Here is a 72,089-nt window from a genome sequence, read left to right as displayed (position 1 = left end):
GGTGAATCAGGTGGTGGAAGATATGTTAAGGGCCTACGTGATGCAGCAACCGACCAAGTGGGAAGACTATCTTCACTTGGTTGAGTTTGCATATAACAATGGCTATCACACATCATTGCAGATGAGCCCTTTTGAGGTGCTTTATGGGCGAAAGTGCCGCACCCCCTCAAGCTGGAATGGACCGGAAGATAGGTTGATGTTGGGTCCTGAAATGCTCCAGGAGATGGAGCAACTGGTGAAAAAGGTGCGCTCTAATCTGAAGGCAGCGCAAGATAGACAGAAGAATTTCGCTGACAAGAAAAGAAGGTTTAAGGAATATCAGGTTGGTGATCATGTATATGTGAGAATTCGAGCACGAAAAGCACTTTACAGTGGAGTGGGTGCGCTAAGTTGGCACCTCGATATTGTGGACCCTTCCAGATTTTAGCAAGGGTCGGGCCGGTGGCTTATCAGCTCGCTCTGCCTAGTCACATACGAGTCCACAATGTCTTTCATGTTTCTGTGTTAAAGAAATATGTTTATGATCCTAAACATGTCATTAACTGGCAGGATATTCAGGTAAGAGTTTCTCCGGTAAATTAATCAAAGATTTCTCTTGAAAGAAAATTGACTCAGGGTGTTGCATATTGCAGGTAGAACCGGAAGGAGAAATCCGAGTCGAACCGCTGAGCATTCTAGACCGGAGAGAAGTCACGCTACGGAAGCGGGATATTACCCAAGTTAAAGTGCAATGGCAGCACTTTGGGCCTGATGAGGCCACTTGGGAGGACGAAGAACTTATGAAGCAGGCTTACCTAGGGCTGTTTATCACCGGAAGACACCGGGACGATGTCTGATTTCCAAGGGGGGGAGATGTCAGATCCCCAGTTTATTGTAAATATTTTTTTGCTAAACCCTAACTGTCCTTTCTTTCCCCAACTGTGGAGTGTTCTCCAGGAAAAGAGGGGTGGGGGTTGTGTTGTAGGGACAGATGGCAAGAGAAAAAAAATTTACCAAGTCTGGTGAGGACGAGATGGTAAGGGCGTAACAAGCCTGTAAACGAAGACGAGGGTCTTCGAGCCAGCTAGGGGGGAGACTGGTCTTGTAAGACGGTCTCACGGACGGGTGGTTGACTAGCTGCGAAAGGCAATGGTAACAGTATTCTTCATCAGGGAGCAAGAAAGGTTCAACAGAAGACGCAACAGGGCTCTACAGAAGCAACCCAGGTATGTAAACTCTGATCTGTATTTGCAAATAAAAAAAGAAATATATAATAAGGTAATGTTCCTGTAAATTTACAGTTTAATATTTAATATTTAACAGGAAGGCGGTAGGCTGGATTTTCTGCTTATCCCAGAAAGACAAAGTAGTTTCTGTAGGCTAGACTACTGAAGAATGTAACGACAAGAAGCTCGGTGTATTTATAAAGTTCGACTGTTTGCTGTCAATACTATTATATAGGGCTATAGTCTAGAAAAAGTTATAGTCTGTGGGTCAACTGGTTAAAAAAAATGATCAGGGGAAAAGAGGGAAATCAAATAACCCTATGGTTAGATTTAAAATTCTATTAAGATACTTGTTTTTTTTTTTTAAAACTGTAAGCGGATAACGGCCTGAGGAAAGGTCTATTGATAGGTTTTTTTTTAACGGTAAAAATCATGCATACTGAAGACTGTTCCAGCCCTCGTATGCGTGGAGAGGGTGGGTAGACACCCGCAGGCCGCACGTAGATAGAACTGACTATATAAAACAAAAACAAAAAAAAGAGAACTTAAACCCCTGAAAGATGAGAACCGAACAGAAAACTTAACAACCCCAAACTACAGAGACTCATTCTGGAGCGTATATATATATGGAGTTCTGAGATGGGAATTAATCATAAAAAGGAGCAAAGACATAAAAATAGAAAAAAAAAAGAAGGGTAAACCCTTGGATGCTGGAGGATTCGATTGACCTTTTTTTTAGTAGAGGCCTAGCGACCATGACTCCCTCACCATGCCAGAAGGGAAACCCTTCTAGCCGAGGGAATCCTGAAGCAGGGTACAGGAGCACAAGTTTTTGGGCAACTGGGAAGAGGGTAAGTCCGGAAAACGAGTGAATCTGTAATAAAACGAATGGAGCGGAGAGGGATAGAGACAAGCTGGAGAATTAAATCAACATACGCAACCCAGAAAACCTGAACAGGGCGGCAAGTTTGCAAAATTCAATTATAGATTCTCTACCTTACATAGCGTAAACTCTTCTCTATAAGTTTGGAAACAAGAAAACTCACAGCATACACATAGGTGAGCAGAAGCCAAATTAAACATATATATATGTATGTCACCATAGAAAAGATTTCCGAATAAAGCTGTGAAACTCATAGACAAAGTATGGGAATTTCAACTGTATGACAGGGATGAAACAATGAACTATAGCGCAAAATTGCAGTTTTTCGATAGCCATATCTCAAAACAGAACTAAAATATACCCATTTAGGGGATTCATCCTTAACAGAGAGTTAGTCTGTATTTTTTTTACATCAATAAACTTTAACCTAGGGAATGCCTGAAAATCGAGAGGCTCCCAGTGTTTTCCAGAAAAACAAAATAAATTAACATAAGTTCCATCGGGGCTTCGAACCCGCTAAATAATGCCATTCCTCGTGCAGTCGAAGGATAGACATAAAACTTGGCATAGTCATAACCCTATCTCGGCTCCTTTCTCAGAACAGAAGCTTACCCGTGACTGAGAGCAAGCTGTTGTGGAGTCGCCGTCTAACCGGGGTTCGAACCAGCTCCAAGAACTCCAGCAACCCTTGATGCAATGTAAAGAAATACAGAAGGAAAAACTGATTAGCAAAAATTCCAGATAGGTTATCATACAATTTCGACAAATGGAAAGAATAGAAAAAAATTCCAAAGGACCGAGAGCCTCAGGAAACTATAATTTTACTTGTAAACGAATTGAAATCCCTCTGCGAGAACAATGCAGCGGGTCCCAAGCTGTGCCATCAACTACCACACTGCACCACCAGTGTAACAGGTCGCTACAGCGCAACTCCGTGGAGGGAAAAATGAAACAACTGAGGTCCTTCCCTATGCATTTGGGGTTTGTAAAAACACTGGCGAAGTCTCCACCGTCGGATAGTCTTGGAGGGTGCATCGTCGTGGATCTAGGTGAGGATCTGTTGAGGCCTCGAAAATCGCTGCCACAACAAAGGGGAAACCACCCGGTCCGGACCTTGAAAGCAGCTCCTTTTCCGTTTGGAATAGTGGCTCCGACTGGGGATAATGGGACCAGTTTCCCAATAATGGATAAAAGTGGGATGGACGAGTAACTTATGAGGTATGATAGTGATAAGTGAACAACTAAAACTATCAGCGAAATATATATTAACTATAATCTAATCCCGGGACTTATCGATCTTTCAAAGCGTAGCGTTTGATAATCTGTGCTTTAAGGCAGGCATATAGATGACTCTAACACTAAAGCATAGACGTTTACACCATTTAAGATTGCTCTGCATAATTAGTTATGCAGAGCGATAATAGCGAATTACTACACATTGTCATTCATATCATTGCTACATGCATGATTAAAAGAAAGGCATATCACAAAACATCCAATAGTGGAATGAAATGAAGATGTGCTGTTACAGCGCATACATGTATTCAACAATAGCAAAAGATAATAACACAGCAATTCATATAAAAGGAAAGAGGACAGATGCAGATAAAAGTACCATGTAAGCTGCTCAACAATCCATTATGTAAATCACTATGTCGCAGTCCTCCCTTCAAACCAGAAAGCATTCCAAACAAGATACAATAGTGCGCAAATGCATAAAACAGCCTTCTCGTCAAATAGAGGACTATTGGTCGAGTTTCACAAAAGAATATAGGCTGAAGCACAGTAGTGCAAACTTTAGCCTTTAAGTCTATTACAAAATTTTACGACCTTTTCCAAAACAATGAAAGGGTCTATAAATACTAATCTAATCTAAATATCTAAGAAACTGAAAAGCTACTAAAGCTGGTATCAATAACTTCTGATCCAATTTCGGCTGGCGATCTGGCAAGCGGGCGGGTGACTCATCAAGTCGGTTCCTTTCCTTTGAATCTGAGCTGATTAATTGCAAGCATCGGTTCAACTTCCGGAGGTTTGTTGAGGCGTGAAGTGAGCTGTGCAGCATATGTGGCATCTTGGAGTTCGGGAATTATATACCCGATTGCGTCTGTAAGGCACTTTAGGGCAGATCTCTGTGTATGCGGCTTAATTAAAAAGAGCCAATATGCCTCTAAGGATAGGCTTTTTACTCCCACGATTAATTTTCCTTTTTCTTCTAACACAGGGTAGCATGTCTGCTGTAATGCATTTGCCATAGTCATCTTTCCCGGTGTACATTTAGAAATCATATTGGCTAGGTAAAGAGTGTTATTGACTAGATCCACTAGATTGCTGGCGGTTGATTTACACCATGAAGCCGCCCTTTCTGCTTTCATCATTTGAGTATGCCATTCAGTGAAAAGTATATTTCTCTCTGTTTCCATAATCCTGGGCAATTTTGCTGCTTTTCCCAAATCGGTATCTTGCCATTCAATATATGCAGCAATGTCCTCATCTGCTTGATCCAGTTCAGCTCTGGCCTTTTCTACCCGCTGATTCACTGCTGTAGTTAGCTCACAAAGGGGCTCAGCTCGATCGATCTATTGGCATAAGAGTCTAAGCTGGGCTATCAATGCATTGTTTATTAATAGTGCCTCCGACTTAAATTCTTTCACATGCGATGTTCCCTTCATTTTTTCCAACTGTGATGACATTTGGGCGATTTTCTCATCCTTGGTCTTTATCATTTGTTCATTCGCCATTCGCAAATCCTCCAATGCCTTTGACAGCTCTTCTTTTTTCTGGATTGCATCCTGATCGATCCTTTGCCTTTCTGCTTGCAATTCCTGAGTCAGCTGATCATTTTCTTGCTGTTTTGCCAGCAATTGTTCTTCTGCCTGTATTGTCCTTTGCCTTGCCTCAACTAATTCTGCCTGCAGCGCAGAGATTTCTTGGTCCTTATTTTTTAATAGGAGGCTCACCTCCGATGCTTTGTCAATTGTTGCCGCTGAGTAAGCGCCTCCATACTGTGATAGCTTTGTTAAGTCATCGGAGGGATCCAATTCCTCCTTCCATACTACCTTACCCGTGACCGTTGGTTCGGGGAAGATAGAAGGTTGATCAATCCTTCGTCTCTTCCTTGACCGACTTACAACTGCCCTATGTTTTGGGCTGTAGAAAACATCCAATGGCGGAATGTCTTCTATCTGTAGAATAACCTGGTCGGAGGGGTCTTTTGGGATAACTTCAACTTCCTTTGAACTTGGTGGGCCGCTGGTTCCACTTAGAACCGGAGGAGAGGTAACATCCTGCGTATCGTTTGTCTTAGAATTATCCCCATCTTTTGAACATTCCAATCCACAGATGATGGAATGAAATTGTTGCCATTCTTGTAATAAACTAGGGTTTGTAGTAGTGTCCACATTGACATCAGTGGTTTGCTTCTGCTGCTCTTTCTCCTGCTCTAACCTCTGCTTCTCTTCTAATTCTTTTCTTTGTTTTTCTTCTTGCTCCCTTTTCTGCCTATCTGCCAGTTCTTTCTTTTGTTTCTCCTCTTCTTCTTTCTTCATCCGTTCCTCTATCTCTTTCTGCTTTCTCTGTTCTTGATCCTTCTTCTGCCTCTCAGCTTGCTCTTTTCCTTGCTTTTCTGCCTGTAGCTCCTTTTGCCTTTCCTCCTGTTGTTTCTTTTGTTCCTTAGTTATAATAGGAGGTTGGCTCGTTTGTTGCCGATCAGGCTCGCTTGAGGAAGATGCTGGGGTTGTTGCCAATAAATCTAGAGGCAGAGTTTGCAACCTCTGCTCTCTAAGTTTATTGAACTCAGTTAAATTCTCATCTTTGTATTTCATCCTGGCAAGCTGTTTGGTTTGGCTTATTGTATCGGTACCTACGAACAGGTCATCAAACTCATCCTCTTGATGGTCAACTTTTGTTAATTTGGCCTGTTCTAGGGCAATGTAAGCCCTTTGGTTTGGATCATAGAGTCTGCTTGGGATAGTGGCTAGGGATAAAGCTTGCATCTTTGTTGCCTCCTTTTCTGCATGCTTCAGATCATGCAGCGTATAAACACCAATCCTCAAGGGAAAAGGGGGCCAGCCCCTCTTCTTCTCTTTCTTCAGAGTTTGGGTTACACTCTCGGCCATAATTTGGTAGGAGATCTCTCGGGCTAACAGTTTGTCTGGAACATATAACGGAAGAACATGCGGCTTGGCCTGGCTCCCGAAAACCCTAATATAGGTAAAATTCTCCTCTCCAAACCAACTTGCTACAACTGTTAAGTCAAAGGAAGCTTCATAGGAAATCCTTGGCATGGGTTTATCAAAAATGGAATAGTAAATGGGCACCATCAAACCATTACAGATTTGGTACAGATGGTCTTTATAAGAAGACTTCCACAATTTTTGATAATATATATGGATGGGTGAAGGGTCCTGTGCAGTCCACCTCCACCCTAGAACAGGAAATTTAGAATTGAAACAAAGAACGTCCATGATATATGCACTATAGTAGAACGGGGGCATTTTCCTCTCTGTAACAACAGTCTTAAATCTAAAATCTCGAACAGCCACTGCTAATTTATCTGAAAGAATAGTAGCCCAATCCATAATCCAACCATTTACTACTGCCTCCATTAGTGGAACCATTTCAATGGTAAAATTGGCAGAATCATGCAAACCCCACAATCTACACATCATAATCCCCGCATTACAATAAGGAGAAGCTAAAGAATCTACCGAGTACTTGCCGGAGGATTCGTGCTTGTGTTTGTTGGGATTTTGCCTCCAATCCTTGATAGGTTCAGATTCGATCTCGTTTTCTCTTGCAAACTTCTCCAAAAAGGCCTTGTTATATACTTTCTCTGGCTCGGGCAAATGATACATTTGCCTTAGGTCTTCTGGCCTGAATGACCCGAAGATCCTCCCATCTCTGGTTTTAAAAATTCTGTCTGTGATGAGAATTTCTTCAATTGCCCATCGCACAATGTCAGTATAAGGAAGAATTTTTTCTCTGGCCGCTATCCTATGCAGGAAAGAGTCGGCTAGATCCTTGAGAGTTAAATCAGACCTCTTGGTCAAGTCCATAGTAGCTTCTTCCACCGTCTTTTCTGGTTTCTCAGCTTCAATTAAGTTATAAGTGCCTGACCAAGTAGCTTTGGTGAGCCCCGTGCAAGTGGTATCAGAAATTAATCCCTTCTTCTTATTCGCGGCTGCTTGTGCTGCTGTTGGTGTTGAGGAAGCACCTGCAACTTTCTTGGACTTCTTTCCCATCATCTCAGGCTTGGTTTCTGCGAATGAATTCTGCGCAAAGAAGAAATTGGGCGTAATATACAGAGATGGCAATAAAAACTCTTAAGTGAAACAGCACATACGAATAGAAGCGTAACTGAGGGATTTAGCTTTTAACATGGGCGCGGATCCAATCTGTAAAAAGATTTTAGGACATAATTCCTATTAATTGGCCGTTTTTAATCCGCCATTCCTTAAATGCTCCTAATATCGTTATTTGGGTGAGTGAACCTTTTAAGCATGCAGATGGACGTTTTGGTGGTTGAGAATACATGGAGGCCTGCGTGAAAGATAAAGCTTTTATTACAATTGAATTGCGCCATCCCATCACTTAACGGCTCTTTGTTGAAAACCGCGCTTTATCGGGTCGCAATCGGGGTGTGATAAGCGTGTTTTAATGGCGTGCTTTGAATATCAGCGATCGCCGAATGCGATATCGCATCGGCGAAAAGCTTTGGGCACAATAAGATTTGGGTGCGATTACCGCCGATGTCCGATTCCTGATTTCGCATCACATCGGGACAAGCCTTTGGGAACATTACCACTGCTGAAGCACTTCACCGATCGCCGAATGCGCATCGCGTCGGATCTTTTGGCATGGTCGATATAAAACATATATGGGGAATTTCCGATCGCCGAATGCGCCGAATTCGCATCGGCGGAAAACGTTTGGGTGCTTAATTACAATCCATATGTCATTGCGATATGCGATCTTGCGATCGCTTTATCGCAATGACCATTTATTCATAATTTCTTTTTAAGGGTTTGCCCCGAAGGTTTTCTAAAGCGCATTTATTTATTTATTGGATTTTTTGGATGACAAGAGCATTGATACCAATTCAAAATTAAAAGGGACCCATTTCATACATTAATGTTTGGAATATAAATGATATGAAATGGGGGGGGTGTTGTATGGCACAACAATTGGCGATTCGCTGGAAGAACCAGTTATCTCTGGAACTAATGAAAACACTTAAACTTTTTAACATAGAATCTCAATCAGGAAGGGAAAATTTCTAATATAACTAGATATCTATTCATTTTGAATAAAGTAGAATTCTTTTGTTGACTTCCTCTTTTTTGTAAAGAAAATAAATGCATTCTAAGTTTTAAAATAGGTCTTTGATGGTTTATAATGATAAAATAGAAAACTTTTCTCAACTCAACTTTTAAAATAAACCCTTCTGTCATAGGTAGAGCCTCTGCTGCCAGCAAACGTTTATAGTCTCGGCAGGGTTACCTTTTTAACCATGCTATTGTCCATTGTTCCATTCACTTAAGAGTGTGACTAAACAGAATGAATTCAAAACATATTTTCATATTTTGTACTTCATTTCCTTTTTTGTTTAAGATAAAAGCCATTGTCCTGGTTTGGTGGCCAGCTGTTGACAATGCCATTCACTGGTAGTAATCTAACTGATCAAGCTGGCTCGTGATGAGACCCCTTGTCTTGTAATTTCAAGTCATTACCCTGTTTGGTATGCAGTTTTGGTAATGTCAGTTAAATTATTTTCCTATGACCATGGTAAGCAGGCTTGTAATAAGACCTCTTATCTTTAATCTTTTATATTTTAGAATTACACTCTGAGTAACCATAAACTTTAGTGAACGGGATGAACAATTTTCTCCTCAAGAGTAAATGGATGACAGGTTAAGAGTTAAAGATGCTGAAGATGGATTAGCTTCTATCTTAATATAGATAACCTTTGGAGACCAATTTTGAAAACCCAACATGACTCATAGAACTTTTATGTTTTGGGAGGAGTTTACAAAAGATAGACTGCGATTTCAGAATACAGAGATATGTAATTTCCCAGAAATTATCCCTCTTGGTTAAGAGTTCTATTATTCAAAAGCAAATATTGATAGTACTCCAGTGAGATAACTTTTCAAATATAGCAAAAGGTCAACGGAAGTTATCTTACAACCTTATTTTCTACAGATCCTACAAACTATAAAAATCTATGAATCTAAAAGGAGAAGGGGTTACCTCCTCAATTAAAGAATTTCTTCAAGATCGGACCATTAACCGGGAGAGAATCTCTCAACCCTGATAAATCTTGCAGTATAAAGGTTGAATGGCCTATCTTTTCACAGATCTGAAATGGTCCAAGCCACAGTTTCTGGAACTTGGAGTGTTTACCTTTGTCTTCATGGGCTTTGTCCCATTTCAGAACTAAATCGCCAACTTGGAATTGTTTTGAACCGGATGAGACTAGATCAAATTCTGCTTTGATGACTTGCTGGTGCTTGGCATGAATAACCTTAGCTTTTTCTCTTTCTTCTTCTAATTTGAGAATTTGATCATATCTAAGCTGGATAGAAGAAGAAGGAGTCTCCTCAATAAACTGCACTAGGGCTAAAGAAGGAAGAACAAGATTGGTTGGTAGTATTGCTTCTTTTCCATATACAAGATTGAACGGACAGGTTCCTATGGAAGCTTTCTGTGTTATCCTATCAGCCCATAATGCAAATACTAAGGATTTGTGCCAGTTCCTATGATTCTCTTCGATTGTTCGCTTAATAATTTTGATCAAATTCTTATTAGTTGACTCTGCTAGACCATTACCCTGAGGATAGTAATTAGCAGAATATTTTAATTTAAACCCTCTTTTAATAGCGAAATCAAACATGGCATTGCCTGAGAAATAAGAAGCATTGTCAAAAACAAGAGCGTTTGGGACACCAAACCTGGTAATGATGAATTGATCTATGAATTCAATGATGGCTTCGGAATTTGTTGTCTTTAAAGGGATTTCCTCAACCCACTTTGTAAAGTAATCGGTAGCAGTAAGAATGTACTTGTGCTGTTTGGAAGAAGGTGGATTAATCTCCCCAATGATGTCCAATCCCCATTGCTCAAAAGGCTGTTCAATGTTGACTGGTTGCAAAGGGAAAGCCGGTTTACGTTGTCTTCCGCTAGCAGTTTGACAATTCAGACATTTCCTTACGTATTCGTGAGCATCTTTAAACAAAGTAGGCCAATAGTAACCAGCATGAATAATTTTATGAGCTGTTGTGTCAGCTCCAAAATGTCCGCCTGCTAGTCCATCATGTAATTCCTGCAAAACCTTTTGGGCTTCATGTTTCTCAAGGCATCTTAATAGAACAGAATCATAATTTTTCTTAAAAAGCACATCATCAATAATTGTGAAATTCTTTGATTTTAACCTAATGGCCCTTTTATTCTTGTAAGATAAATTTGGAGGAGCATAACCGTTCTTCAAATAAAATACTAAATCTGCATATTGAGATTCAGAATTAGTGACACTTATCTGATTGATTGATTCAGTCTGATCCATATCGCTTGATTCAGGAATGTTTGATGCTCCTGCCAATATCCTGCAAAAACCTTGACCTCTAACAATCTTCGCTGGCTTTATTTCTAAGTCATACTCTTGAAGCGCTGTGACCCAATTTGCCCTTTTCTCACCCAACTCTTTTTGAATTAATAGTTGCCTAACTGCCGGGAAAGGAACTATTACTTTTGTATGGGTTTTCAGAAGGAAGGGTCTATAATGCTTGACCGCTTTGAATACAACAAATGCTTGTTTTTCAACGTCGGAGTAATTCAATTCGGCACCCTGCAAATTTGAGCTGAAGAATGATATGGGTGCCTCTAAATTGTGCGCATTTGGCTGCGTAAGAACTGCAGCATAAGACACATCGGACGCAATGGTATATAATGTAAAATGATTAGAAAAATTTGGTGTATTCAAGGCTGGGGCGTTGATTATTGATTGCTTGATAACATCAAAAGCTTGCTTTTCCTCTAATCCCCACCTGAAAATTGAATTCTTCTTAATCATTGTCTGTAGTGGTAATACAATTTGAGAAAAATCCGGAACAAATCGTTTAACAAAATTAATCTGGCCTAGAAATGACTGCATCGTTTTTTTGTTGTGCGGGAAAGGGATTTCGGAAATCTCCTTGATTCGATCAGGATCAATATAAATTCCATCCTTAGATACAATAAAGCCTAAGAGTTTTCCTTGGTCAAGAGCAAAGAAAGACTTTTTTGGGTTCAGAGAGATACCATACCTTTTGCATCGCTGAAAGATTTGATTCAAGTCATGCAAATGATCATATCTCTTTTTAGAATATACAGTAATATCGTCAAGATAGACGACTACTGTCCGATTAATCAACCCTCTAAAGGCTATATCCATAGCTCTCTGGAATGTCGCTCCTGCATTTATGAGCCCAAAAGGCATTTTTTGATATGCATATGTTCCCCATTTTGTTCTGAATGTGGTTTTAAGTTGGTCATCGGGATGAACCAGAACTTGATTATATCCTGAGAATCCATCAAGAAAGGACATCAATTCAGAACCTGCTACTGATTGGAGGATTTGCTCCATAGTAGGTAATGGGAAGTTGTCTTTTAAGCTCGCTTTGTTCAGATTCCTGAAATCAATACAAATTTGAATGTCGCCATTTTTCTTTCTGAGTGGCACCATATTAGAGACCCAGTTTGAGTGTCGGACTGGAAAAATAATCTTGGCTTTCAAAAGCTTGTTTAGTTCCGACTTTATCTGGTTCTCCAAGTTTGGATGAATTTTCCTTAACTTCTGCTGAATCGGCTTCTGATCGGGAAGCATAGGAATAGTATGCTGGATAATGGATGTATCATAAGTCTTTAAGTCATCATACTTCCAAGCAAAGACCTGTTTGTTTTTTCTCAACAGTTTAATAAATGCTTCCTTTTCTACCGAAGAAAGTCCTAATCCTAAATTGATATTTTGAGGAGCTTGCTCAGTACCTAGATTTATCAATTCGAACCTAAGGGTAGAACTTTGAAGCTTTGTATTAATTACAGGTTTAAACCTGTCTTTGATATCATATAGGTCTTCGAGTTTTACCACTGGCTTAGGAATCGCATTCTCTCGAGGTGTTTCTTTCATTTGAGAGTCATGCTCGTCTTCTTCAATGATTTGACTATCATAGGACTTTTCAGAGGTTAAGAATTGCAAAATATCTTCGTCATGATTAAATACTCTCCAATTAGTGACATTGTCAGGAATAGAAGGCCTAAAAATCAATTCTACAGAAAATCTATCAAGGCTGTAGTCTTCAGAAGGCAGAAGTTTGGAAGCTACGTTGGCTAGTAGGTCGGCTGCCGAATTCTGTGACCTGGGAATTGAGGAAATGTTAAATGCTGAAAAATGTGAGGTAAGATCTTGCACTAGCGACTGATAATGCTTAAGGTGGTTTGAAAGGCAATGAATTGCATTCCTTACCTGCTTAACAATGATTTCAGAATCGCCGAACACTTTAAGATATTGGACTTTAAGGCCGATCGCCTTATATAATCCTTGGACCAAAGCTTCGTATTCGGCTGAATTATTAGTGCATTCGAACTCTAGCCTACAGGACAGCATTGTCTTTTCCCCTTGTGGACTAACCAAAATGCAACCTGCTCCTGAGCCCTCGCTGGACTTAGAGCCATCAAAATATAAAGACCAAAATAAAGGAGTATTAACAGACGTATTTACAGCTTTTTCATCATCATTAAAACATCTAAACATATCCGTTTGTGAAAAATTCTCAATTTGAGATGTACAATGATTAACTGAAAAAGGGAAGGTTGGGCAACAAAGTTGCCAAAGAATGATTCTGACGAATAATTCCCCAAAATATTGTTGTTAAATGCCACAGGTTGATTCTCTTATTCGAATTCAGTAACTGTGTGGGTCATATGTTTCTCACGATCAATTCTTATTTGATTTGGCTTTCCCTTGTAGGGAAGCCACATATGTGACCAATCTGTGGAAATATACCCATGTAGTTTTTCGGACCAATCTCTGCTCAAAATTAAACCGTAAAATTCAGGTATGTCGGCAATTAAGATATCTATCCTCTGTACAATCCTGGGATCGGCAGACAACCTGATAGTTACAGAATTAATTTCTCCCACAACCTGCACTTTAGTTCGGTCCAACTGTACGATGTGAATAGCAGACTTCTGGGGTTCGATGTTCAGTTTAGAGCAAACTGAAGCTGGCATAATGTTAGATGATGCCCCTGAATCAATTAAACAGTTGTGTAGATTTTGGTTGTAAATCTCATAGGTCAGTAGGAAGGGTGGGGTATGAGAATTGGACCTATCTCCAATCAGAACCGAGTCAGTAGCTTCAACCATACCTGGATGAGGTTGGCCTGAATCATTGGCAGCTTTTGAGCTGGGAAGAGGTGTCACAGGGACAGCATTTAATTATTTTAGAAGTAATTTCTGCTGATGCTTTAACTTACTAAGTTCAAACAAAGTGATGTTTGCTTTAGTCTTCTTCATATCATCAACAATATTATACTCCATTGAATCGGCTACCACTAGTGTTTTAGATGTTGAAGGAGAATTGGAAGTTGAAGGCTGGTTTTGGGGAACGACTACAGGCGATTTCTTTGGAGGAACTTTTTCCTTTGTTGTGGTGGCACCTGCACTCCTCTTCTTTGAAGTTGCTTGGACAGGTTCAGAAGCATTTCTACTTCTAGTGGTTACTGGGAAAGCTTCTTCTTCATTATCAGTATCGGAATTAGGGAGTATGAAATCCCACATTCCGTGGCATTCAGCTACTTCTTCTTCATCGCCATTTTGTGAGGGTGTCTCCTCTTCCTCTTCATCCTGCTCTGAATCTGCGTTAGATATAACATTGGGTGGCTTTGTTTCAGTTTTCTTAAAAGTCCTAAATGGTCTTTTGTTTGAGGTTTCGGCTACCTGTTTCTTTATGTCAACAATTTCATTAGACAAAGTCTTCAGGACTTTTTGTAATCCCTCCATGTCATATGGATCTTTTGGGGTTTTCTTCTTAGAATCCTCTTTGAAAGAGACTTTTTTGGCTTTTCTGTCTTCCAAGGCAGCTTTCTTCTCTAGAGCATTTATGCGCTTTTCCACAGCAAGTGGATCCTTCATGTTTTCGGCTAAGGTAGGTTTCCCAGCTCTATCTACAAAAATGGCTATATTGGCAGGTAGAGCAGTGATATACCATTCGCTTCGAATCTGTTCACTTGGTTTAGAATCTGTAGGGATTTTGTTCAGGAGTTTATTGAATCTGGCATTAAATTCCTTGATGGGTTCTCGATGCTCTATTCTAAGATTGGAGAGATCATTTATTAAGGTAGCTAAAGACCTATCATCTCCATATTTGGTGAGAAACTGCTCTTGGCAAGTGTTCCAACTGGTAATAGAACCAGAAGGCAAAGAGAAGTACTAGGATCCTGCTGATCCTTGCAATGTATAAGGGAAGAGTCTAACCACAACATCTTGCTCTGTTACTCCTTTCAAGTTGACTGCCAACATGAAATTATTGATATGTTCCTCAGCTTGGGTCCCATTATCTGGATTAAACTTGGGCAGCCATTTTTCAGGAGCGTCGGGTAAAGCGTGCAATGGTGCAGGCATATTGACTGCACCAGGCCTGGTCCATGGATCTGCCATTATGATAACAACAGGAGTTGATACTACTGTTGGAATTCCAGATGAATGAGCAGGAAATAAAGTTGAGGAGTGAGCAGGCTGGGATGTTGAGGCTTGTGATCCCTGGTGAACAACAATATGTAATGGAGGAGTGAATGGTTGACTTTGCAGATGGGGAGATGAAATGGAGGATGTGGAAGAAAAATCTCCACTATCAGATCCTTCAGTATTTTTCTTTGGCTTTTTCCTTTTGGGTAAAGGAAACTCAGTGGGTTCAATACCAAGTTTTTCGCTCTGAAGTCTGGTGAGAGGATGAGTGAGGTTGAACTGCGAAGTCGCACTGCTTTCTGATATCTCAGATTTCTGTGGTGAGATCGAGAAGCTCTGAATTTTATGGATTAGAGACTGGACTTCAGGAGATTCAATACTTAGCTATTCTAGGATATGATGGGATTGAGCAGTGGTAGTTGATTCCTCTTCTTCTTGATTATGGGCTGGCGAACCAGCATGCAATTGAGAAGAACGAGGAGATTTGGAGGGAGAATTACTCTTAGAATGACTTGCCGATTTGGGTCTGCTTGCCATTCACAGTCTTGGCCCTCCTTCTAGCGCCAAAAATGTTGAGGCCTCGAAAATCGCTGCCACAACAAAGGGGAAACCACCCGGTCCGGACCTTGAAAGCAGCTCCTTTTCCGTTTGGAATAGTGGCTCCGACTGGGGATAATGGGACCAGTTTCCCAATAATGGATAAAAGTGGGATGGACGAGTAACTTATGAGGTATGATAGTGATAAGTGAACAACTAAAACTATCAGCGAAATATATATTAACTATAATCTAATCCCGGGACTTATCGATCTTTCAAAGTGTAGCGTTTGATAATCTGTGCTTTAAGGCAGGCATATAGATGACTCTAACACTAAAGCATAGACGTTTAAACCATTTAAGATTGCTCTGCATAATTAGTTATGCAGAGCGATAATAGCGAATTACTACACATTGTCATTCATATCATTGCTACATGCATGATTAAAAGAAAGGCATATCACAAAACATCCAATAGTGGAATGAAATGAAGATGTACTGTTACAGCGCATACATGTATTCAACAATAGCAAAAGATAATAACACAGCAATTCATATAAAAGGAAAGAGGACAGATGCAGATAAAAGTACCATGTAAGCTACTCAACAATCCATTATGTAAATCACTATGTCGCAGTCCTCCCTTCAAACCAGAAAGCATTCCAAACAAGAGACAATAGTGCGCAAATGCATAAAACAGCCTTCTCGTCAAATAGAGGACTATTGGTCGAGTTTCACAAAAGAATATAGGCTGAAGCACAGTAGTGCAAACTTCAGCCTTTAAGTCTATTACAAAATTTTACGACCTTTTCCAAAACAATGAAAGGGTCTATAAATACTAATCTAATCTAAATATCTAAGAAACTGAAAAGCTACTAAAGCTGGTATCAATAACTTCTGATCCAATTTCGGCTGGCGATCTGGCAAGCGGGCGGGTGAATCATCAAGTCGGTTCCTTTCCTTTGAATCTGAGCTGATTAATTGCAAGCATCGGCTCAACTTCCGGAGGTTTGTTGAGGCGTGAAGTGAGCTGTGCAGCATATGTGGCATCTTGGAGTTTAGGAATTATATACCCGATTGCGTCTGTAAGGCACTTTAGGGCAGATCTCTGTGTATGCGGCTTAATTAAAAAGAGCCAATATGCCTCTAAGGATAGGCTTTTTACTCCCGCGATTAATTTTCCTTTTTCTTCTAACACAGGGTAGCATGTCTGCTGTAATGCATTTGCCATAGTCATCTTTCCCGGTGTACATTTAGAAATCATATTGGCCAGGTAAAGAGTGTTATTGACTAGATCCACTAGATTGCTGGCGGTTGATTTACACCGTGAAGCAGCCCTTTCTGCTTTCATCATTTGAGTATGCCATTCAGTGAAAATTATATTTCTCTCTGTTTCCATAATCCTGGGCTATTTTGCTGCTTTTCCCAAATCGGTATCTTGCCATTCAATATATGCAGCAATGTCCTCATCTTCTTGATCCAGTTCAGCTCTGGCCTTTTCTACCCGCTGATTCACTACTGTAGTTAGCTCACAAAGGGGCTCAGCTCGATCGATCTGTTGGCATAAGAGTCTAAGTTGGGCTATCAATGCATTGTTTATTAATAGTGCCTCCGACTTAAATTCTTTCACATGCGATGTTCCCTTCATTTTTTCCAACTGTGATGACATTTGGGCGATTTGCTCATCCTTGGTCTTTATCATTTGTTCATTCGCCATTCGCAAATCCTCCAATGCCTTTGACAGCTCTTCTTTTTTCTGGATTGCATCCTAATCGATCCTTTGCCTTTCTGCTTGCAATTCCTGAGTCAGCTGATCATTTTCTTGCTGTTTTGCCAGCAATTGTTCTTCTGCCTGTATTGTCCTTTGCCTTGCCTCAACTAATTCTGCCTGCAGCGCAGAGATTTCTTGGTCCTTATTTTTTAATAGGAGGCTCACCTCTGATGCTTTGTCAATTGTTGCCGCTGAGTAAGCGCCTGCATACTGTGATAGCTTTGTTAAGTCATCGGAGGGATCCAATTCCTCCTTCCATACTACCTTACCCGTGACCGTTGGTTCGGGGAAGATAGAAGGTTGATCAATCCTTCGTCTCTTCCTTGACCGACTTACAACTGCCCTATGTTTTGGGCTGTAGAAAACATCCAATGGCGAAATGTCTTCTATCTGTAGAATAACCTGGTCGGAGGGGTCTTTTGGGATAACTTCAACTTCCTTTGAACTTGGTGGGCCGCTGGTTCCACTTAGAACCGGAGGAGAGGTAACATCCTGCGTATCGTTTGTCTTAGAATTATCCCCATCTTTTGAACATTCCAATCCACAGATGATGGAATGAAATTGTTGCCATTCTTGTAATAAACTGGGGTCTGTAGTAGTGTCCACATTGACATCAGTGGTTTGCTTCTGCTGCTCTTTCTCCTGCTCTAACCTCTGCTTCTCTTCTAATTCTTTTCTTTGTTTTTCTTCTTGCTCCCTTTTCTGCCTATCTGCCAGTTCTTTCTTTTGTTTCTCCTCTTCTTCTTTCTTCATCCGTTCCTCTATCTCTTTCTGCTTTCTCTGTTCTTGATCCTTCTTCTGCCTCTCAGCTTGCTCTTTTCCTTGCTTTTCTGCCTGCAGCTCCTTTTGCCTTTCCTCCTGTTGTTTCTTTTGTTCCTTAGTTATAACAGGAGGTTGGCTCGTTTGTTGCCGATCAGGCTCGCTTGAGGAAGATGCTGGGGTTGTTGCCAATAAATCTAGAGGCAGAGTTTGCAACCTCTGCTCTCTAAGTTTATTGAACTCAGTTAAATTCTCATCTTTGTATTTCATCCTGGCAAGCTGTTTGGTTTGGCTTATTGTATCGGTACCTACGAACAGGTCATCAAACTCATCCTCTTGATGGTCAACTTTTGTTAATTTGGCCTGTTCTAGGGCAGTGTAGGCCCTTTGGTTTGGATCATAGAGTCTGCTTGGGATAGTGGCTAGGGATAAAGCTTGCATCTTTGTTGCCTCCTTTTCTGCATGCTTCAGATCATGCAGCGTATAAACACCAATCCTCAAGGGAAAAGGGGGCCAGCCCCTCTTCTTCTCTTTCTTCAGAGTTTGGGTTACACTCTCGGCCATAATTTGGTAGGAGATCTCTCGGGCTAACAGTTTGTCTGGAACATATAACGGAAGAACATGCGGCTTGGCCTGGCTCCCGAAAACCCTAATATAGGTAAAATTCTCCTCTCCAAACCAACTTGCTACAGCTGGTAAGTCGAAGGAAGCTTCATAGGAAATCCTTGGAATGGGTTTATCAAAAATGGAATAGTAAATGGGCACCATCAAACCATTACAGATTTGGTACAGATGGTCTTTATAAGAAGACTTCCACAATTTTTGATAATATATATGGATGGGTGAAGGGTCCTGTGCAGTCCACCTCCACCCTAGAACAGGAAATTCAGAATTGAAACAAAGAACGTCCATGATATATGCACTATAGTAGAACGGGGGCATTTTCCTCTCTGTAACAACAGTCTTAAATCTAAAATCTCGAACAGCCACTGCTAATTTATCTGAAAGAATAGTAGCCCAATCCATAATCCAACCATTTACTGCTGCCTCCATTAGAGGAACCATTTCAATGGTAAAATTGGCAGAATCATGCAAACCCCACAGTCTACACATCATAATCCCCGCATAACAATAAGGAGAAGCTAAAGAATCTACCGAGTACTTACCGGAGGATTCGTGCTTGTGTTTGTTGGGATTTTGCCTCCAATCCTTGATAGGTTCAGATTCGATCTCGTTCTCGCTTGCAAACTTCTCCAAAAAGGCCTTGTTATATACTTTCTCTGGCTCGGGCAAATGATACATTTGCCTTAGGTCTTCTGGCCTGAATGACCCGAAGATCCTCCCATCTCTGGTTTTAAAAATTCTGTCTGTGATGAGAATTTCTTCAATTGCCCATCGCACAATGTCAGTATAAGGAAGAATTTGTTCTCTGGCCGCTATCCTATGCAGGAAAGAGTCGGCTAGATCCTTGAGAGTTAAATCAGACCTCTTGGTCAAGTCCACAGTAGCTTCTTCCACCGTCTTTTCTGGTTTCTCAGCTTCAATTAAGTTATAAGTGCCTGACCAAGTAGCTTTGGTGAGCCCCGTGCAAGTGGTATCAAAAATTAATCCCTTCTTCTTATTCGCGGCTGCTTGTGCTGCTGTTGGTGTTGAGGAAGCACCTGCAGCTTTCTTGGACTTCTTTCCCATCATCTCAGGCCTGGTTTCTGCGAATGAATTCTGCACAAAGAAGAAATTGGGCGTAATATACAGAGATGGCAATAAAAACTCTTAAGTGAAACAGCACATACGAATAGAAGCGTAACTGAGGGATTTAGCTTTTAACATGGGCGCGGATCCAATCTGTAAAAAGATTTTAGGACATAATTCCTATTAATTGGCCGTTTTTAATCTGCCATTCCTTAAATGCTCCTAATATCGTTATTTGGGTGAGTGAACCTTTTAAGCATGCAGATGGACGTTTTGGCGGTTGAGCATAGATGGAGGCCTGCGTGAAAGATAAAGCTTTTATTACAATTGAATTGCGCCATCCCATCACTTAACGGCTCTTTGTTGAAAACCGCGCTTTATCGGGTCGCAATCGGGGTGTGATAAGCGTGTTTTAATGGCGTGCTTTGAATATCAGCGATCGCCGAATGTGATATCGCATCGGCGAAAAGCTTTGGGCGCAATGATGTCCGATTCCTGATTTCGCATCGCATCGGGACAAGCCTTTGGGAACATTACCACTGCTGAAGCACTTCACCGATCGCCGAATGCGCATCGCGTCGGATCTTTTGGCATGGTCGATATAAAACATATATGGGGAATTGCCGATCGCCGAATGCGCCGAATTCGCATCGGCGGAAAACGTTTGGGTGCTTAATTACAATCCATATGTCATTGCGATATGCGATCTTGCGATCGCTTTATCGCAATGACCATTTATTCATAATTTCTTTTTAAGGGTTTGCCCCGAAGGTTTTCTAAAGCGCATTTATTTATTTATTGGATTTTTTGGATGACAAGAGCATTGATACCAATTCAAAATTAAAAGGGACCCATTTCATACATTAATGTTTGGAATATAAATGATATGAAATGGGGGGTGTGTTGTATGGCACAACAATTGGCGATTCGCTGGAAGAACCAGTTATCTCTGGAACTAATGAAAACACTTAAACTTTTTAACATAGAATCTCAATCAGGAAGGGAAAATTTCTAATATAACTAGATATCTATTCATTCTGAATAAAGTAGAATTCTTTTGTTGACTTCCTCTTTTTTGTAAAGAAAATAAATGCATTCTAAGTTTTAAAATAGGTCTTTGATGGTTTATAATGATAAAATAGAAAACTTTTCTCAACTCAGCTTTTAAAATAAACCCTTCTGTCATAGGTAGAGCCTCTGCTGCCAGCAAACGTTTATAGTCTCGGCAGGGTTACCTTTTTAACCATGCTATTGTCCATTGTTCCATTCACTTAAGAGTGTGACTAAACAGAATGAATTCAAAACATATTTTCATATTTTGTACTTCATTTCCTTTTTTGTTTAAGATAAAAGCCATTGTCCTGGTTTGGTGGCCAGCTGTTGACAATGCCATTCACTGGTAGTAATCTAACTGATCAAGTTGGCTCGTGATGAGACCCCTTGTCTTGTAATTTCAAGTCATTACCCTGTTTGGTATGCAGTTTTGGTAATGTCAGTTAAATTATTTTCCTATGACCATGGTAAGCAGGCTTGTAATAAGACCTCTTATCTTTAATCTTTTATATTTTAGAATTACACTCTGAGTAACCATTAACTTTAGTGAACGGGATGAACAATTTTCTCCTCAAGAGTAAATGGATGACAGGTTAAGAGTTAAAGATGCTGAAGATGGATTAGCTTCTATCTTAATATAGATAACCTTTGGAGACCAATTTTGAAAACCCAACATGACTCATAGAACTTTTATGTTTTGGGAGGAGTTTACAAAAGATAGACTGCGATTTCAGAATACAGAGATATGTAATTTCCCAGAAATTATCCCTCTTGGTTAAGAGTTCTATTATTCAAAAGCAAATATTGATAGTACTCCAGTGAGATAACTTTTCAAATATAGCAAAAGGTCAATGGAAGTTATCTTACAACCTTATTTTCTACAGATCCTACAAACTATAAAAATCTATGAATCTAAAAGGAGAAGGGGTTACCTCCTCAATTAAAGAATTTCTTCAAGATCAGACCATTAACAGGGAGAGAATCTCTCAACCCTGATAAATCTTGCAGTATAAAGGTTGAATGGCCTATCTTTTCACAGATCTGAAATGGTCCAAGCCACAGTTTCTGGAACTTGGAGTGTTTACCTTTGTCTTCATGGGCTTTGTCCCATTTCAGAACTAAATCGCCAACTTGGAATTGTTTTGAACCGGATGAGACTAGATCAAATGCTGCTTTGATGACTTGCTGGTGCTTGGCATGAATAACCTTAGCTTTTTCTCTTTCTTCTTCTAATTTGAGAATTTGATCATATCTAAGCTGGATAGAAGAAGAAGGAGTCTCCTCAATAAACTGCACTAGGGCTAAAGAAGGAAGAACAAGATTGGTTGGTAGTATTGCTTCTTTTCCATATACAAGATTGAACGGAGAGGTTCCTATGGAAGCTTTCTGTGTTATCCTATCAGCCCATAATGCAAATACTAAGGATTTGTGCCAGTTCCTATGATTCTCTTCGATTGTTCGCTTAATAATTTTGATCAAATTCTTATTAGTTGACTCTGCTAGACCATTACCCTGAGGATAGTAATTAGCAGAATATTTTAATTTAAACCCTCTTTTAATAGCGAAATCAAACATGGCATTGCCTGAGAAATAAGAATCATTGTCAAAAACAAGAGCGTTTGGGACACCAAACCTGGTAATGATGAATTGATCTATGAATTCAATGATGGCTTCGGAATTTGCTGTCTTTAAAGGGATTGCCTCAACCCACTTTGTAAAGTAATCGGTAGCAGTAAGAATGTACTTGTGCTGTTTGGAAGAAGGTGGATTAATCTCCCCAATGATGTCCAATCCCCATTGCTCAAAAGGCTGTTCAATGTTGACTGGTTGCAAAGGGAAAGCTAGTTTACGTTGTCTTCCGCTAGCAGTTTGACAATTCAGACATTTCCTTACGTATTCGTGAGCATCTTTAAACAAAGTAGGCCAATAGTAACCAGCATGAATAATTTTATGAGCTGTTGTGTCAGCTCCAAAATGTCCGCCTGCTGGTCCATCATGTAATTCCTGCAAAACCTTTTGGGCTTCAGGTTTCTCAAGGCATCTTAATAGAACAGAATCATAATTTTTCTTAAAAAGCACATCATCAATAATTGTGAAATTCTTTGATTTTAACCTAATGGCCCTTTTATTCTTGTAAGATAAATTTGGAGGAGCATAACCGTTCTTCAAATAAAATATTAAATCTGCATATTGAGATTCAGAATCAGTGACACTTATCTGATTGATTGATTCAGTCTGATCCATATCGCTTGATTCAGGAATGTTTGATGCTCCTGCCAATATCCTGCAAAAACCTTGACCTCTAACAATCTTCGCTGGCTTTATTTCTAAGTCATACTCTTGAAGCGCTGTGACCCAATTTGCCCTTTTCTCACCCAACTCTTTTTGAATTAATAGTTGCCTAATTGCCGGGAAAGGAACTATTACTTTTGTATGGGTTTTCAGAAGGAAGGGTCTATAATGCTTGACCGCTTTGAATACAGCAAAGGCTTGTTTTTCAACGTCAGAGTAATTCAATTCGGCACCCTGCAGATTTGAGCCGAAGAATGATATGGGTGCCTCTAAATTGTGCGCATTTGGCTGCGTAAGAACTGCAGCATAAGACACATTGGACGCAATGGTATATAATGTAAAATGATTAGAAAAATTTGGTGTATTCAAGGCTGGGGCATTGATTATTGATTGCTTGATAACATCAAAAGCTTGCTTTTCCTCTAATCCCCACCTGAAAATTGAATTCTTCTTAATCCTTGTCTATAGTGGTAATACAATTTGAGAAAAAACCGGAACAAATCATTTAACAAAATTAATCTGGCCTAGAAATGACTGCATCGTTTTTTTGTTGTGCGGGAAAGGGATTTCAGAAATCTCCTTGATTCGATCAGGATCAATATAAATGCCATCCTTAGATACAATAAAGCCTAAGAGTTTTCCTTGGTCAAGAGCAAAGAAAGACTTTTTTGGGTTCAGAGAGATACCATACCTTTTGCATCGCTGAAAGATTTGATTCAAGTCATGCAAATGATCATATCTCTTTTTAGAATATACAGTAATATCGTCAAGATAGACGACTACTGTCCGATTAATCAACCCTCTAAAGGCTATATCCATAGCTCTCTAGAATGTCGCTCCTGCATTTATGAGCCCAAAAGGCATTTTTTGATATGCATATGTTCCCCATTTTGTTCTGAATGTGGTTTTAAGTTGGTCATCGGGATGAACCAGAACTTGATTATATCCTGAGAATCCATCAAGAAAGGACATCAATTCAGAACCTGCTACCGATTGGAGGATTTGCTCCATAGTAGGTAATAGGAAGTTGTCTTTTAAGCTCGCTTTGTTCAGATTCCTGAAATCAATACAAATTCGAATGTCGCCATTTTTCTTTCTGAGTGGCACCATATTAGAGACCCAGTTTGAGTGTCGGACCGGAAAAATAATCTTGGCTTTCAAAAGCTTGTTTAGTTCCGACTTTATCTGGTTCTCCAAGTTTGGATGAATTTTCCTTAACTTCTGCTGAATCGGCTTCTGATCGGGAAGCATAGGAATAGTATGCTGGATAATGGATGTATCATAAGTCTTTAAGTCATCATACTTCCAAGCAAAGACCTGTTTGTTTTTTCTCAACTGTTTAATAAATGCTTCATTTTCTACCGAAGAAAGTCCTAATCCTAAATTGATATTTTGAGGAGCTTGCTCAGTACCTAGATTTATCAATTCGAACCTAAGGGTAGAACTTTGAAGCTTTGTATTAGTTACAGGTTTAAACCTGTCTTTGATATCATATAGGTCTTCGAGTTTTACCACTGGCTTAGGAATCGCATTCTCTCGAGGTGTTTCTTTCATTTGAGAGTCATGCTCGTCTTCTTCAACGATTTGACTATCATAGGACTTTTCAGAGGTTAAGAATTGCAAAATATCTTCGTCATGATTAAATACTCTCCAATTAGTGACATTGTCAGGAATAGAAGGCCTAAAAATCAATTCTATAGAAAATCTATCAAGGCTGTAGTCTTCAGAAGGCAGAAGTTTGGAAGCTACGTTGGCTAGTAGGTCGGCTGCCGAATTCTGTGACCTGGGAATTGAGGAAATGTTAAATGCTGAAAAATGTGAGGTAAGATCTTGCACTAGCGACTGATAATGCTTAAGGTGGTTTGAAAGGCAATGAATTGCATTCCTTACCTGCTTAACAATGATTTCAGAATCGCTGAACACTTTAAGATATTGGACTTTAAGGCCGATCGCCTTATATAATCCTTGGACCAAAGCTTCGTATTCGGCTGAATTATTAGTGCATTCGAACTCTAGCCTACAGGACAACATTGTATTTTCCCCTTGTGGACTAACCAAAATGCAACCTGCTCCTGAGCCCTTGCTGGACTTAGAGCCATCAAAATATAAAGACCAATATAAAGGAGTATTAACAGACGTATTTACAGCTTTTTCATCATCATTAAAACATCTAAACATATTCGTTTGTGAAAAATTCTCAATTTGAGATGTACAATGATTAACTGAAAAAGGGGAAGGTTGGGCAACAAAGTTGCCGAAGAATGATTCTGACGAATAATTCCCCAAAATATTGTTGTTAAATGCCACAGGTTGATTCTCTTGTTCGAATTCAGTAACTGTGTGGGTCATATGTTTCTCACGATCAATTCTTATTTGATTTGGCTTTCCCTTGTAGGGAAGCCACATATGTGACCAATCTGTGGAAATATACCCATGCAGTTTTTCGGACCAATCTCTGCTCAAAATTAAACCGTAAAATTCAGGTATGTCGGCAATTAAGATATCTATCCTCTGTACAATCCTGGGATCGGCAGACAACCTGATAGTTACAGAATTAATTTCTCCCACAACCTGCACTTTAGTTCGGTCCAACTGTACGATGTGAATAGCAGACTTCTGGGGTTCGATGTTCAGTTTAGAGCAAACTGAAGCTGGCATAATGTTAGATGATGCCCCTGAATCAATTAAACATTTGTGTAGATTTCGGTTGTAAATCTCATAGGTCAGTAGGAAGGGTGGGGTATGAGAATTGGACCTATCTCCAATCAGAACCGAGTCAGTAGCTTCAACCATACCTGGAGGAGGTTGGCCTGAATCATTGGCAGCTTTTGAGCTGGGAAGAGGTGTCACAGGGACAGCATTTAATTCTTTTAGAAGTAATTTCTGCTGATGCTTTAACTTACTAAGTTCAAACAAAGTGATGTTTGCTTTAGTCTTCTTCATATCATCAACAATATTATACTCCATTGAATCGGCTACCACTAGTGTTTTAGATGTTGAAGGAGAATTGGAAGTTGAAGGCTGGTTTTGGGGAACGACTACAGGCGATTTCTTTGGAGGAACTTTTTCCTTTGTTGTGGTGACACCTGCACTCCTCTTCTTTGAAGTTGCTTGGACAGGTTCAGAAGCATTTCTACTTCTAGTGGTTACTGGGAAAGCTTCTTCTTCATTATCAGTATCGGAATTAGGGAGTATGAAATCCCACATTCCGTGGCATTCAGCTACTTCTTCTTCATCGCCAGTTTGTGAGGGTGTCTCCTCTTCCTCTTCATCATGCTCTGAATCTGCGTTAGAGATAACATTGGGTGGCTTTGTTTCAGTTTTCTTAAAAGTCCTAAATGGTCTTTTGTTTGAGGTTTCGGCTACCTGTTTCTTTATGTCAACCATTTCATTAGACAAAGTCTTCAGGACTTTTTGTAATCCCTCCATGTCATATGGATCTTTTAAGGTTTTCTTCTTAGAATCCTCTTTGAAAGAGACTTTTTTGGCTTTTCTGTCTTCCAAGGCAGCTTTCTTCTCTAGAGCATTTATGCGCTTTTCCACAGCAAGTGCTTCCTTCATGTTTTCGGCTAAGGTAGGTTTCCCAGCTCTATCTACAAAAATGGCTATATTGGCAGGTAGAGCAGTGATATACCATTCGCTTCGAATCTGTTCACTTGGTTTAGAATCTGTAGGGATTTTGTTCAGGAGTTTATTGAATCTGGCATTAAATTCCTTGATGGGTTCCCGATGCTCTATTCTAAGATTGGAGAGATCATTTATTAAGGTAGCTAAAGACCTATCATCTCGATATTTGGTGAGAAACTGCTCTTGGCAAGTGTTCCAACTGGTAATAGAACCAGAAGGCAAAGAGAAGTACCAGGATCCTGTTGATCCTTGCAATGTATAAGGGAAGAGTCTAACCACAACATCTTGCTCTGTTACTCCTTTCAAGTTGACTGCCAACATGAAATTATTGATATGTTCCTCAGCTTGGGTCCCATTATCTGGATTAAACTTGGGCAGCCATTTTTCAGGAGCGTCGGGTAAAGCGTGCAATGGTGCAGGCATATTGACTGCACCAGGCCGGGTCCATGGATCTGCCATTATGATAACAACAGGAGTTGATACTACTGTTGGAATTCCAGATGAATGAGCAGGAAATAAAGTTGAGGAGTGAGCAGGCTGGGATGTTGAGGCTTGTGATCCCTGGTGAACAACAATATGTAATGGAGGAGTGGGTGGTTGACTTTGCAGATGGGGAGATGAAATGGAGGATGTGGAAGAAAAATCTCCACTATCAGATCCTTCAGTATTTTTCTTTGGCTTTTTCCTTTTGGGTAAAGGAAACTCAGTGGGTTCAATACCAAGTTTTTCGCTCTGAAGTCTGGTGAGAGGATGAGTGAGGTTGAACTGCGAAGTCGCACTGCTTTCTGATATCTCAGATTTCTGTGGTGAGATCGAGAAGCTCTGAAGTTTATGGATTAGAGACTGGACTTCAGGAGATTCAATACTTAGCTGTTCTGGGATATGATGGGATTGAGCAGTGGTAGTTGATTCCTCTTCTTCTTGATTATGGGCTGGTGAACCAGCATGCAATTGAGAAGAACGAGGAGATTTGGAGGGAGAATTACTCTTAGAATGACTTGCCGATTTGGGTCTGCTTGCCATTCACAGTCTTGGCCCTCCTTCTAGCGCCAAAAATGTTGAGGCCTCGAAAATCGCTGCCACAACAAAGGGGAAACCACCCGTCCGGACCTTGAAAGAAGCTCCTTTTCCGTTTGGAATAGTGGCTCCGACTGGGGATAATGGGACCAGTTTCCCAATAATGGATAAAAGTGGGATGGATGAGTAACTTATGAGGTATGATAGTGATAAGTGAACAACTAAAACTATCAGCGAAATATATATTAACTATAATCTATCCCGGGACTTATCGATCTTTCAAAGCGTAGCGTTTGATAATCTGTGCTTTAAGGCAGGCATATAGATGACTCTAACACTAAAGCATAGACGTTTAAACCATTTAAGATTGCTCTGCATAATTAGTTATGCAGAGCGATAATAGCGAATTACTACACATTGTCATTCATATCATTGCTACATGCATGATTAAAAGAAAGCATATCACAAAACATCCAATAGTGGAATGAAATGAAGATGTACTGTTACAGCGCATACATGTATTCAACAATAGCAAAAGATAATAACACAGCAATTCATATAAAAGGAAAGAGGACAGATGCAGATAAAAGTACCATGTAAGCTGCTCAACAATCCATTATGTAAATCACTATGTCGCAGTCCTCCCTTCAAACCAGAAAGCATTCCAAACAAGAGACAATAGTGCACAAATGCATAAAACAACCTTCTCGTCAAATAGAGGACTATTGGTCGAGTTTCACAAAAGAATATAGGCTGAAGCACAGTAGTGCAAACTTCAGCCTTTAAGTCTATTACAAAATTTTACGACCTTTTCCAAAACAATGAAAGGGTCTATAAATACTAATCTAATCTAAATATCTAAGAAACTGAAAAGCTACTAAAGCTGGTATCAATAACTTCTGATCCAATTTCGGCTGGCGATCTGGCAAGCGGGCGGGTGAATCATCAAGTCGGTTCCTTTCCTTTGAATCTGAGCTGATTAATTGCAAGCATCGGCTCAACTTCCGGAGGTTTGTTGAGGCGTGAAGTGAGCTGTGCAGCATATGTGGCATCTTGGAGTTCGGGAATTATATACCCGATTGCGTCTGTAAGGCAATTTAGGGCAGATCTCTGTGTATGCGGCTTAATTAAAAAGAGCCAATATGCCTCTAAGGATAGGCTTTTTACTCCCGCGATTAATTTTCCTTTTTCTTCTAACACAGGGTAGCATGTCTGCTGTAATGCATTTGCCATAGTCATCTTTCCCGGTGTACATTTAGAAATCATATTGGCCAGGTAAAGAGTGTTATTGACTAGATCCACTAGATTGCTGGCGGTTGATTTACACCGTGAAGCCGCCCTTTCTGCTTTCATCATTTGAGTATGCCATTCAGTGAAAAGTATATTTCTCTCTGTTTCCATAATCCTGGGCAATTTTGCTGCTTTTCCCAAATCGGTATCTTGCCATTCAATATATGCAGCAATGTCCTCATCTGCTTGATCCAGTTCAGCTCTGGCCTTTTCTACCCGCTGATTCACTGTTGTAGTTAGCTCACAAAGGGGCTCAGCTCGATCGATCTGTTGGCATAAGAGTCTAAGCTGGGCTATCAATGCATTGTTTATTAATAGTGCCTCCGACTTAAATTCTTTCACATGCGATGTTCCCTTCATTTTTTCCAACTGTGATGACATTTGGGCGATTTGCTCATCCTTGGTCTTTATCATTTGTTCATTCGCCATTCGCAAATCCTCCAATGCCTTTGACAGCTCTTCTTTTTTCTGGATTGCATCCTAATCGATCCTTTGTCTTTCTGCTTGCAATTCCTGAGTCAGCTGATCATTTTCTTGCTGTTTTGCCAGCAATTGTTCTTCTGCCTGTATTGTCCTTTGCCTTGCCTCAACTAATTCTGCCTGCAGCGCAGAGATTTCTTGGTCCTTATTTTTTAATAGGAGGCTCACCTCTGATGCTTTGTCAATTGTTGCCGCTGAGTAAGCGCCTGCATACTGTGATAGCTTTTTTAAGTCATCGGAGGGATCCAATTCCTCCTTCCATACTACCTTACCCATGACCGTTGGTTCGGGGAAGATAGAAGGTTGATCAATCCTTCGTCTCTTCCTTGACCAACTTACAACTGCCCTATGTTTTGGGCTGTAGAAAACATCCAATGGCGGAATGTCTTCTATTTGTAGAATAACCTGGTCGGAGGGGTCTTTTGGGATAACTTCAACTTCCTTTGAACTTGGTGGGCCGCTGGTTCCACTTAGAACCGGAGGAGAGGTAACATCCTGCGTATCGTTTGTCTTAGAATTATCCCCATCTTTTGAACATTCCAATCCACAGATGATGGAATGAAATTGTTGCCATTCTTGTAATAAACTGGGGTCTGTAGTAGTGTCCACATTGACATCAGTGGTTTGCTTCTGCTGCTCTTTCTCCTGCTCTAACCTCTGCTTCTCTTCTAATTCTTTTCTTTGTTTTTCTTCTTGCTCCCTTTTCTGCCTATCTGCCAGTTCTTTCTTTTGTTTCTCCTCTTCTTCTTTCTTCATCCGTTCCTCTATCTCTTTCTGCTTTCTCTGTTCTTGATCCTTCTTCTGCCTCTCAGCTTGCTCTTTTCCTTGCTTTTCTGCCTACAGCTCCTTTTGCCTTTCCTCCTGTTGTTTCTTTTGTTCCTTAGTTATAACAGGAGGTTGGCTCGTTTGTTGCCGATCAGGCTCGCTTGAGGAAGATGCTGGGGTTGTTGCCAATAAATCTAGAGGCAGAGTTTGCAACCTCTGCTCTCTAAGTTTATTGAACTCAGTTAAATTCTCATCTTTGTATTTCATCCTGGCAAGCTGTTTGGTTTGGCTTATTGTATCGGTACCTACGAACAGGTCATCAAACTCATCCTCTTGATGGTCAACTTTTGTTAATTTGGCCTGTTCTAGGGCAGTGTAGGCCCTTTGGTTTGGATCATAGAGTCTGCTTGGGATAGTGGCTAGGGATAAAGCTTGCATCTTTGTTGCCTCCTTTTCTGCATGCTTCAGATCATGCAGCGTATAAACACCAATCCTCAAGGGAAAAGGGGGCCAGCCCCTCTTCTTCTCTTTCTTCAGAGTTTGGGTTACACTCTCGGCCATAATTTGGTAGGAGATCTCTCGGGCTAACAGTTTGTCTGGAACATATAACGGAAGAACATGCGGCTTGGCCTGGCTCCCGAAAACCCTAATATAGGTAAAATTCTCCTCTCCAAACCAACTTGCTACAGCTGGTAAGTCGAAGGAAGCTTCATAGGAAATCCTTGGCATGGGTTTATCAAAAATGGAATAGTAAATGGGCACCATCAAACCATTACAGATTTGGTACAGATGGTCTTTATAAGAAGACTTCCACAATGTTTGATAATATATATGGATGGGTGAAGGGTCCTGTGCAGTCCACCTCCACCCTAGAACAGGAAATTCAGAATTGAAACAAAGAACGTCCATGATATATGCACTATAGTAGAACGGGGGCATTTTCCTCTCTGTAACAACAGTCTTAAATCTAAAATCTCGAACAGCCACTGCTAATTTATCTGAAAGAATAGTAGCCCAATCCATAATCCAACCATTTACTGCTGCCTCCATTAGAGGAACCATTTCAATGGTGAAATTGGCAGAATCATGCAAACCCCACAGTCTACACATCATAATCCCCGCATAACAATAAGGAGAAGCTAAAGAATCTACCGAGTACTTACCGGAGGATTCGTGCTTGTGTTTGTTGGGATTTTGCCTCCAATCCTTGATAGGTTCAGATTCGATCTCGTTCTCGCTTGCAAACTTCTCCAAAAAGGCCTTGTTATATACTTTCTCTGGCTCGGGCAAATGATACATTTGCCTTAGGTCTTCTGGCCTGAATGACCCCAAGATCCTCCCATCTCTGGTTTTAAAAATTCTGTCTGTGATGAGAATTTCTTCAATTGCCCATCGCACAATGTCAGTATAAGGAAGAATTTGTTCTCTGGCCGCTATCCTATGCAGGAAAGAGTCGGCTAGATCCTTGAGAGTTAAATCAGACCTCTTGGTCAAGTCCACAGTAGCTTCTTCCACCGTCTTTTCTGGTTTCTCAGCTTCAATTAAGTTATAAGTGCCTGACCAAGTAGCTTTGGTGAGCCCCATGCAAGTGGTATCAGAAATTAATCCCTTCTTCTTATTCGCGGCTGCTTGTGCTGCTGTTGGTGTTGAGGAAGCACCTGCAGCTTTCTTGGACTTCTTTCCCATCATCTCAGGCCTGGTTTCTGCGAATGAATTCTGCACAAAGAAGAAATTGGGCGTAATATACAGAGATGGCAATAAAAACTCTCAAGTGAAACAGCACATACGAATAGAAGCGTAACTGAGGGATTTAGCTTTTAACATGGGCGCGGATCCAATCTGTAAAAAGATTTTAGGACATAATTCCTATTAATTGGCCGTTTTTAATCTGCCATTCATTAATTGCTCCTAATATCGTTATTTGGGTGAGTGAACCTTTTAAGCATGCAGATGGACGTTTTGGCGGTTGAGCATAGATGGAGGCCTGCGTGAAACATAAAGCTTTTATTACAATTGAATTGCGCCATCCCATCACTTAACGGCTCTTTGTTGAAAACCGCGCTTTATCGGGTCGCAATCGGGGTGTGATAAGCGTGTTTTAATGGCGTGCTTTGAATATCAGCGATCGCCGAATGCGATATCGCATCGGCGAAAAGCTTTGGGCGCAATAAGATTTGGGTGCGATTACCGCCGATGTCCGATTCCTGATTTCGCATCGCATCGGGACAAGCCTTTGGGAACATTACCACTGCTGAAGCACTTCACCGATCGCCGAATGCGCATCGCGTCGGTTCTTTTGGCATGGTCGATATAAAACATATATGGGGAATTGCCGATCGCCAAATGCGCCGAATTCGCATCGGCGGAAAACGTTTGGGTGCTTAATTACAATCCATATGTCATTGCGATATGCGATCTTGCGATCGCTTTATCGCAAGGACCATTTATTCATAATTTCTTTTTAAGGGTTTGCCCCGAAGGTTTTCTAAAGCGCATTTATTTATTTATTGAATTTTTTGGATGACAAGAGCATTGATACCAATTCAAAATTAAAAGGGACCCATTTCATACATTAATGTTTGGAATATAAATGATATGAAATGGGGGGGGTGTTGTATGGCACAACAGGATCCCGAGCGAAGCTGGTGAGACCGGACAGTCCACCAGGTCACACACATGACAGCACAGAGATAGTAATTAATTCACCTTATCCGATTGGCTCGCCTCGTGGTGGAGGCAGCCTCATATCCAAAGCCTTAGTATAAAGACAAACTGTGCAGATGTTATAAATCAATTCATTTCCCGGAAAACTTAACTGCGCTTTTAATTATCACCATAATCCGTAGACATAGTAGAATCTGGGTGGTACTGTAGCCGGCAAGGTATTGTACAGGTGAATTATAGCAATAAAAAAAAAAATTACGACGGAGACATTACAAAGTCTATATAAGGACATGCAACCTTAAAGATGAGGATGAGTTGTAATTATGAGTTGTACTAAATTATATATCTATAATATATCAATAATATATCAATTTGTATTTTAAATTATCTTAATATATTTATAATTATGAAATTCTAATATATACAATAGTCCTCATTTTCATGCACTTGAGATTATTGAAAAAATAAAATCCAATTATATTGAATCGGTACTAAAAAGCTCTCTGAATTTCTTACATCTCTGTAATCCATAGAAACAAACAAAACAAAATTACGTGCAGCCTACCTACTAAGTTACTTGTTACTTAACATCAACTAACCATGAAACTAGAGTCTGAAACCAGAGTGCCCTATGTTGTCAAAAGCGAGGAAGCCAAATGAAATATCGATTTCCGATGACTTACAAATATAAAAATATTTAGTTGTGATGGACTTATGCGAAGAAGCCAAATGATAAAAACATTGAATTGTGCTCACCTACAAATATAAAAATATTGAATTGTCGGTGAGGGACCAGGGTCCATGACTTTGTTATGGCATGAATCTGCATTTTCTCAAATCGACAAAAATTTACATCGCACTCACACCGGATCCCTATAAAACCATTAAAGTTTACCAGAAATCAACGCATGCATTTTTCAAAAGCACAATAAGAGGAGAGAAGAAAAAGAAATCGAAAACGAAAACAAACCAACGACCAGCGACTTGAATAAATAATTTATTAAATTCGACATGCTGGAGATATGACAAAAGGTCCAATAAAATTAAATATTAAATAATACTAAATAATTATTATTTAATATTATGATTAATATAAATTAATATTTATTATTAATAGAAATTAATATTTAATAATAATAATATTTATTATTCGTTATTCTCAACGAATAACGACAAATCATCCCAATTAAGATTTGGCTGTATACTGAGTTCCCTCAGTATCAATCACTGAACATCAATGGCTATAGGCTATGCCTTGATCGATCGATCGATCGAGATTGCAATTGTTCTTATCCTATCCTTGGCATCCCAACGTAGCGTAAATCAAAGATATGGCTGCATAATGGGTTCGCTCTGATAGATCGAGATGGATTGCAATTGGTTTAGATAGAAATTTTATCTTAATCATATAATATGATTAATCAGTTAGTTGAAAAAGTATTTTAATTAAATACTAAAGTAAAAATTATTTTACTTAAATTAAATTTCTTTAATTGAATTAATTAACAAGATAAAAAAACATCATTCAATATACAAAATAAGTAAAAATTATTTTTTTTTATAAATCAGTTAGATTTTTTTACCAAATACAATTAATTTCTTTTCCAAATGTGTTATTATATGGATTTTAAACAAATTATGTATGTGTTTACACGTTTATCCGAAATCAGCGCATTCATTTTTCAAAATCATAATAACAGATGAAAAGAAAAAGTAAGGGAAAGAGAAAAACAAACCAAAAAAAACCAACTGCATGAAGAAATACTTTTATTAATTTCGGGATAATTACATGTTTTATCTAGAAATAGCATATATTATTATTGTAAAGCGTTATTACGGAAATTTTTTGTCTGATCTATCAGTCAACGTGGGACTCTAAACGAGAGGAGATGAAATGGGAGATCCGTTCCCTGAGGCGTTGAGAAGAGGGACAGTCCGGTTTGAGAACGTAGAAACCGTGCTCTTCTTCCTCCGCCACCATAACCTCCACGCTCTTACCGCACTGTTTCAACGACTCACAATAATCAAGGCCGCGGTCTCTCAGCATATCTCTTCCACCGATGATCACCAGCAAGGGAGGCAACGACATCTCTTCCAGCTTTGGTGCTCCGGGGCTCCAAGGGTTGCTGAATGGATGATCTCTGTCATTGCCCACCGGGAGAGACAACCGCCAACAGGCGTCACTCGACTCCAGATTGAGAACCGCGTCACGCGGGCACTCGCTCTCCGACCGTGTGCGTTGCTCGGCGCCGAAGTAGGGCTGCACCAGTATCGATCCTCTCAATGTAATGGGGTTCCACGCTTCCACACCGCCACGCAGCGTCACAACATGATGTGCGATGTTGGCACCAGCACTGTCTCCCATCAGATACACCGCGGAAAAGTCCGCGTGGGAGTCGAGCCACGGGTCGTGTTCCAAGTCTGCTCCGTCTCCCGCATGTGAGCTCACCCACTGGAGTGCCGTGATGCAGTCGTCGTAGCCGGCGGGGAGGCGGTGCTCCGGAGCCAACCGGTAAGCCACGGAGACAACGATCGCACCTACAGTCGCCGACAATTTGAGAGAGAAGGTGTGAAAACTCGGATGGGCAGGAGAGCCGACACAGAAGCCGCTGCCGTGGAAATAGACGATTAGAGGGAGGCGGCGGTTTTCTGTTTGTTGTTGGAGGTGGGAAGAGGGCAAGTAGAGTCGAACCCACAATCCCAGCTTCTCGTTCAACACAACGTCTTTACTGGCAACCCCACCCTCTCCTTGCAGAGAAGCCTCGACGAACATCCGGGGATCCTCCGCACGAAAAATTGTGCCATCTGCGTACACCTTCACTATACCACTCAGGTTCTCCACCTCTGCTGAAGCCATGGAATTCTCAACGCTAAAGACTTCTCAACTTCCGTGGCGAACAATTATTCCCCTTTCCGTCCCTTTTATAATATTTTTCTGCCATTTCATTGCGTTCTTCGATGGCCATTTACAATTTAAAAATCGGATTAAGACTTCTGGCCAATTTTATATAATTTCTCTGCATCATCACCAATCTTATAACGGGTGTTGCTCGTTTCTCCTCCCAATTTTCACAATCTGAAAAATCGAAGATTTCTTTCTGACCAGAAGGGCAGGGGAGATAATCCCTATTAAAGTCATTATTTTTCATTTATTACTTAAGTGCTATTAAAAAATCTCATACTATAAAGACAATCTCATCAAGGAAAAATGGTCAGAGAAGGTTATGGGATCACAGGGAAAAAACTAAGAGGAAAAGAAGAAAACAACTACGAAGACCTCTCTCAATAACCTTTTTTCCATGATGGCATTGCCTTTATAATATGAGATTTTTTAATAGCACTTAATTAATAAATGAAAAATAATGACTTTAATATTGAAATCTTTCTATGATAATTTGTTTTTATAATTAAATAAATAAGTTAATACAATTAAATAAATTTATAACTTATAATATTAATGATTTATTTTTATTATATAATAATTTAATATATATAAAATATGAATAAAATCTAAATTAATATAAATTGATTTTATGATAATTTGTTTTTATTATTTTATAACTAAATAAACAAGTTAAAATAATTAATTTATAATTAAATATATTTATAACTTATAATATTAATGATTTATTTTTATTATAATATATATATATATATATATATATATATATATATAAATTGGTTAATTCCTTTGATGAAAATTCATGTCCCACGATCTTTTAATTTAATAATTAACTATTAATTTAATAATTAGTGAATTCCATATCTTTAACTTTTTTTAATTTTTTAATTTTTAACTATATATAGTTATGCCACGTTTTCATTGGGTTTTGTTTAATTAGCCGTTTCTTGGTCAAATTTAGCCGTTAGTTAGTCAACATAGCTGTTGGATGTTCTACTCTAACTATTTAACATGCAAGCTGGATTTGTTTCTTCAACTTGTCATGACGGATGAACCACACTGGTTGGTTTGGAAAGCGTTGACAAATGAAATATCATGTGATTTACGACAAAAATCTCTTATAAACTTAATATGAATCACAGAATAAAAACCGCGACAAGTAAAGACGATTTAAATGACACATTATTTTAAAATAAAACGATTTAAGACTAAGAAATGGGTAAACCAGTGAAACCTCTTAATCCGAACAGATAACTGACAGCTGCCACTTACAGCACCCTTTCCAAGATTCCTGTCCACTTGCAAGACCGTGGTTTGAATTGCGTGTCCAACTTGTGGAATGGAACCTACAATGTTGTTATTCAACGCACGAGATCGTGACAATGACACTTTGTCACTTGTTGATTGTTTGCAGGCAAATCGTCAAAATCAGCGTATCTCATTACTCTGATCTCCAAGAAAAAGCTCAATCTTAATGTTTTTGCACTCTTATTATTTAGATATTCAATCATTGTTTGTATATCATATATGTGGATTGTATTTAATTTGTTTAGTTTTAGGAGCCGGAGGATAAATACAAATTAAATTAATAATTATGTAAATATTAAATATTTTTTTAAAGTTTATGAAAGCCTATTTTTATTTGATTTGCATTTGTAATTTTAATCCAGAAATTTTATGTTTTATTTATACCTTTAAATTTATATAATAATAATTGAAAATTAATTTATAAATTTATATAATAATTATATTAATAAATATGTTTATTTGTTTTTATAATTTTAATTTAATTATGAATAATGTGGATGGTAGAAATTTACCTTCCATAAATATTTTAGAATATTTTTAGATATATACACAAATCAAAGATTAAGATTTATTTCAAAGTAGTCATGTCTTTTTTGCTATTTTAATTAAATTGATTAATTAAAAAATGTTATATAGAGTTATTTATTATTTTTCTGCATGTGATATTGATAAGTGATGGTATTGAGCCATAATAGTCTAACAAAACTTATTTACAAATTAAAAATCTTCATAGTAAATTGAGAGTAGATCAAGATAGATAAAAATATCTGTATTAAAATGAGAGTAAATCTAGATGTATAAAAATATTATTACATTTTTTTTTTTTACTTTGTATATATGTTTAATATTTATATTAATTCTTTTTATAATCAATATTAATGTAATTTAAAATAAAGTTATAATTTATTGAATTTTTATTTTATTTTTAAATTTTTGTAATTTAAGATGTTTATAATATAATTGTTTTAATATTTATGGATATTTACCAAATTATTTAATTTACATGATTAATTAGTAATAAGTAAAAAAATATATATTTTTTTCAAAAATTAAAACTTCCAAAATTATGAATTATCTTCTAATAATAAAATTTTAAAAATTGTGCAATTTGAAATATGTATATTTAGATAATATTTTATAAATTTGAAATAAATATTTTAAGTTTTTCATAATTTATATGAAATAGTATAATATTTATATATGAGGTAAATAATAAATTTATGTTTACATAATAATAAATAAAAGTAAAAATTTATTTTACATCTAATAAGTAAAAGAAGTTATTAAAAAATATGCACAATCTTGTCACATGAATATAAGTTTTCAAAATTATGAATTATCTTCTACTGCATGGGCATCCATTTACAATAAGATGATTGGACAAAAAATGTTGCAATATTTGGTAAATTTTATCAATAAAAATATAAACAAGTATAATGTGCAACATTGTTGTTTAGTACATGCCTCCTATATAAAAAAATAATTTATAGCATTAAAAAAAATAATAATAATAATAAATTGAATGAACTAAACTAAATAATTGCTATATACATTTTCTTAACATGAATATTATTATTTAAAAAAAAATAAACAATAACTTGTTATTATATAATATATTTTTATATTGATATAAATTAATTAATATTATATTTTAGTATTTTTCTTTGTAAGCTTAGCAGTACCTTTCATTCATTCATCTATAAATAGGTAGGTTACAAATATATGAGTCGTTCAGTGGCCTCAACCTACCTAGTGGGAAACCAGATTTGTTGGCCATCGAATTGCATTATAAGCCATCCAAAACATAAATAGTTTGAGCCTTTTTAGCCAAACCATATAAGGTCGATAGTCTAGAAATCAACTAATAAACATCAGACTGAAAACATAAATGTTACTCGACATAAAAATCCAAAAAAATCTAAAATCAACACTCATAACTTCGATCCACTAATCATCCAACCATTCCACCTGACCAAGATCTTTAGCACTTGATCCTAGTAATTTGGTTAGTGGAAGACATGGGATATGTCGCTTGATGCGGCCCAGAGCGTCATTCTGGTTATGCAACTGACGTTGGATAAGGTGGAACTCATTTTGAATGTCTTGTAGACCCGACTCGACGTCATTGTGCACCACTCCATTGGTGGTCGCAGCCATTTCTTTGGCAACTATACACTTCATTAACCAGTAAAGATGAATGGAGTGTATGAACAAGGTGAGATGGTCGGTTGTGTACCTAGGGTCCATGATTAGTTCCCCCCAGCCTTCCACTGGAAGTTCTAGCTTAGCTTGCAAATTCAACTCTGCCTCCTAGTTCGCAATCAATTGTTTCACTTGTGTCGGGGTCCTTTCACAGTAATCTTTGACTGTGGCCTGAAGATTCTCATAATTTTTTTCGACCCATCTTCCACGCAGTCCCATGCCACACTATCCCCCATCGCGCAGTCCCCTCTCATGCAGTCCCCTACCATGCAATCATCTACCATGCAGTCACCTGCCCCGCAGTCACCTATCGCGTAGTCTCTTATTGTTCAGTTCTTTGACGTGCAGTCGTCTACCACTCAGTCTGATCGGAAGTCTTTTCCTTTATCTTCCTAGTGTATTCTACCTCTTCCACCTTGACCCGAGGCTCCACTGCGAGGTTGAGACTTCACCATATCTACCAAGGTCGGGCCCCCTTTCTTCACCCTTCTCCCACATTCCCACATTCGTGACCCAAGCCACTGTACAAAGGCCAAGAGTAAAGACACCATAGGCAAACCAAACTTTATACACCAACCTCAAGTAGAGACATGTAGCAGCTGGGTACTCCTCTCGTGTTCCCATTGTCGCGAACCTGTAACCAACAAATTTAGGCTCCTTAAGAAACTGAGGACCTGGGTTTATACGCAGGATATATGGTCTTAATGTCACCTTTGCTCCCACTACCCATAGGTGCCAAGGATTACCAACCTTCACGTCGTGGATCTGCCAAGATCTACAATGCTTCATATTTTCATAGTGAATACGCGTGTGAGGGCGTGAGGGATACTACCCATCGTCCCAAAACAATAAAAGCTTTGTAATATCAATTAAGACCATGCGGGCCTTCAGCTGTCTCACACCCCGATCAGGGGTTCTGATTAAGAGCCAGGTCCTGGTTCAAAATCAGAGTCAATTTTTCCATTCCTTCTTCCCCAATCTCCCTTATCCAAGGCTTATCTATATTCACTCTCGGTTGAAGATAGCCCTAGTTTTCTAAGAAATATGTAGCTTTGTTTCCATTGCGAGAGACATGCGAGGGGATGATATATTCGAAATATTGAATAAGTTCACTAATATCTTGGATCAAGCGAGCAGTCCTCCAACTTTTACTAATATTTTCCCACTGGGACCCCTGGTTAATATTTTTAATAGTATTAATGACCAGGGAAGAGTCGCCTTCCACCACCATTTTTCTCAACCCTTCCCTTTTGGCTATTATCAAACCATGTTTAACAACATTGAATTCATCTTCTTTGTTACTTGCCATGCCACAATCCGAAGCATATATTTGGACATCCTCGCCCTATGAATCCTTGATGACCCCTCCAAAACCCGCATCCCTAGGGTTACCTTTGGATGCCCCATCGAAGTTTAGCTTGAGAAAACCCTCAGGGTCATGAGAAGCGAGAAGGAGATTGGCTGAGAGGCAAACTTAAGTTCCAATATGAAGGTGCAAGCATTTGCTGGGATAAGTTGAGAGTAGACAATATTCGCGCTTCTTGGGGGTTGGCCTTCTAATCATTAGAATTCCATTTCTCTACTAGTATAGATTCTATTATATTTTGGAGTATTCCTTTCCAGATTTCTAAGTGTGATAGTTTTTGGTCCTTGAAAATCCTTAAGTTCCTTTCCTTCCATACTGCCCATAAAACAAAGTCGATAGATGGACACTAGGCTCGATTTACCATCAGATTGGAAGAGATTTTTTTCCTCCAACTCCCAATGGTGGATTTGATACTGGTATTATCCCGGTCTAGATGACCAAAAAGAGTATTTATATTCTGCCAAAGTCGGGCTAGAAAGGGGCATATATTCAGGAGATGCTCTATGGTTTCAGTCTGAGAGGCACACATATTTCAAAAACAGGGCCCACGAATTTCTCTCTTCTATAATTCGTCCTAGGTGAGAATCCTTCCACTGCACACTAGCCACAAGAAATACATTACTTTCGGCCAAAATTGTCCCATCCATATTTTCCTCTAGAGTAGATTGTACTGATTCAGATGCTCCTCTGATGCCAGTTGGTAAGCTTCTTTTATGGTGAACATACCTTTAGTTTTATAGCCGCACTTGAGAATGTCTTGTCCTTATAACGATGCAATTCTTCTAGTGTGAAACTCAGAATCAAACACATCCCATTGATTTGAGTCAGGAGGGTTGTTCCAGTCTTGTTTCATTTTCCACTGTCTCCATTGATTCCTAGGGGTCGGGTCCCAAAACTGATTAACCATCGAGTTGTGGGGTTTATTAGTGAAAATGAAGATCTTTGCAAAATCTTGGCGACTCAAGAGTTTTTCCCATTTTCGCCATGAATATGGCCAGAATAGAGCACTTGTCCCATCTCCGATTTCCCAGAATGTATGGTTGCAAATTAACTCTTTATTATCAAAAGCTAAGTTCCAAATTGATGTTCCTCTTGGAGTTCCCTACATTCTCAGTCTTTCCTCTGTAGTTGAAGGCATGTTATATTTCTAGCCCCAGATGACCTTCCAGAGATCAACTACAACTTGAATCCATCGCCACCAGAGTCCCCCCCCCCCCATCACTTGGTTTAGTAGAAAGGGGTCCTGAAGACCTAACCCCCTTGCCACTTTAGGTTTAGTCAACTGTTTGCATGAAAGGAGTGCCCATTTTTTAGCTTCTTGAGTCCCCTGCCATAGGAAGCTTTTGAAGATAGTTGTCATATCAGAGTAAGAAATTTTAGGAGTAGCTAGACCCGAGAGTTGATATATTGGGATCGATTGTAGCACAACCTTCACTAAAACCACCCTCTAAACAATTTTTAGGGATCAGAAAGACCAGTTTTGAAACCGAGATTGGATTCGCTCAAGGATGTTTTTCCAACAGGAAGTCCTAAGAAAGTGTTATATACCTAGGGGGGATAATATGGGGTGCCCAAGGAGGTACCCAAGGTAATAATGTAATAATGAGATGGGCCATAGTAATAAATAAGGTGGTTAACCCATATCATGTAAGGGACCACAAGTAGTTAGTAATAATGTAATGGGCCCATGGTATTAGTTTGATGGTATGAGGGAACCATGGTAATGATCCATGGTATTGTATGTATGAGGCCTATATAGAGGCTAGAGACTCCACGTCAAGGAGAGGTGTCAATGATTATTGTATGTACAGACATATGGCTTGTGGAGTGTTCTCCTTCCTTAAGGAGTGAATGTATGGTGTTGCCCTACCTTAAGGGTTTGATCAATAAGGAATCATTTCATATTATTTATGGGTTATTTGCATTGTCTTATATTTTTATATCAGATCTATAATATTTCTGGGTTAGATCTATAACAAGTGGTATCAGAGCACTTTTTTGGGCAAAAGTGGAGATTTTTTTTTTAATTTTTTGCAGGATTTCAGGGGTGGCGTGTTTGCAGATCAAATCTGTATGTTTTGGTACAATATCTACAAAATTTAATTACAAATATAGACTCTATGTAAAAAATACCCGATTTCAAAAAAAAAATCGGTCGAATCGGAGTCCGGATGAAGGAGATATCGCTGATCTAAAAATCAGTGGTGTTGCAGACCATTTTTGGGGGCCGCGCGTTTGTGGCGCAGATCTGGACATCTTGGTGCAATATATATAGAATTTAATTGCAGATTTGGATTCTTTGTGAAAAAAAACCCAATTTCAAAAAAAAAATCAGTTGAATCGGAGTCCGGATGAGGGAGATATCGCTGATTTAAAATCAGCTCTTTTTTGCAGAAATTTTGGTGACGGCGGGAGAGTTGCAGCGCAGATTTGAAATTCCAGTGCCTGGATCAAGATTTCTATCACATGGGCAGATGCAGAATGATTGTTCCATTTCAAAAAACAGGTCATAATAGGGATTCTGAGCAATATTGACGGAATTGTGACCATTTCAAATTTTCGCCCATTTTTTTTTCTTTTGGTGATGGCGGGCCTAGGTCCGAATTTGAGGGACTTGTATAATTTTGATGGCTCTCATCCAGCCAAATGGCTAGCACAAATGGAGAAATTTTTTAGATTGCATTACATCAGGGATGATGAGACTCAGCTGCGTATGGGAAACATATACTTGGACAATGAAAGACGGCAATGGTGGCAATGGCATCAACGTTGCTATCAAAGGCCCTTGACTTGGGACATATTCACAAAAGCTATTATGGACCACTTTGACCGTAAAACTAATCTTGTGGATAAGCTCACACAGATAGACACATAGCCTAACAAAGATTTTATTTTTACAGAAAAGAAGGAAACCAAGGAACCTAAAGGGTTATTTTCTGCTGGTATCTCCTTATTGCAGGTTCATGGATGGATTCAAAAAGAGAAGATCATTGTTTCTATAAATCCTAGTTGCAAGCATAATTTCATCAATGTTAATTTGGCAAAAACATTGCAAGTTCCCGCAAAACACATTGAAAACACACAGGTGGATGATGAGGATGTTCAAGTGTATAAGGATTTGAAGATTTCTATGGATAAGTATGTGTTGCATGGTGATTTTTATACTTCAGAAACGGATAATATGGATGTTGTTTTGGGATATCCTTGGATGGAATCTGTGAGTACTATCAATATTAATGTATAGAAGAAATTCCTGAAGCTCTGGTATAAAAAGAAGAAAATTACATTACAGGATATTTCCATTAATAAATAGGTAGAGTCCAAGGAGGCTGAAAGAGAAGATGTTCCAGGGTCTGACATATTAGATGATGAGCTAGTGATGATAGAAAATCAAACACAAACAGAGGCTGAAGCAGAAAAGGTTATAGGTGCTAATATATCAGAGGAGGGCTCAGTGGTTGAAGTCATATTGGAAAAGAAGACACCACAACAGGCACCACAGCAGGGTGAATTAAAGAAAAAGCCATCGTGGGTTAAAACTTCAACATATCATCACCCACATCACCCCGCAAGACAACCATCAAGATGGCAACCAATTAGCCACATGGACAACAACCCCCGCAGGATAGATAGAGAGGAGCGAAGATCCACCTACTACACATCAACACAGAAGAGATACCACAGTCAACTTCCATCTCAAGCAAGCGAGGCACCAGCGAGACCGAGGGTTCACCTTTCTCTTGGATGGCTAGATGCACGTGCATGGTACTAGTGGACTACTCTTTTGAGTAGATCTTATTATTTGTGTTCTTCCCATGTTTCGGGGATGAAACATGCTAAGGGGGGTGGAATGTTATATACCTAGGGGGATAATATGGGGTACCAAGGGAGGTACCCAAGGTAATAATGTAATAATGGGATGGGCCATAGTAATAAATAAGGTGGTTAACCCATATCATGTAAGGGACCACAAGTAGTTAGTAATAATGTAATGGGCCCATGGTATTAGTTTGATGGTATGAGGGAACCATGGTAATGACCCATGGTATTGTATGTATGAGGCCTATATAGAGGCTAGAGACTCCACATCAAGGAGAGGTGTCAAGGATTATTGTATGTACAGGAATATGGCTTATGGAGTGTTCTCCTTCCTTAAGGAGTGAATGTATGGTGTTGCCCCACCTTAAGGGTTTGATCAATAAGGAATCATTTCATATTATTTCTGGGTTATTTGCATTGTCTTATATTTTTATATCAGATCTATAATATTTCCGGGTTAGATCTATAACAGAAAGTTATTCACTAGGTGAATTCCCAGGTATTTGGACAGAAGGGAGCCAATGCGAAATCCTAGAATCCTGGCCATGAAAGATTGGGAAGGAATCAGGGTGTTGAAGAAAAAGATTTTGGATTTTTCATTACTGATCCGAGTACCAGAGTCTTTCATAAAGTCTTGCAGTATGGCTTTTAGAGCCCTGGATTCCTGAAGGGAGACTTGACATAATAACATTATATCATCCACAAATTGTTGGTGGGATAAGGGAAGATCATTTCCCCATAGATGAATTCCTTTTAAATGGCTAGCTTAAATAACTGATTTTATATATCTCCCCAGCCCTTCCGCAACCAGAATGAAGAGGAAGGGTGAAATAGGGTCACCTTAACGGAGGCCTCTGGATGCATTGAAGGTGTGGGAGGGAAAGCCATTAATGAGGATCGATAATACTGGGGAGGAAATGAAAGAAGAAATCCATTGGATCCATCGCTGATCAAATTTAAAGGCTTTCACTATGTTCATGAAAAAAGACCAACTCAGGCAATCATAGGCTTTGGATAAGTCTAATTTTATCATCATACCGTTTGATTTAAGGCTCTTGAGAGAGTGAATTGCCTCCTCAGTAGTGACAATGCCATCCATAATTTGGCAGCCCTGGACAAAAACTGGTTTGCTTAGCAGAAATCAGGGCAGGAAGAAAGGGTTTAAGACGATTAACCATAATGGTGGAGATAATTTTATATATGATGTTACATAGAGAAATAGGTATGAATCCCTGAGGATCTTCAGAATGAGTTGTTTTTGGAATCAGGGCCATAAAAGTAGAGTTCAGAGAGGGTTGTACCTTCCGAGATAGCCGAGATTATTCAACCACTTCCAAGATATCCTTACCCAAAATAGGCCAGGCCACTCGAAATAATTCTGTATTGAAGCCATGAGGTCCCGGGGCTCAAATCTACATCACTTATCAATAAAGTTTTCATCTTTAAATGTTAGTATTGAAGTGGTAAAGGCTCAAATATTTATCTATTTTTGCAGATTTTCTTATAAGGCATTTATAGTGTACTTTTCTTTTTCATAAATTAAAAATTAAAATAAATCTAAATCCATATATATGCATGTACATGATCCATCTATTATTATAACTAAGCAAATTTCCTTGGTAATGATATGTTTGTTCATGCATGCAACATTGAGTAAGATATAAATATAAATGTAACTTAACTTGCAAACATGATAACTTGTAAATGAAACAAATAAATCCATTCTAACTACATTCATCAAAGCTAATGTATCATTGATAGAATATAACATCAAATCTACATCATGAATTTAAAAGTCAATGAAGACATTGTCATACACACAAGTTCAAATTCATGTATTTGTATTCCAAATTTGTCTAGCTATACATTTTTCTTTTCTAGAAAATGGAACTTCATTCCCAACATAGGTAATGGAAGTTCATGCCCATGAATGACATTATGGAAAAGCGGCCTCACGACTGATCTAGAAATTGGGTGTATAGGTCACCTTCGCCACTCCTGGCACTCCCAAGTGCATTTCCAAATTGGTATTGCTGCAAAAATTCAATAACCAATTAGTTGTAAAATCCAAAATGCATATAACCAATTTTGTTAATTAATGATAACTTTTTGATCAACTACTCATTCTCCCCATGAAGATCTAAGGCAATGGAGAAGACTGCCCTTCCTAGGTAGATGGTGGAGCACTTGGTGATGGATATAGGCATGGTTCAGGGGTGATTGATAAAGTCACGGTGGAAGAAAAATAGGAAAAAGTTAGTGCGTTTGGGCGATGATACATCCCCATCAGTTGTACGATAGTAGGAATAACCCTAGGGGGAGGGATCACCTTAGATGTGGAAATTGGAATGTTAAGGGTGGATGATTGGAACAATGAGAAGGGTGGATGGTTAAAGGGTAGGGATGGGAATTGGGAAGGTTTTGGGGAGGCGGTTATAGGCATGGGAGAATTTATGAAGGAAAAAGGTGGTGGGTGTGGCCAACAATACATCCCCATTGGTTGTACAATAGGGGGAAGCACCCTTGGGGAGGAGATTTGGATGGTATTGATTGGAGAAGTGTTCCCAATGATATAGTTTCTTTCATCGACATTCTCATTAAATAATTGGAGTCGACAAGTTGTCCCGCCAACTGTAACAACAAAAAAAGTTCATATAGTTATGTCTATGCATTGCAAATGATAGTATATCATATTTCACATGAAAAAATGCATAACATCATATTTCCATACCATTTTTGTGTATAATAGAATGTTGCACTAACTCAGGCATGTGGTCCACATTTCTTTGTTGTTGAGACGATAACTCTAGTTGTTCATTCATGCACTTTTTTTTGGCACGAACTCATCCAACCCTTTCAAATTGTAGTTTAGCCTTTCCTGCTTTTGACTTGTGACCACGACACCTTTTCTTATTGACTGGGCTCAAGAAACTATGTTTTCTCTTGGTAGTGATGTTGGATGGAGTTATAGTATTGAAAAACATTCTGTTGTATTCTTGACATGCTTTGCTACCAAGTTGTTTAATGCATATGCCTATTCCAAATTTGTAGGTATTATGGATCTCAATTTCTCATGAGTTGATGAGTTAACACGTTTCATCTCATCATCTTCAAATAATGCACTATCTAGTCGTACATTGGTTGATTCAACATTATATGAGAAATTATCTAAATCATCAATGCTTGTTTCATTATGATAATTTAGATTTGGAGGAGAATCAAAGCATGGTAGAAGCTCTGTTTGGATTTTTGGGTCCAATCTAGGTGATTCATTCAAATCAAATAAAATTATAGGAATTTCTGTAGTAGGATTAGTGACATTAGGCAATACATTTTCACCCAAACTAATGTTACTTGCTAGAATCTCAACTTTCAATACATGTTTACAGAGATTTCCATTTAGGGCCCACTTGAAATTACAGAAGTGTAGATTGGAATCTTTATATATGACATTGTACCAAATACATGAGCATTCTTATTTTGGATATGAACCCAATAATGTTTGTTACTATTTTCATCAGGCACACAATCTTCATTTCGAATTTGGTTAGCTCTACACTAGGATGAATTTAACTATTCCTCAAATTTTCTAGGTCGTATAAAACTAGCTTCTTTTAAACATTGCATATGATTGTAATATAATAGAGTCAATATTAACCGTCATAGCCATCTTAGAGAAATAGTAATGAAGAGTCTTAAGCTTCTTGTTTAGTTCCTAATGGCTTCTAGCAAGAAGAATGATATCATCGACGTACAGGAGAAGAGTGATGGTAATACTAGCAAGCTAAGTTCCTTTGCACCCGTCGATTTCCAAACACTCCTCTAACCTATTGATGTAAATAAAAAAAATGGTAGGGAAAGGGGGCACCCTTGCTTAACCCCGATATTTCATTTAATATATTTATACCACCCTTTGGTGATTTTAATATTGGAAACAACCGTCTCGTAGAGGCATATCATAGCAGTCTTCAACTTAGGAGGAATAATTATGATCTCATCAAGTATTTTCCAAATCTTATATTGAGGAACAATGTCGAAGGATTTTCTAAAGTCCACAAAGTAACAAAATATATCAGCTTTACTATTGCAACATTACTCGGCAATGATCCTGAGTGATGAGGTGGTCTATAGTCGAGTGGTATCTCCTAAACCCAGCTTTCCCATTGGCTCTTTTATTGTTCCTTTCAAGCCAATGGCTAATTTTCTTTTCTAAAATGAGACCATAAATCTAAGATAATATGTGGCTAATCATAATGGTCATGTAATTAGCGGGAAAGGTTTTGTCCCCATTTTTAAAGATAGGCACAATAAGGCTTTATGTTCATGGTTTAGGGAAGTCATGCTTTACAACCAAATTGAGAAGCTTGTGGAGATGAGGAATGGGGATAGATCTTACAAACTTTAAGATCTCATCTTGGTATCCTTAAATGTCTTTAGCTTCCCCCTAGCGAGATTTTTAATCCCAGACTCAATGTCCTCAAGAGAAAAGATATCTTCCTTAATAGGAGTGATAATGATGTTTTCCATGGTGTCCGGGGAGTCATACAACGTCTTAAGATAGATGTACCACTTTTCTTGAGTCCTCAAGAGAAAAGATATCTTCCTTAATAGGAGGGCTAACGATGTTGCCCATGGTGTCCAGGGAGTCATACAATGTCTTAGGAAATATGTCCCACTTTTCTAAGGGGATTGAATGACTATCTTTAGATTTACGAACAAGCAACATCCGCCAAATTTTTTTGGGTGCAACTTTAGAAAGGTGAATAAGATGCTCTTGTCTCTTATTAATATATGACTGCTTCTTCTCTTTAATGAGGGCTTTCTACATACTAATATTTCAAAGCTTTATAGTTTTGTTAGGAGCATTGTGAACATGTGGCTCCCAATGAACTATTAAGAGGGCTAATGTAGCCCTAGCCGACCTGCTCTCCTTGACAAATTAACCCACAACTACATATAAAAATTCGCAACTCCATTTTGATACGTCCTTTTTAAGTGCTTGAAGTGGCCCCTAGCTCCTCTATAGCTGCCCCTTCACCTCTCTATGTCAAACCATGGTTTCTCTTGGTGGTTTCACACCCACAAGCTCGGGTACAAAGACCGCAGAATTGGGTTCTTTATTCACAAGTCACTTCTCTATGCCAGTTCTTCTAAAACCCACTATCCTAGGGTTTGGAGTACCTCTCAAGCTATAAATATCAACACTTCCTCTTAGCGAGGGAGGTACCTCCAACGCTAGGAAGTCTCCATCAACTTCATCACCGACGACACTAGCTCATATGACATCCATCACTGCAGTATACTTTGTAGAAATAACCTTGTAATATTGATAGTTCCTTTGCATCATCTCATCTTAACTTGAAGACCTAAACACTTCCATAGGGCTACTCCCTCTAAAGCGAGACTCCCTCTGAGTTTACACGGTCTACAATGACTTAATCTACTACTGACCTCTTGTCCTACAAGGCCAGTCTAAGTTGTGGTGGAACATGTTCCATCATCAACCCAACTCAATCCTACTAGCACTCATCCTCCTGGATCAAACACCACTTGTGCACACCCTCCACTCTCAAATATGCAACATCACGATCTAATGAAGAAACTAGTCTGCCAATCTCCATTCCATCACATGAAGCAATCTCAATCAATCCAATATCATCCATGTCAAATAAATCCTCGAGCTTTCCCAAAAAACCTTGGAAAGTCAGAGGAAGTTCATGATTAACCACCTACCCTACAAAAAAATGTTTTTCTCTAGGTTCTCCACTAATCCACCAAAACTCCCAGTCAATCTCACTTCCATGCTATTCAAGACCACATCTCCATGACTTCATTTGAACCCTATGCTCCATGCTTTAGATAATCTAGCTCCCTTTGAGCTGCTTCACAATGCACACTCTAATTCACTGGCCCTTCAAAGTCGCTCTGATACTATGTTGTTTTTACGTGATACTAGAGTCTAGGATAGAATCTTAAATCATTGATGTTACCAATCCAAGTATCACAAAAAGGCTACTTTGCATAGTATAATAATATACAATAGTAAATCAACACATGGACAAATATAGACAACTTTTTACAAATTTTTACAATCCAACTTTGTTATATTAACAAACTAATAATACAATAGTCTATGGTTCATGTGCCAGTGATAATTGCCCTCATACATGCACTGATATAAGAAAACAACAAATATGGCTTGGTGTCAGTCCTTTGACAGCCAATCTACCCTTACAAAGTACTCTGACTGTCTAGCTGATGTACAACTCCTGACAACTCCCTTAGTCATACCTTGTACACATCTGCTTAGTCCTTTAAATCCCGATCTGCAACAACTCTAATCTACCTCTATCAATGAACCAACTCCATTAGGTCAATGAACTCAGCTCCAAATGCTCTCTACTTGATTTTTAATCCTTTCATGCATCAACACATTGATACCCCTCTCTAGTTGTTCACAACTCCATTTGTGAACAACTCTCAACTTCTCACTGTTGCTCCTAAGTTATTTTGGGAATTTCTTCCCACTAGTGCCTTTTTGTGTTGCCCGATGAAGACACACTTAGGGCTGGGGGACTTCCCTCTATCATTATCGAATGTCCTTATCTAGAAATGAACTTAGGGCATGGAGAACTGACCAACTTTTGTTGTAGATGTCCTTCTCCACAAGACAAATCTATGGCTACAAACTGCGCCTAGCTAATCAAATTTGTGATCTCTTCTTCTGCCACTTCTAATAATATCTTAGTCCTTCAAGAGACTTGTTCATTAGGGATTGAAGCAACCCTCTACAACCCTCCATAAGTTGATTTTTATGCTACTCCAATTCTGCTTCTTCTAGTAGCCACCTTAGTCGATCAAGGTGCTACTCTAGGCCACACTTGGTCCACTCTCACACTGCCCTCCAATAATCTATGAGCATCCAATACAAATGTCCAATCCAGACTCTATCCTATAGTAACAAATCGTACTTAAACACATCATCAATACATACCTTAGGGTTGGTGTCTCTCTGCTATAGCCTCTGCTCCTTTTTAGGGCTTCCAATGACCTATTATCCCTCTCCAAAATGCTCTAACAACCTCTTAAATATTGTGAACTTTCTCCCTTGTGCTATTGCTACCATATTTTTCTATCTAAGATCTTTCCATCCATTGTTTAGGCCTTTCGACCACCTACTAACTGAGGTACAAGGCTATGACCCTCCTATCTAACTATTGTACATGACTACATGTTATGAAACCAACTCACAAAAAGATAGAAAAGAGATATCAATGCCTTAGAATTTAGCCTCTTCAAGGGGGAAACCTCCTTTACATTACACAAATGAACAATTCTTGGATGATTCAAGTGAAAAAACCTCCTATCTATATATAGGAGTCTAAGGAGTCACAATATAACTCAGCCGACCTAACAATAATAATATAAAGCCACAAAAATCATAATAGAGGGATTCTATGGGGCACAATAATAACAATATGGGGACAATAAGGGCACAACAATATTAATAAAGGATACAACTACAATAGTAATGGGGTAATACCAAATGCAATTAATTTCTTTTCCAAATATGTTATTTTATGGATTTTAAACAAATTATGTATGTGTTTACACGTTTATCCGAAATCAGCGCATTCATTTTTCAAAAGCATAATAACATATAAAAAGAAAAAGTAAGGGAAAGAGAAAAACACAACAAAAAAAACCAACTGCATGAAGAAATACTTTTATTAATTTTGGGATTATTACATGTTTTATCTAGAAATAGCATATATTATTATTGTAAAGTCTTATTACGGAAATTTTTTGTCTCGATTTATCAGTCAACGTGGTTAATATGAATCACGGACTCTAAACAAGAGGAGATGAAATGGGAGATCCATTCCATGAGGCATTGCGGAGAGGGCCAGTCTGGTTTGAAAACATAGAAACCGTGCTCTTCTTCCTCCGCCACCATAACCTCCATGCTCTTACCGCACTGCTTCAACAACTCACAATAATCAAGGCCGCGGTCTCTCAGCATATCTCTTCCACCGATGACCACCAGCAAGGGAGCCAACGACATCTCTTCTAGCTTTGGTGCTCCAGGGCTCCAAGGGTTGCTGAATGGATGATCTCTGTCATTTCCCACTGGGAAAGACAACCGCCAACAGGCATCATTCGACTCCAGATTGAAAACTGCGTCAGGCAGGCACTCGCTCTCAGACGGTGTGCGTTGCTCGGCGCCGAAGTAGGGCTACACCAGTATTGATCCTCTCAATGTAATGGGGTTCCACGCTTCCACACTGCCATGCAGCGTCACAACATGATGTGCGATGTTGGCACCAACACTGTCTCCCATCAGATACACCGCGGAAAAGTCCGCGTGGGAGTCGAGCCACGGGTCGTGTTCCAAGTCTGCTCCGTCTCCCGCATGTGAGCTCACCCTCTGGAGTGCCGTAATGCAATCATCGTAGGCCGCGGGGAGGCGGTGCTCCGGAGCCAATCGGTAAGCCACGGAGACAATGATCGCACCTACAGTCACCAACAATTTGAGAGAGAAGTTGTGAAAAGTCGGATGGGCAGGAGAGCTGACACAAAATCCGCTACCGTGGAAATAGACGATTAGCGGGAGGAGGCAGTTTTCTGTTTGTTGTTGGAGGTGGGAAGAGGGCAGGTAGAGTCGAACCCACAATCCTAGCTTCTCGTTCAAAACAACATGTTTACTGGCAACCCCACCTTCTTTGTAAGGACCTACAATCCTTGAGCACTCCGGCTTGAAGTGCGACGGTTAGAGGTTTAACAAAAAGATGAAGTGTGAGCTCAAATTCATATGTGCGTGGAGTTATGTGCATAAGAGAAGGAGGGCGAGCTGTTTATAAGGCGTGGGGAGCATGAACGCTCAACCCACGGCCGACCTACAACAAGGAGCAAGCCGACATCTGTTTGGGCGAGTTTGCACTGGGTTGTGGGCATTGGGCAACTCGGCTGGGTAGCCAAGACTTCGCCCTAGCCTTGGTATATATGGAGGAGCATTGTAGCTCATTTAAACGTCATTTGCTCATCGCTTAACAAGAGAAGTGCGCAGAACAAGGTGAAGGCGTAGCAAAGGAAGAGAGGCACAGTTTGGAGATGCGCCCATCGTTGGGCGAGGCCACACGGAGTTAGTCGCTTGTCTTGGTTTTGGGTGAAGGGTGCAGGCAAGGTCGCCTGCCGGTTGGAGTGAGGCGTGCATGGGTGTGGCACCCGGTTTGCGCGTCAACTTGGCATGGATTCTTGGGCGACTCGGGTGAGCACCCGCCCATCGTGCAAGTGTGCACGGTGACTTGGTGATGTGTTTAGAATGTGAACGGAGGTGTGTCGCAGTTAGAGGCGCCCATGTGTGGCGACTTGGAGGTGCACCCAAGTTGGGCAAACAACACGATCGTGCACGAAGGTGAGTTGGTCAACACGGTGAGGACGTGTAGACGGGTGACCGGGTGAGGGCACGCCGTGCACGATGGAATGGTGGAGACAAAGGTTGGAACTAGAGGTCGTAGAGTTGGGCAGGCGGTACTACGTGCTGTTTCACACGATTTGGGCGCTTCCCAAGGGTTGGCTAGTGGGACTGCGTGTGGGCAGGTATACACGGTTTGGGCGTTTTCAGACCAAACGGAGAGCGAGCCGATGAAGAAGTGCAACAAGGTGAACGAAGGGTTGGTGAGTCGTGCGGCGACTGTGCAGAGGTGCCGACGAGCTGGGCAACTGAGTTTGCCGAAGTTGGAAATTTGGCTAAGTATAAATTTGGGGTTTCCCAAGGACTTAGTCTGTACTTTGTAAAAGTGGAAAAATTATATATATTGATATTCGGGCAGACTCATATTGCAGGGAGTTGCCCCTCCCTTTATACTATTGTGCATTTCTCTTGTATAATGTTGTTTATGTGAATGTTATGGGCTTTCACTGGTATAAAGGAACACATTAATAATACTTGGTAATGAAAATAAACTAAGTATGGAATGTTAAGGCGTAGTCTACAATCGTAAGTATTGGTGAAAAGAAAACGGTTGGTAGTGCAGCACCTCGCTATAAGCGGTTGAAAGATTATCGCAGGTGTAGGGGCATGACAGTTGGTATCAGAGCTGGTGAACTTAATCAAGGAGATGATTCTACGAAGACCGAAGACTTAGCAAGGAGCTCAAGTTTTGCAGGTAACAGGTGGAGTATCAGGGTGATTCAGGTGAATGGTGAAACAGGTTTAACAGAGGTGAAGCATCGTGCTTGGACCAAGCTGAACGACAAAGCATGGCATGTTTGGAAGAATGCGAAGGGAAGTTCTTGCTTACCTTATACAGGTTGAAGCGGATGAAAGAAGAGAATCTCTGGATTCGAGATAAGCTTGAAGTCTTGGAAAGGAATGTTGAAGGCCAACTTCTTCAACTTGGTTGGACAATGGAGCAGGATGAAGTTGCAGATTGGGCTAACCAAGAAGAGGAAGCCGTGATCTTTGAAGATGTTGCAGATATGACAACGATGGAGTATGAACTTGAGATTGATCAAGTTGGACCAGGATCGTGTAGTTTGCAGACATGGATGGATGAGGATACTCACATGGAGGAGCCTCATGATAATGATGTAAGTACTATTGATACTTTTTTTCACTTGAGCATTTGGTAAATGGACCGTATGCAGGGAAGGGAAAAATCAATTTGCCGATGCAGAAGAACATCTTACCATGGATGTCTATGATGAGACCTTGTATGGAGAAGCAAGGATTGTTGATTGTTGCAGGACTTGTTGGGGTTGTTTGTGACCTTATGGTAGAAGGTGCAAAGGCCCGTGACAAGGGAGGAAGATGATGATCGTTGCGGAGGATTCGGTCATGCTTTAGCCACATGGAGAATTGGCTAAGTGCTCGGCATGACTCATGGACAGGTTGGAGGGCACACACTTGAGGCATGATGATGCTTGGGTGGACTTCTCATGGCCGAGACCAAGAGATAGTCTTGGTGGGACCTTTAGTGGGGGAGCTATGATGGAAGGGACTCGTGATGATGATGATATGGTTGGGTGACCGAGTTCACTAGACCGAAGATTGCAGACTTGGATGAGGATGACTGATTGTTGTGATGGGTCTACTTGGTTGGACTACATGGGAAACTTAGTCATGGACATCAGGTTGGAGACATGGAGCATGGCAGTCTCATGCAGGGACATTATGCGGGAGCACTTGTAGAGGTGTCACTTATGGGCATCCAATGAGGAGTGCCAAGGCAGGGTTGTTGCAGGTGGATTTGCTAGTGTGACATGGAGACTTATTATGAGGCAATGGAGAGGTTGTGAATTTATGTACAACAAGGCCTTGGACTTGGATGGAGTTGTGAGTAGACTATGGAGCATTCCTACTACATGGAGAGCTGAGGCATCTTGCAGAGACCGTTAGGCCGAGACTTGTATGCTTGCTGGGATGTTGGTTGGAGATGACACATGGGGCTCATGATGACATGAGATGGTTGTGACTTTTGGAGTTACAACAATGATGATGCCTTGGTGGCAACACTTGGGCATGGGTTTAGCCAAGACTCAACTACTTTTGACATGGGAGCTAATTGATCTATTATCACAGGCAGCACATGGATAAATGAGACAGGTGCATACTTGTTTCTATGGCAGACTTGAGGGATGGCACATTGCAGATATGATAGAGGTTGCTTCATGGACCTGGATGTGGCACATCGAGAGTTGAAGATGATCTCTTCACTTTGAGGAGATGGATGTTTTGCAGATAGATGATTTTGGGGTAGATGTGGCTGATTTCATGCAAGCACATTAGTACCAGACATCATGGACAACATGTTGCAGATGAGATGGGGGCTACTTCATGGACCTAAGCATGGCTTACACTTGTATGGAGATGGATTCTTGATCGAGTTGAGGATGTGACAGTATGTTCTGAGAAACAACTGATGATGACATGAGGATGTTCACTCTCATGGTTTGAGCGTGACAGTTGGATTGGCCACCCGACTAGTTCGAGTCATGAGGGCATGCAGTGTGCAGAGATGTGTTAGCATTTGTTGGAGTATCATGGCAGCAGTTCACATGAGGACGACACATGACGAGGTCGACACGAGAGGTTGCAGGAAGCATGTAGCTTGGATGGAAGGGCCAGCCTTCCACGATGGGGAGCAGCATGTGGAGATTGTGACAGGGTGATCGATGATCATGGATTGAGATGATTTCCGATGTATGACATACCGATGAGGTGTATACCTTGGTATGGTGATCTTGGTGGATGGCTACCAGGATGGTATGTTGTCGAGGACGACAATGACTTCAGGTGGAGGAGGATGTAAGGACCTATGATCCTTGAGCACCCCAGCTTGAAGTGCGATGGTTAGAGGTTGAACAAAAAGATGAAGTGCGAGCTCAGATTCATATGTGCATAAGAGAAGGAGGGCGAGCTGTTTATAAGGCATGGGGAGCATGAACGCTCAACCCACGACCGACCTACAACAAGGAGCAAGCCGACATGTGTTTGGGCGAGTTTGCGATGGGTTGTGGGCATTGGGCAAGTCGGCTGGGCAGCCAAGACTTCGCCCTAGCCTTGGTATATATGGAGGAGCGTTGTAGCTCATTTGAACATCATTCGCTCATCACTCAACAAGAGAAGTGCACAGAACAAGGTGAAGGCGCAGCAAAGGAAGAGAGGCACAGTTTGGAGATGCGCCCATCCTTGGACGAGGCCACACGGAGTTAGTCGCTTGTCTTGGTTTTGGGTGAAGGGCGCGGGCAGGGTCGCCCACCGGTTGGAGTGAGGCATGCATGGGTGTGGCGCCACGTTTGCGCAATGACTTGGCATGGTTTCTTGGGCGACTCGGGTGAGCTCCCGCCCGTCGTGCAAGTGTGCACAGTGACTTGGCAATGTGTTGAGATTGTAAACAGAGGTGTGTCTCGGTTAGAGGCGCCCGTGTGTGGCGACTTGGAGGTGCACCCAAGTTGGGCAAACAACACGATCGTGCACGAAGGTGAGTTGGTCGACACGGTGAGGGTGTGCGGACGGGCGGCCGGGTGAGGGCGCGCCGTGCACGATGGAATGGTGGAGACGAAGGTTGGAACCAGAGGTCGTAGAGTTGGGCAGGCGGTACTACGTGCTGTTTCACACGATTTGGGTGTTTGCCAAGGGTTGGCAAGTGGGACTGCGTGTGGGCAGGTATACACAGTTTGGGCGTTTGCGGACCAAATGGAGAGTGAGCCGATGAAGATGTGAAACAATGTGAACAAAGGGTTGGTGAGTCGTGCTGCGACTGTGCGGAGGTGCCGATGAGCTGGGCAACTAAGTTTGTCGAAGTTGGAAATTTGGCTAAGTATAAATTTTGCATTTCCCAAGGACTTAGTTTGTACTTTGTAAAAGTGGAAAAATTGTATATATTGATATTGGGGCAGACTCATATTGCTGGGAGTTGCCCCTCCCTTTATACTATTGTGCATTTCTCTTGTATAATGTTGTTTATGTGAATGTTATGGGCTTTCACTGGTATAAAGGAACACATTAATAATACTTGGTAACGAAAATAAACTAAGTATGGAATGTTAAGGCGTAGTCTACAATCGTAAGTATTGGTGAAAAGAAAACGGTTGGTAGTGCCGCACCACGCTATAAGCGGTTGAAAGATTACCGCAAGTGTAGGGGCATGACATTCTCCTTGTAGAGAAGCCTCGATGAATATCCGAGGATCCTCCACACGAAAAATTGTGCCATCTGCGTACACCTTGACTATACCACTCAGGTTCTCCTCCTCTACTGAAGCCATGGAATTCTCAATGCTAAAGACTTCTCAACTTCAGTGGCAAACAATCATTCCCCTTTCCCTCCCTTTTATAATAATTTTCGGCCATTTCATTGCGATCTTCAATGGCCAATTACAATTTAAAAATCGGATTAAGACTTCTGGCCAATTTTATATAATTTCTCTGCATCATCACCAATCTTATAACGGGTGTTGCTCGTTTCTCCTCCCAATTTTCACAATCTGAGAATGGAAGACTTCTTTCTAACGAGAAGGGCAGGGGAGATAATCCCTATTAAAGTCATTATTTTTCATTTATTACTTAAGTGCTATTAAAAAATCTCATACTATAAAGACAATCCCATCAAGGAAAAATGGTCAGAGAAGGTTATGGGATCACAAGGGAAAAAGCTAACTTATAAGAAAACTAGAACAGGCTATACAAAGAGGGAGGAGAGGAAAAGATGAAAACAACTAGGAAGACCTCTCTCGACAACCTTTTTTCCATGATGGGATTGTTTTTATAGTATGAGATTTTTTAATAGGACTTAATTAATAAATGAAAAATAATGACTTTAATATTAAAATTGTTCTATGATAATTTGTTTTTATTATTTTATAATTAAATAAGCAAATTAATACAATTCATATACAATTAAATAAGTTTATAACTTATAATATTAATGATTTATTCTTACTATATAATAATTTGATATATATAAAATGAATAAAATCTAAATTAATATAAATTGGTTCTATGATAATTTGTTTTTATTATTTTATAACTAAATAAACAAGTTAAAACAATTAATTTACAATTAAATATATTTATAACTTATGATATTAATGATTTATTTTTACTATATAATACTCATACTTATATATATATATATATATATATAATCTAAATTAATATAAATTGGTTAACACTTTTGATGAAAATTCATATGTCCCATGATCTTTTAATTTAATAATTAACTATTAATTTAATAATTAGTGAATTCTATATCTTTAACTTATTTTAATTTTTAACTAAATATAGTTATGCCACCTTTTCCGTGGGTTCCGTAGCCGTTTTTCTGATCAAATTTAGCCGTTAGTTAGTCAACATAGCCGTTGCCCGATCTAAAATTATAGCCGTCGGATGTTCTGCTCTGACTATTTAACATGCAAGCTAGATCTGTTTCTTCAACTTGTCTTGACAATGAACCACACTGGTTGGTTCGAAATGCGTTGATAAATGAAATATCATGTGATTTACGCCAAAAAATCTCTCATAAAATTGATATGAATCACAGAAGAAGGACCGCGACAGATAACGATGATCTAAACGACGCATTATTTTAAAGTAAAGACGATTTAAGGCTAGGAAGTGGGTAAACCAGTAAAACCTCTTAATCCGAACAGATAACGGACAGCTGCCACTTACAACACGCTTTCCAAGATTCCTGTCCACTTGCAACACTGTGGTTTGAATTGCGTGTCCAACTTGTGGAATGGAGCATACGAAGTTGTAATTGCGTGTCCAACTTGTGGAATGGAACATACAATGTTGTTTCGTTTCAACGCACGAGATCGTGACAATGACACTTTGTCACTTGTGATTGTTTGCAGGCAAATCGTCAAAATCAACGTATCTCATTAATCTGATCTCCAAGAAAATGCTCAATCTTAATGTTTTGCACTCTTATTATTTATTTAGAAATTCAATCATGGTTTGTATCATCATATATGTGGATTGTATTTAATTTATTTAGTTGTAGGAGCCGAAGGATAAATAATGTAAACATTAAATATTATTTTAAAGTTTATGAAACTGTATTTTTATTTGAATTGCATTTGTAATTTTGATTGAGAAATTTTATGTTTTATTTATACATTTAAATTTATATAATAATAATTGAAAATTAATTTACAGATTTATATAATAATTATATTAATAGATATGTTTATTTGTTTTTATAATTTTAATTTAATTATTAATAATGTGGATGGTAGAAATTTACTTGCCATAAATATTTTAGAATATTTTTATATGCATACACAAATCAAAGATTAAGCTTTATTTCAAAGTAATCATGTCTTTTTTGCTATTTTAATTAAATTGATTAATTAAAAAATGTTATATGAACAAGTGTTATATAGAGTTATTTTTTATTTTTTTGCATGTGATATTGATAAGTGATGGTATTGACCCATAATATTGTAACAAAATTTATTTACAAATTAAAAATCTCCATAGTAAATTGAGAATAGATCAATATAGATAAAAATATCTATAGTAAAATGAGAATAAATCTAGATGGATAAAAATATTATTACATTTTTATTTTATTTTGTATATATGTTTAATATTTATATTAATTCTTTTTATAATCAATATTAATGTAATTTAAAATAAAGTTATAATTTTATGAATTTTTATTTCATTTTTAAATTTTTGTAATATAAGATGTTTATAATATAAGTGTTTTAATATTTATGGATATTTACCAAATTATTTAATTTGCATGATTAATTAGTAATAAGTAAAAAAAATCTGTACTTTTTTCAAAAATTAAAACTTCCAAAATTATGAATTATCTTCTAATAATAAAATTTTAAAAATTGTGCAATTTGAAATATGTAAATTTAGATAATATTTTATAAATTTGAAATAAATATTTTAAGTTTTTCATAATTTATATGAAATAGTATAATATTTATATATGAGGTAAATAATAAATTTATATTTATATAATAATAAATAAAAGTAAAAATTTATTTTACACCTAATAAGTAAAAGAAGTTATTAAAAAATATGTACAATCTTGTCACATGAATATAAGTTTTCAAAATTATGAATTATCTTCTACTGTATGGGCATCCATTTACAATAGGATGATTGGACAAAAAATGTTGCAATATTTGGTAAGTTTTATCAATAAAAATATAAACAAGTATAATATGCAACATTGTTGTTTAGTACATGCCTCGTATATAAAAATTTTTTATAGCATTAAAAAAAAATAAAAAATTAATAATAATAATAAAAAGTTGAATTAACTAAACTAATAATTGCTATATACATTTTCTTAACATGAATATTATTATTTAAAAAAAAATTAAACAATAAATTGTTATTATATAGTATATTTTCATATTGATATAAATTAATTAATATTATATTTTAGTATTTTTCTTTGTAAGGTTAGCAGTACCTTTCATTCATTCATCTTTAAATAGTTAGGTTACAAATATATGAGTCGTTCGGTGACCTCAACCTACCTAGTGGGAAACCAGATTTGTTGGCCACCGAATTGCATTATAAGCCAACCAAAACATAAATAGTTTGAGCCTTTTTAGCCAAGCCTTATAAGGTCGATAGTCTAGAAATCAACTAATAAACATCAGTCTGAAAACATAAATGTTACCCGACATAAACATCCAAAAAAATCTAAAATTAACACTCATAACTTCGATCCACTAATCATCCAACTATTCCACCTGACCAAGATCTTTAGCACTTGATCCTAGTAATTCAGTTTGTGGCAGACATGGGATATGTCGCTTGATGCGGCCCAGAGCGTCGTTCTGGTTATGCAACTGACGTTGGATAAGGTGGAACTCATTTTGAATGTCTTATAGACCTGACTCGACGTCATTGTGCACCACTCCGTTAGTGGTCGCAGCCATTGCTTTTGGCAACTATGCACTTCATTAACCAGTAAAGATGAATGGACTGTATGAACAAGGTGAGATGGTCGCTTGTGTACCTAGGGTCCGTGATTAGTTCCCCCCAGTCTTCGACTGGAAGTTCCAGCTTAGCTTGCAAATTCAACTCTGCCTCCCAGTTCGCAATCAATTGTTTCACCTGTGTCGGGGTCCTTTCGCAGTAAGCCTTGACCGTGGCCTGAAGATTCTCATAATTTTTTTTGACCCATCTTCCACGCAGTCTCATGCCACACTATCCCCCATCGCACAGTCCCCTGTCATGCAGTCCCCTACCATGCAGTCATCTACCACGCAGTCACCTACCCTGCAATCACCTGTCACGTAGTCTCCTATTGTTCAGTTCTTTGACGTGCAGTCGTCTACCGCTCAGTCTAATCAAAAGATGGATCTACATATTTTCCTTTATCTTCCTATTGTCTTCTACCTCTTCCACCTTGACCTGAGGCTCCACTGCGAGGTTGAGACTTCACCATATCTACCAAGGTCAGGCCCCCTTTCTTCACCCTTCTCCCACATTCCTGCGCTCGTGACCCAAGCCAATGTATAGAGGCGAAGAGTAAAGACACCATAGGCAAACCAAACTTTATACGCCAACCTCAAGTAGAGACATGTAGCAGCTGGGTACTCCTCTCGTATTCCCATTGTCGCGAACCTGTAACCAACAAAATTAGGCTCCTTAACTCCCACTACCCATAGGTGCCAACGATTACCAACCTTCACGTCGTGGATCTGCCAAGATCTACGACACTTCATATTATCACAGTGAATACGCATGTGAGGGCATGAGGGATACTACCCATCATCCCAAAACAATAAAAGCTTTGTCATATCAATAAAGACCAAGTGGGCCTTCAACTGTCTCACACCCCGATCAGGGGTTCTGATTAAGAGCTAGGTCCTGGTTCAAAATTAGAGTCAATTGTTCCATTCCTTCTTCCCCAATCTCCCTTATCCAAGGCTTATCTATATTCACTCCTGGCTGAAGATAGCCCTAGTTTTCTAAGAAATATCTAGCTTTGTTGCCACTGCGAGAGGCATGCGAGGGGATGATATATTCGAAATATTGAATAAGTTCACTGATATCTTGGATCAAGAGAGCATTGCTCCAACTTTTACTAATATTTTCCCACGGGGACCCCTGGTTAAGATTTTTAATAGTATTAATGACCAGAGAAGAGTCACCTTCCACCACCATTTTTCTCAACCCTTCCTTTTGGCTATTATCAAACCATGTTTAACAACATCGAATTCATCTTCTTTGTTACTTGCCATGTCACAATCCGAAGCATATATTTGGACATCCTGGCCCTATGAATCCTTGATGACCCCTCCAAAACCCGCATCCCTAGGGTTACCTTTGGATGCCCCATCGAAGTTTAGCTTGAGAAAACCCTCAGGGGTCATGAGAAGCGAGAAGGAGATTGGCTGAGAGGCAAATTTAAGTTCCAATATGAAGGTGCAAGCATTTGCTGGGATAAGTAGAGAGTAGACAATATTCGCGCTTCTTGGGGGTTGACCTTCCAATCATCAGAATGTCATTTCTCTACTAGTATAGATTCTCTTACATTTTGGAGTATTCCTTTCCAGATTTCCAAGTGTGACAGTTTCTGGTCCTTGAAAATCCTTAAGTTCCTTTCCTTCCATACTGCCCATAAAAGAAAGTCGAGAGATAGACACTAGGCTCGATTTACCATCAGATTGGAAGAGATTGTTTTCCTCCAACTCCCAATGGTGGATTGGATACTAGTATTATCCCGGTCTAGATGACCAAAAAGAGTATTTATATTCTGCCAGAGTCGGGCTAGAAAGGGGCATATATTCAGGAGATGCTCTATGGTTTCAGTTTGAGAGGCACACATATTGCAAAAACAGGGCCCACAGATTTCTATCTTCTGTAATTCGTCCCAGGTGAGAATCCTGCCACTGCACACTAGCCACAGGAAATACATTACTTTCGGCCAAAATTGTCCCATCCATATTTTCCTCAAGAGTATATTGTACTGATTCGGATGCTCCTCTAATGCCAATTGGTAAGCTTCTTTTATGGTGAACATACCTTTAGTTTTATAGCCCCACTTGAGAATGTCCTGTCCTTCTAATGATGCAATTCTTCTAGTGTGAAACTCAGAATCAAACACATCCCATTGATTTGAGTCAGGAGGGTTGTTCTAGTCTTGTTTCATTTTTCACTGTCTCCATTGATTCCTAGGGGTCGGGTCCCAAAACTGATTAACCCTCAATTTGTGGGGTTTATTAGTGAAAAGGAAGATCTTCGAAAAATCTTGGTGACTCAAGAGTTTTTCCCATTGTTGCCACGAATATAGCAAGAATAGAGCACTCCTCCCATCTCCGATTTCCCAAAATGTATGGTTGCAAATTAACTCTTTATTATCAGAAGCTAAGTTCCAAATTGATGTTCCTCTTGGAGTTCCCTACATTCTCAGTCTTTCCTCTGTAGTTGAAGGCATGTTATATTTCTAGCCCCAGATGACCTTCCAGAGATCAACTACAACTTGAATCCATTGCCACCAGAGTTCCCCCCCCCCATCACTTGGTTTAGTAGAAATGGATCTTAAAGACCTAACCCCCTTGCCATTTTAGGTTTAGACAACTGTTTGTATGAAAGGAGTGCCCATTTTTTAGCTTCTTGAGTCCCCTGCCATAGGAAGTTTTTGAAGATAGTTGTCATATCAGAGCAAGCAGTTTTAGGAGTAGCTAGACCCGAGAGTTGATATATTGCGATCGATTGTAGCACAACCTTCAGTAAAACCACCCTCCAAACAATGTTTAGGGATCAGAAAGACCAGTTTTGAAGTTGAGATTGGATTCGCTCAAGCATGTTTTTCCAACAGGAAGTCCTAAGAAAGTTAGTCACTAGGGGAGTTCCCAGGTATTTGGACAGAAGGGAGCCAATGAAAAATCCCAGAATCCTGGCCATGAAAGATTGGGAAAGGAATCAGGGTGTTGAAGAAAAAGATATTGGATTTCTCATTACTGATTCGAGTACCAGAATCTTGCATAAAGTCTTGCAGTATGGATTTTAGAGCCCTGGATTCCTGAAGGGAGACTTGACATAATAACATTATATCATCAACAAATTTTTGGTTGGATAAGGGAAGATCATTTCCCCATAGATGAATTCCTTTTAAATGGCCAACTTAAATAACTGATTTTATATATCTTCCCAGCCCTTCCGCAGCCAGAATGAAGAGGAAGGGTGAAATAGGGTCACCTTAACAGAGGCCTCTGGATGCATTGAAGGTGTGGGAGGGAGAGCCATTAATGAGGATAATAATACTGGGGAGGAAATGAGAGTAGAAATCCATTGGATCCATCGCTGGTCAAATCTAAAGGCTTTCACTATGTTCATAAAAAAGGACCAACTCAGGCAATCATAGGCTTTGGATAAGTCTAATTTTATCATCATACCATTTGATTTAAGTCTCTTGAGAGAGTGAATTGCCTCCTCGGTAGTGACAATGCCATCCATAATTTGACGACCCTGGACAAAACTGGTTTGCTTAGGAGAAATCAGGGCAGGAAGAAAGGGTTTAAGACGATTGACCAAAATGGTGGAGATAATTTTATATATGATGTTACATAGAGAAATAGGTATGAATCCCTGAGGATCTTCAGAATGAGTTGTTTTTGGAATCAGGGCTATAAAAGTAGAGTTCAGAAAGGGTTGTACCTTCCGAGATAGCCGAGATTCTTCAACCACTTTGTCACACGGAATAAGTCGATCTTGCGGACAAGATAGACCTTCCTAGAATCTAAAGAAGACCTAATGACAAGCAAACCAACCAGACACTATCTTTCTCTAAATATGCTTTAATAAACAATGGCAAACAAGTGTTTTTAGGGCCTACCTTAGGTCCAACGCAAGCTTGTGGATGCCCTCGCTCCTTCGATCCAAATGTGCTCCTTTGTCGCGAATCTGCAAACACAAACAAGGCAAACAAATTAAATAGAACCTGAAAAGCCAATTGCATAAAACATATTTAACATGAAAGTCAAGGAGTCCATGAAACAAATAACATGAGATACTTGTTGAGAAAAATGAGTTTGATTGTATTAATTCAAAAGAAGAAGAACTTTACAACCTGTGCCTTGACGCTGTACAAGCTCCTCCCAGGGTCCAGCAAGAAGTCTCCTCTACTTTGACAAGTTTCACTCACTCCCCAATGAAGCAAAAAGGTATGTGATCTCTCCTCTTAAGCTCAACTAGGAAGTCTTGATTTCACCAGCATTTACCCTAAAAAATGTTCAGCTTCTAACCTCCTCAGCAACCAGCCCAATGCCTGTATTTATAGTGCAATGGAGGGAGGTTACTAGGTCCTCCTTCAAAGGGATAAAGCCCTCCTTCAAAAGGATAGCTCCTCTCATCAAGGGATTAGCTCCTTTTCTTTTGGGATGCATGAACCACCTCAGAGCGAACAATCCATGTCAAAATTCCTTCTAGAATCCTCTATAATTAACCCAAAGTGAGTTTTTTAAGATAAAACTTGCGCCTTTTGACTTTCACAGGGGTCCGCACCCACACCGTTAGGGACAGAGCGGGCAGGTACGCAGCTTTTGCAAACAGAAGGTGCGGGACTGTCGGTGACAGTGAGAGAAAGTGAGGAACCAGAGTTACATTGATTTTTAATGTCTTTCTCTCATTTTCAAAGCTTGACTTGAAGAGCTGAGGTCTGAGACTTGCTTAGGAGGACAGTACAAGTGATGATAGACCCATACTGACTGCAAATAATCATGGTGATGATAATTTTGTGTAACAGATTGCCCCCTAAAGTGCGAAGTCTGTAGTAGATGAGGATTTCATTTATCATTTAGGAAGAGTGAAGTACTTTATCATTTCGAGGATCATCTTGTGGAGAGCCCGGTTGGAACCTGTAAAAACATTCAATGCAAGATATATATATGAGATCATATCATCGCTGAGGTAGGCATTCCCATACTTAGATCAAAACTGACTAGAAAACTAACTACTGCTCTGATACAGGAATGATCTTGTAAAACATCACAAGTATAGACTCATGTGGACACAGTATGGACACAACCATCTGTTTATGAATAGTCCATTATATAATGATTACAAAATTCCTCGCAGCCTGGATCGTGGAAACTAGATCCAGGGTCTTCATTTCTACTTCCCGAAACAGTACGATTCTATCCATGCGAATGAATGTGTTGATGTCGAACATGGTAGAAACCACTTGATTACCAGTCAATGATGTAAACTGTTAACAAGTGTGAGAGAAACCACCAGTGATGTCAATGGCTCTCAAAGTACCCAATACAATCCATGAGATGCGAATAAATGTGTTGATGTCGAACATGTCACGGAATCCTTTGATCGAAAGTCAATGATGCAAACTGTCGTCAAAGGCAAGAAACCTGCCATTGAGGCATGCAGATCTCAAGGTACTGACTATTTCTAGATCATCTTTCTAGATAATGAGTTGAAGTCGATAGAAAGCGATTCATCGCAGGCAAGCCCACAACACGAAATCATAGATCAAGTTGAAGAAATTTAGTTGCAAGGACTGAATCAGGGATGGTCAAGATGGATGACAGATATTTTGCAGATGAATGGCTTATTGGCAGTGACCTCTTGAACACATAACGACACGACAGATGGTTTGGTGACAATTGACCCAAAGTTAATACCTAGAAACCGGCTGAAGACTTTCAATGTGGTTTGATCAACTGTTAGGCAAAGGATTTCCCAACCCAGGTGAATGAAAGTGTTGTGTTCAAGAGTGGTTACAAAGTATGACAAACAGGCTCATTTTTCTCTCTTTTCCCCCACCATTTCTGGCAAGTACCTCTTTATTTTTGACAAGCTTGAGGAGGATAACATTTTCTTGATTATAAGCTCATCCTTCGGATGAGTCCAACTTAGTTTAAGTTCGAACCCTAAGAAGGAGTGGTTCGTTCCTGTTTGTAATTGAACAGGTCCTTTACTGTGAAATTTTAACGAGTCCAGTATTGGAGAAACTCAGCGTTTTTCAATTTTAGAGAGTCTGAGAAAACTTAAGAAGACTCCAGGGTTGACCTTTTTCGTAAATTTGTGTCTCCCAAGCTCGAAAAAGTATAAAATAATACTTGAGAGAACCGCTTGATCTTTTACGACCAAGGAGTACTTTTCGTTATTAGTGCCCTTGACCCGAAAAAGTAAAAAAGCGATCAATGACATGTCGTTTTATAACCAATATCGAATTTGAAACGACAAAAATCCCGCAATCTTTTCATGTTTTTACGGTCAGAAAAGAGCTGTAAGTGGACCGTCTTTTAATTCCATTTTAACGAGTTTAAAAGAAACACTCGACGATATTTTCATGTTTTAGGAGTCAGAAAAGAGCTTAAAGGTGACTCTAAATGTTTTTTCGTCGAAAATGATAGATTTCACCTGAATAAACCGTTATTCTGCACAAAAACACAAACATTACTCATACCTGTTTGAAATGGATAAAAATGTCGCAAAAATACCTTTTCAAAGTGAAACATAAACAAATTTGCAATTTATTTACTCAAAAAACTTATAAAAAGGGCCTTTGTCAATTCATTTTTACCGTTTGAGTTTGGGTGAGAAAATAGTGCTTTTGCTCAGAAAACTTCCCGTGAAGATTGCGGAAAATCCAACCGTCGGAATCGAACGCCGTCTTCTCCAGGTAATCTACATCATCCTACTCTTCATTTTTAACCGTTTCATTTTTTGTTTTAGTCATTTATTTCATTTTTGGGAGGGTTTTTAGGCATAAACCCGCGCGCGGGGGCCCGCAGGTTTACCACTGCTGGCCTGCAGACCCCGACTTTTTCTCCATTGGGAAAAAGCTTGGGGTCCGCACCTTCCATGTAGAAAAAGTGCGGTCCCACGCACTGTGTCTAACCCGGAGGGTGCGGTCCCCGTTGCAAGGGTTTTTAACCTAAAAATTCTCAAAAATGGACCAATCAAAATAATTTCTAGCAATTTAATTTATCCTTATACTTGATGCAGAGAGTACATCATGCTAGATTGGCGTGAACGAGAGCATGAGGACGTGGATGCTGCCGCATGGAATCATCAGCCTTCACTTGATGCTTTGAGGGCATGCGGCTTGTACAAATTCTGGGCCATTCCTGGCATGAGGGCTCAGGTGGATTTCTTACAGTGGTTGGTTGACAGATGGAGCATACAGGACTAGTGCTTCTTCATTGGTGGCCACCACCTCGAAATCGAGACGGCGGACTTATATTTCTTGACTGGTTTGCCTAAGAGAGGCGAAGACTTGACTCTGCTCGGGGCTAGGCAGGTGGCCAGTCTATCGATAGCCTCAGGCTAGAGTATTGCAACAGCAAGGCTAGAGACAAAGGGATAGACATAAAGACCATATCCCGTCCTGAACTCATGGTGATTGCGTTTACTGTCACCGGACTTTGTGGGGCTGCCGCATTACATATTGCCACCGGATCCCAGATGTGTATGGCAGTTGATTGCTTTCGAGGCACCATCTTCAACTGGTGCGATGCTGTGTTGGCCAATGTGAAAGGCCAACTGACCAGGGCCAAGAACGGACGACTAAATACCTTTGGTTATGGGGCTTTGGTTGTGATTTTTGGCTTGGAGAGGGTTCCTATGTTGATCCCGCAGCACCTTACTGTTGGAGCTGGGCTTCCTTGAGAGCCCAAACTGATGCGATGGGTCGCAGTCATGGCCCGTCACCCGGACGAGAGGACAGAGGTTGCTCGATTCAAACCTGAGTATTTCCAATGGCTGGAAAACCAAGTCTTTTCTATTCAGGACTTCCCTTACGCTGGGATAGATTTTCGTGGTGACCCAGACATGGCTCTTCCACCAGGAGAGCAATGGGATGAGTCAGGTAAAATCCTTTTCAACATTTTTCCTATTTTAATTTTTTTTATTATTTTTCCATCGTCTCAAAAATGATAGCAAAAGTTTCAAATGCAGATGTGGGTCCACAGCGACCAGCCGCTCTCCGGCCTTACGAGAGGAAGCAACCAGTTGCACCCGCGCCAGCCCCATAGGATGAATCAACAGAGGTTTTGGCCGAGTTGGAGGGTCATCTCGAGCGCTTGACAGGAGATATTCCGGAGACCACTTTAGATGACATTCCTCGTCGACTTCAGCGCTATGTGATTGGGGTCCCGGGACCTTTTAGGAGGTTCCTTTGCAAGGTGGCCCGTGCAGTGGTTTCTTATAGAGATCATCACCAGTGATAGGATGATCGCCTATTGTGGGCACATATGACATTTTTGTTTTTTGTACTTATCATTTTTGCCGATCATAAGGTGTTTTTCAACCTATGATCGAGGACGATGCATTTTTTGACACACTCCTATATATATATCACTATTACCGGCTTATCTTGTAAATCATATTATGGAATGGTTTTAAATTTACATGTATGATTATTGCAAATGTCTATTTAACATTCGAGAAGCAATTGCATCTGCTAATGTATTTAAAGATCTTGGAATATGGTGATATTCAATATAATCAAATTCACGTTCCAAGAGACGCACTCTCAAAAATAATCTTAATAATACTAGATTTCTAATGGCATACACTGTATTAAGTTGTAATACAACGAGTTCAGAATCTAACCTCACTATCAAACTTCGAATCCCAAATGAAATAGATTCAGATAATAACTCAATCACTGCACTATACTCGGCAATGTTGTTCGTTGTTTGACCGAGGCTTACCCCATGCATAGATACTAACTCGTCAAAGGGTGAATAGATAACCCAAGCTGCGGAAGAGATGTTCGGTGTATTACGACAAACACCAGCAGCAAAACCAATGTATGTTTGGAGAGGCATCAACATCTGCAATATCAAGAGTAAAACCAAGATAAGCGGGAATAATGATGAAAAGAAACACTCTCTAAGCTAAGCACACTGTTTAAACTAAAACACACCAGCTAGAAAGAAAAACTATCCTAACTAAAAAAAATCTCCATACCCATTCTTTAAGCATAATACCTCTTCAAGTAAAGACCATTTCTGGGTTTACCCAAAGAGTCCCCGTCAAAGTCTACCAATTCATAGGCCCCTTTTGCTAGCTTTTGCTTGACAACATAGGGACCATGCCACATAGGAACGAATTTTCGAGCACCTAATTTATCATTAGCTTGATCGTAAACTAAGACTAGATCTCCTTCCGAAAAATTTCGAGGGGTCACATTTCGATCATACTGAGCTTTCATGCGTTTTGCGTGAGTCTCGATCGCCAATGCAGCATCACGTCGATTCTCATCTAATTGAGCCAAGTATAACAAATTCTTTTCCTCTTCGGAAGTGGCTGGAAGTAACTCGATGGCCATTTTCAGTGACGGGATTTCGCATTCAATGGGTAACACAGCTTCCAAACCATAGACTAGTTGGAAAGGAGTGAACCGTGTTGATGTTTTTACTAAAGTTCGGTACGCCCAAAGCGCTGAAAATAGCATGTTGTTCCAATTCGACCGATGAATCCCAATGATTTGTCGGATCACGATAACTAAAAATTTGTTGATGGATTCAACCAGACCATTCGCTTGTGGATAATAAGGGGTTGAACTATCGTGACGTAAACCAAGCTGGCCTGTAAGTTCGGTCATCATAACGTTTCGAAAATGACGCCCATGATCAGTGATTATCGCTTGTGGGACACCAAACCTAGCAATTATATGATTGAACACGAAAATTGCAGTTGTCTTGCCGTCTGCCTCAAATGTAGGCATCGCCTCGGCCCACTTAGTAAAATAATCTACCGCAAGGATGATATACGCATGCCCCCCGGCTGAGTGAGGGTTACATGTAATAAAATCGATACCCCATTTGGCAAAAGGACCAACGAAAATTATAGGGTGGAGAGGAGCAGGTGGAGCGCGCATCTTTCGATCAAAAATTTGGCAGTTGTGGCATTTTCAGACCGCCGTAATACAATCTTTAAATAAAGACGGCCAGAAGTAGCCAGCGCGCAATATCTTTTGGGCTGTGGAAAACCCAGACATATGACCGCCACACGCTCCAGAGTGACAGTCATTTAGAACCCTTTCAGCTTCTTCGTGAGTTAAGCAACGTCGAAAAACAGAGTCCGCCCCACGGCGATAAAGAGTATCTCCAATAATCCTGAATTGTTGGGACTGGAATCGAATTTTTCGACGTTCTGACCTTGAAATTTCTGGCCGAAAGGATTGGGTCTGGAGATAAGCGATGATATCCCCATACCACGGATCTAAAGTGCTGATTAGAAACAAGGATTCGTCCGTAATGGGCTCCTCCGCCA

General features: G+C 39.5%; 2 pseudogenes; both read right to left on the bottom strand.

Annotated features, from left to right (window-relative positions):
- Nucleotides 1–34,503: 34,503 nt before the first annotated feature.
- LOC149185048 (strigolactones hydrolase CXE15 pseudogene) lies at nucleotides 34,504–35,933 on the bottom strand (annotated as a pseudogene).
- Nucleotides 35,934–52,095: 16,162 nt separating this feature from the next.
- Nucleotides 52,096–58,503, bottom strand: LOC149185047 (strigolactones hydrolase CXE15-like; annotated as a pseudogene).
- Nucleotides 58,504–72,089: the final 13,586 nt, after the last annotated feature.

Source organism: Pinus tabuliformis, chromosome 3_2, assembly GCF_031772625.1.
Source record: "Pinus tabuliformis cultivar Carrire ecotype Pingquan chromosome 3_2, CPIR1, whole genome shotgun sequence".
Classification (NCBI taxonomy): Eukaryota; Viridiplantae; Streptophyta; class Pinopsida; order Pinales; family Pinaceae; genus Pinus; species Pinus tabuliformis.
This window is presented reverse-complemented; position numbering and strand designations above follow the sequence as displayed.